The sequence below is a fragment of the Mastigoproctus giganteus genome, chromosome 9 (assembly GCF_048544385.1).
Source record: "Mastigoproctus giganteus isolate SK-2022 chromosome 9, ASM4854438v1, whole genome shotgun sequence".
NCBI classification, from domain to species: domain Eukaryota; kingdom Metazoa; phylum Arthropoda; class Arachnida; order Uropygi; family Thelyphonidae; genus Mastigoproctus; species Mastigoproctus giganteus.
In genome coordinates, this window is record NC_143583.1 from 203,016,811 (window position 1) to 203,082,361 (window position 65,551).

The following is a 65,551-nucleotide window of genomic DNA, read 5'->3' on the forward strand; positions in this document are numbered from 1 at the left end:
AATTTAAATATCAGAATGTCAAAAACTATCAGAATCCCAAGTATATTTATTGTGTATGTATTATTCTACATCTGTTATTTTCATCTCAAAATTGCTAATAAATTAAATGATTAAAATCATTACAATTTAAACTAATTTATATCTCAGAATATCAAAAAATAACAAGCAATAAGATAAGTGACAGCAGTATAACAGTACAAATTAAAGATATAATCATCTTCCACCAGCCAGTGTTAATAGTATTGCAAACTTAATGGCACTTCGTGAAAGCTTTGATAAAATTATATCAAATGTTGGCACAAGAATTCTAATTAATATTGCAAAACTTTGTTCGTACAGTACTAACATACTAACAGACTTTATATTCTCATAAAAGTAATTCACAAAATGCTAACCTGTACACGTGATGAATAGTAGTCAGTCTCGGACGAAGGTGACTATTATTTATTGCAAACAATTTCAAGCACAAAATATTCTTAAAATTTATTTATCTTATACCATTATGACTGAGAACGGGCAATGATACGCACTCTCATTTTATACATAATAAAAGTAAAAAAATTATATATATATATATATATATGATTACAAATTCTCATTTAAAACAAGTTACAGTACATTTTTTCTTCACCAAGCTTATGTCCAATGCAACTCCAATTCCAGAGGAGAGAGTGGCCGAATGCACAGTACCTGTTAAGCTATTGCTTAGCACTATTTTTCGCAAATTAGTCGCAATAGCCTTTTAATATTTCTACAAGAAATCTCTTTTGTTGAAGCAATTTGTTTTTCCGAGTGGAAAGTTTTTAAGGCTCTCTGGATGGCTTCCCTTTAATTCTCCATTTTAACCAAGAAAATTTCGTGTCTTTTGGCATAGAGTGCCTTCGCCGAATATCGTTCTTTTTGCTATCTTGACCAGACTTAGATTTCTTCTTGGAATCAGATGCTAATGGTATAATTTCATCTTCGGTGGTCTTTTGCCTATTGCTGCGAGTGGCGCCGTTTTTGATATATTTTGTTGGCCTAGAAGAGAGCATAGACTGACTACGGGAAACATTTGTTCCAGAGAGACGTTCGTCGTCGTCTTCAGCTCGACGTTGCTGATGGCTCACTCCGGGAATATACATCACCAGAGTTCGTCTTCGGCGTGTCGAGTCACTGTCTGAACTGGATACACCAGAAGCAGCCGAAGACACTACCTGACCCTTTCGATCTCCTCTTGGACTTGAGCGCACACGATGACCGTTGGCTATTCCGCTAGCATTGCTCTTACTGCGCTTTATTGCTTCCCTTTGGCGGGCTTGATAAGCAGCAGCTAATCCTCCTCGAACATAGAGCGGGTCGCTTTGAACAGAAGAGGGATTCGTGTCTTCTTCATAATGTAGAACTTTGCGTTGACTTCTCTTTTTGGAATCCTGACCTATGTCGTCTACTTCCTCACCGTTGACCATGATTTTTACACCCGTAGTATTTGGTACACCCTTCTTTTTTTTCCATCTGTCCTGCAGGTGGCGCTTATCCAACGTGTAAGATTTAGGAGAAGGCGGAACATCGCGTTTAGTTCGGTCCAGTCTGCTAAGACTAGAATATTTATCACTTCCAACTTGGCTCCCGGCAGGATATGATACTTCACTTTGCGCCATTTCTCGTCGATAATCCTCTTCAGCTTCACGGAACCACAAGCCACCACTTGTTACAACTCCTCCTTCGGTACTTGCTTCTTGGCGAGGCACATTCTCGTAAGATATTTCTCGCTTTTTAAAATCAACTTCGCGAACTACCGATCCTGGGACTGTGTCCTCATTTCGATAGAGGTCACTAGCTTCGGCTGAAATGTCAGAAGCACAGTCGTCTTCTTCCCTTACTTCTATGGGTTCTTGATGCTTGTTGGCGCTCCTCTTCTGTTTCTGTAGAGCAATCAATTCGGCATCGATATCATACCAATCATCATCATCTTCATAGGTGCTGACATGTTTCTGACTCCTTACTGGATCGGATGTATTATTGCCGGACTTGCTTGTCTTCAGTTTAAAACCGAAGAGTCGTTTCTCACTTTTAACCTTCTTTTCTTTCTTGACATCCTGATGCATTTCGCTGCTATCTTCGCTTTGTATTAGATATGGAGACAAGTGATCGGCAGATGAATAGTGGGAATTTTTCTCTTTATTCTTTTTCTTTCTTGACTTGTCTACCTGACTGTAAATAACACCGTTCCTTGTAGCACCTCCTTGAAGATTGGATGAATGAGCTACAGACTCATATGGAATATTTCTTTCTTTTGGCGATTCACCACCAGAATGCAAAGCTGCAACATCACTATACGCTGAAACATATCCGTTTTTGGATTTGATAACGCGATATTTTCCGTCATTCGCATCTTCAAGGTGATTCCATTCTGTGAAGTCTGGGACTTTACTGCACTGGACACCTTTGTCCTTCTTATTTGTCTTCCAGCTTCTATCATCTCTTATTCTGTCGCCAGAAATTGTTCTGGAATGCAACTCATCTGTGGAAACACCTTTCTCTCGTGAATGTAGATAGCGATAGGAGTTGTAGTCTTCACCATAACTGTTAGCATCTCTTAGATCATTCTGAGACTTCGCTTTTCTACGAGGCGGTGGTTTTGGTGAAGGTTCCTCATAGATGATGGTTCGTGTTTCATTCCTCCATACTTGGTGTTTTTCCCCAACAGCTTTTAAGAATTCGCCCTCATCAGTCTTTTCATTCGTCGTTTGAAAGTCGGTGGTATCAAGGATTAACTGATCGCCGCTGTGCCATTTTTCCATATTCACATTTGGCGGTAATGGAGATCCTCGACGCACAAGGTCATCATCAGAAGATACCCTTACGAGAGAGTTGTTGTATCTATATGAATCCTCGATCGGTTCATCGTATTCCCAATAACCACGTTCAGGTAGTGGCGAAGGACTACGTTTGTCCCTTTTCTTGCTTTTACTCTGGTGACCATCAGCATAGAAACTCTTGTCCCTGCTGCGGGATTTTTGCAGGTGCCTGTCATCTGAAATTATGTGGGTCGAATGAGAGCTTCTGTTATGCCTATTGTCCATGATTGGGCTATCGGTAGTAGTCTTCCTTTGATATTTCTTTACCGCTTCGTTTCTCTTCTCAGCATCAGTCTTATTCTTTTCGCTTTTCTTTTTCTGTGATGACATGCCGAATATAACCTTTACTCCATTGACAAGAGGGTTTCTTTTGGGTTTGGGTGGAGCTGGATCCACTGTGGCTTGCCGATAATAGTCATTTGAAGGTTCCATAATCTGTTTCTGAGTCACATGTACACTAGGGGAAATGCGTCCTAATTCTTCTTCATCTTCACTATCCTCTGCGGGTAGACGGAGAACTGCCTCTTCATTAAATTTCTCCACGATTGTTTTCACATGATTTTTGCGCACATCTGGAGGATCAGGAGGCATCTGACTTGGATGTAGAGGAGTGGTTATGTTACGAAAACTTTTACTGGGATGGAGAACAGAGGAGTCGAAATTTTGTTTGGCTTTCTGCGTTTGAGTGGAAGATTCCGCAGTGCTGTTTAAGACAGAGTCATCGTAAGCAAACGTGTTGACATCGGGTTCTTCATTGTAGCGATTCTTGTACACCTTAAACCAGAATCGTTTCTCTGGACTCAAGTCGTCGTTCACCGCTGCATCTGCTTCTGAAATATCCTTTTTCCTGCGTGGGTATTTCTTCACTCTGACTGCCTTATTGAAGCTCACTTTCTTTGCCGAATTACGAGAGTCGGTACTATATGCCGAGGCATCCGAGCGATCAGAGCGCGTCGAGTCATGTCGCGTGACTCTCGCACCTGTACCGAAAAGACTGACTGGCATCTTCGTCCCGCGTTGTTTAACGCGTGGGACATGCGCAAACTTTCTGCGCAGGGAGGTGTTTAGTCAGCTGACATGAAATCTTGTCTACCAGGCAGAAGTTGCAGGAAGTAATATGATGTGGTGTCTACCCCAATACACGTGGGTGATGGCGTTAAAAGTAGGTGACACAGCCCTAATAAAGAAAAGAAAACACTATTACCATTACAGCACAAAGAAATGTATTTTATATTGTAATAAAACACATATTACGGAGCCTGTACTTAGTACAATTATTATTTGTAAAGTAACATAATTCTGCATTTCTAATAATCTTATTATATATGTATCGAGGACATCGGCGTCCGTTAGAGATGGAGGCAAGTGATGGTCCTTATCACAACTAACGGTAATCCAGTATAGAGTGAAATCTTTCCACTGAGAAGTTTATTTCACAGTGAAGGCCAACAACCGTTTTTCCCTTATATTTGGACAGTAGCAGAGCAGCCATAGCGAGATTCTTTTCAAAATTTAATTCATAGTTTAAAGAATTTAATAGTGGTGATCTCAGTTAAAATAATATCATTAACTTGCCAATAAATCGAATATTTTGAACAGATGGCGTTTGTTAATGTAGGTGGACTTACACGTGGGTTTCCACTACCTTTTTCAGCATACCTACATCCACTACCAACCGCTTGCTCCCCACGCATCGTCTGTCCATGACCCAGCCCACATATTGACTCAAATTCTTGCTTCTTGTGATTTCCTTTGAAAAGAAGTGTTGCGAAATATGATGGAGGGGTTGAAAACCTGAATTGCGGCTTAAAAAAAAAAAAAGAAAGACTGAAACGAATACTTTAAAGTCTGGTGGAACAAATAGGGAAAAATAACAAAACAAATGGCAAATCCCTTCGTCTGCTCCTTTAACTAGTTACAACAGACAATGCATGTGTTGCAAAAATTAACTTGCAACATAATCTGCGTTATGCGTTAGTGTTCTCTCTCTAACTTTGTTCGCAAGTAAACTGTCAAACAGAAGCACAATTCATAACCTAGCCAAAGCACGAGTAAAGCTTTAAGTCAAGTGTAACGTGCATCTAAGAATGGAATTACTTATTAATAATACGAGAAAAGAAACAAAATGAAATGGAGAAAGAAAGAAGAGAATTGAAATTGCCCTCTTGAAAAAGCCAATTGAAAAATAAGCATTTTAAAATGTTTCAGCGTTGTTATGCGTAAATAATTGTCGAGCAACAGATGCCAGGAAGTAAATGACTGTTGAGTGTTAATTAAGATCCTTCACGCTACTTTACTTTTCTCAGATTATCTGAGAAGAGTAAACATTAGACAAATGTACTCAAGAATAAAGGAACCTTGCACATCTCTACTTTTAATTATACAGTGCCTTGTAGGAGAAAACGAACACTTCAGGACTAAGTTAAAAAAATAACATTGGGCACTACATTGTACAAAAATTAATTTATTAACACTTACGTTTCAAAAATTATTTCAGATAACTCATTGTCAGAATGGTTAGGCTATTTAATTAGCCTGTAGTTAATTTTTTTTTATGTTCATTAAATATTTCAATAAGTTGATTTTCATATATTGTATAAAGATCAACTTATAAACTGATTGTTATTACTATCCAGTTCTTTTTTTATACAATGTATGGCCTAAAATATTTTATTTTAATTTATTTACTATTACAGTATCTATTTAACGCCCTTATGACCAAAACTATTTGGAGTCAATGGTGATCAAGGTGACCTCTGTTCTCCTCTAAGCAGTAAACTCACTAGAATATAGCATTTATTTTTCAGTATAATTATTATAATTTTTCAATAAAATTTCAGTATAATTAATTATAGTTCTCGAATTTAGAGAGTCATCAAAATCATTTATTTTTACACATGCATTCGCTTTATTAAATTGTAAAAATGCACTGCTTAAAAGGGTGTCGTACCAAGTGTGTGGTACTACACTCAGGGTAGTAAGAGAATGAAAAGGACCTGGGGGTAATTGTGCAGTCAGATATGAAGTTTTTTGAGCAGTGCAGACATGCTGCAAGAGTAGCTCTTGTGTCTTGTCAATGATATACAGAAATTTTGCTAGCAGGGATAAGGAGGTTATTGTCCCCTTATATAAGGCAGTGGTCAGGCCACACCTTGGGTGCTGCGTACAGGTCTAGAGGACTCATTTTTGGAAGAATGTAGAATGTAGAGCTCCTGGAACGAGTGCAGAGAAGGGCAACGAGATTGATGAGTGGAACGAAAGGTTGGTGTTACCAAGAAAGACTTAAGTTCTGCAAATGCAGCCTCTGGAGACTAGGCACCTGCGAGGTGATCTTATTGAGTTGTATAAGGCCTTGAATGGTTTGAGCAAGCTCAATGATGATGGAATTCTTCCTCTTGCTTAGATTACTCACCTGAGGGGACATAAATTCGAATCGAGGAAAGACAATTGTAGAATATATGTGTGGAAATTTGCCTTTACTCGATTTGAATTTATTTGAATTTGTTCCAACAACGGGTGGTTGTTGGAACAAACTTCCATCTGTCGTTGTGCAGGTCGAAAACTTAAATATAAGTTCAAGGCAGAACTAGACAAGCATTTGGAATGAATGGATGGGTGAAATGGGAAAGTGTTGTTTTGTTTTTTGTTTTTTTTTGGCTGATGCTATTTAAGCTCGCTTTCTTGGATCATCGTCATATGCCTCTGCTAATGCTAATGATCATTGCCCTTACCAGTAACATACGAGTAACTGGTACATCATTTTCAACCGCAGAATCATCATAAAAACGTTTGCCTCCAAGCTGTTGATTAAGCGCACCAAACAAATGGAAATCGCTAGGAGCCAGATCAGAACTGCAAGGTGGGTGAGCAAGGAGTTCCCTTCCTAAATAATTAAATAATTAATAATTTTTCGGGTTGCACCAGATGTATGCGCCGTGCGTTGTCATGCAACTACGGTATTCCACGTCTCAGTAGCCTAGGCCATTTTCTACGAATTGGGTCCCTAAGTTCTTTCAGAAACGTGGAATATGATACAGCATTCATGGTACCTCCAGCCTTCAGAAAAAGAAGAACTACATGCGAGTCCCAGAAAAGAGTTACTATTAGCTTCTGCTGACGGCACAAGCTGAAACTTCCTTCTTTGATAAAGAGGAGTTTGATAAAAACGATGGGATAAGTGTATCAACGTTATGTTTTTTTATTATTTATTTTATTATTATTATTTTTTTTTAGATTACGGTTGTGGAGTCGGGCCTTTAACAATCTCTTATGAATAAACTTATGCCATTTAGAATAATGGAAATATATTGAGACACCAGAACGGGTTAAATAACTATACGATTTGTTATTACGAGTAATACTGTACTTTCACTTTCATGTGTTCCTTTTCTCTACATGTCTCGTGGTTCGAGCCCGTGACCACCAAATACGGAGGATGCGGAAAGGTCAGAGAATTACCACCGCATATCCCTGGAGCAATATGGCCTTAGTTGCTAATGCTCCTAAAAAAACCAAATAACAACAACAACAACAACATGTCTCCTGTTGCACTTCGTCCTGTTTCCTTGCTTTCCAACGTGGGAGAAGACAAGCTGCGTGTCGTTTCACTCCCTCGCCATCTCTGCGTTTTCATTATCGTGAACATCCAGAATATTTCTTCCTGTCAATGATGTTGCTGTTTACTTATGTATTCCCTATAACCAAACAATAAATATTCATTTTATGTGTTGCGCAACCTCCCACGACAGCTGCTTTTCTGTCCTGCTTAAAAAAGGTTCTGTCCATTTTATCAGTTTTGTTCTGCAAAGCGCCAACGATCATAGAGTACACAATATACTGACGTCTCGTGACTTAGTCACCCCTGCTATTAACCTCAAACAACCCAACACCTCTGTTCTGCAGTAGACAGTATGTAATAACAAATAATAATACGCCCAGTAACTTATTTCTTCTTCCATTTCATGTTGTGATTAAAATATTGACGAAAACAGTGTATTCAGTAATTTAGATTAAGATGTACCATTGTTTCTAAATGTTGTTTACAGGTAAGGAACTCCTACGCTGCCCGTTTATCTTTCTGTAGAAAAATCAGTTGTTGAGTAGAATCAATACAGATTGAAAAAACAAGAAGCGACAAAAGAGGACGGAACTAATCTTCCTACCCCCCACCCCTCTGTGTCTTTTGATTTGAGCTTAGCAGTAAAATTGTCATCTTCTAGCTTTAGCGCAACATATGATGATGTGTGCTGTGCAGTGGCTGCTTCTCGACAGGTTTATTGTCCAAGATAATATATATGTCAAGGAAGAGTAGAATTATATGTTGTATTCTAATTCTATTTCAGATTAATGCTTTATCTTTGTGTCCTCATTGCAGCTTAGTCGGCAAGGTGCATCACCGTATTTGCCATTGGTTTGGAGAAGTCTAGGTTTTGATTCCGTTAATGACTGGAAGAATTTGTACCGGCCTTCTTGTGTTTTAACGCTACTGGAAGGACAAGCTCCAGTAGCGTTAAAATAATTTAATTTTTATTTAATGCTTTACCGCATACGGTCACAGATAAAATAATTAGACCTAAAATTAATACTATATATCTATAGAAGTTTTAACAGAAAATGTATTTAAATCACTGGAAATTATTAATAGTCTGAAAATAATAAGCAGCAGACCACTACTCGTTATTTGTTTTTATTATATGTATGTCTTAAATTACTTTCACGTCGATAATCCTACTTGTCAATGATAAACAGACTCTGCCTCGATGGACATGTCTAAAATTTTAATGACATTGAATTGTTGTAGTGTGACATGTTATAATATATTTCTGTATAAAATAAATGAATATGGACATAATGAATGCGTGCAGTTGCAAGTGGGAAAGGTACTAAGTCATGCATAGTCTCGGATATGCCAGCGCAACAAAGCATGGATCGGCTCTACTGCAATACATGTTAACAGGCAAACAAAGCAGCTGGGAACCAAGAAATAAGCCAAGTGCTTAGCAAAAGGAAGTTTTTACTCAAACAGAAGAAATGATCTCTTCCCCTAAGAAAAAATTACAGAAATCGTTGTTTCCAGAAGCAATACATTCGATGGCAAGAGCATGAGGGAAGAAGCAATGCAGATGATGGCACCACAATATGCTCGTTTCCTTATCCCCCTCTTCCAGGTAATAAATTCGTGCTGCTAAGACAGGGGATAGAAACGCTAGAAACAGAAGAGAACGGGTTATGAAACGATACAGTGGGGAGTAGAGTAGCCATATACGTAAGCAATATGATAAAATTTTATAGAACATAAAGGATATAAAATACACCTTCAATTACTTGAAATGGTTTATAAGCGAATGATATGGCTTCCCCGATACCCAGGGTCCCATGACAGGGTCATGCAGAACCCTGGGTATCGGGGAGGCCATATCATTCACGTCGAAGACCTGACAGCGTGTCAGGTCTTCGTTGCTAGGGAAAATAACGAAGAAGTTCGCCCCGATCTAAGACGAGCAGTGTGACAGGTTTCATGTGCAAATATAGTTGTAGAAAAAAGAAATGGGTTCCCCTGGTCAGTAACGCAAAGAAGGTTGTCTCTTCTGTGGCTTGACGAAAGAGACAGCCCTCTCTCTCTCTCTCTCTCTCTCTCTCTCCATTCACATATGAGTTTTGAGAATGGTAGTTTCCATTCGCTGACTTTGAATCCTCAACCACCTGAGGAGGGTCCGGATGTAACAGTATCTATACGTCGTAATATTATCACTGCGCCTCCTTCCAAAACAACCGAATCAGTACATATCGCAGATAAACCTCTAATTGGAAAAGGCCTATACAGTTTTCAGGCAATACAAATTCTTTGACCAAGTTGAGCTGCACCTCATTAGCGATTCACTATTAGCTACCTACTAGCGACTCACTATTATCGACTCTTTTTATAGAACCAGATGATCCAGAACAAATAGAACATATAAGTGAAAACGTCGGAAGACAAAATTACGACCTTGTGGAGTACTTAGGAGCTAACCGCCCAAGAATAAATATTGACTAACAATAACAAAGAAGAAAATAAAGAAAAATATACTAGAATAACACAAAAAAGAATAATAAGTGATAGATAATCAGATCATCCGAAAGGTTAAAAAAATGTAAAGAACTTCGTCCATTCATGTATATAATGTTTGTAGAGTGCTTGTCTTTTCTGGTCGATTTATTTGTTTTTCTAAACAAAAAAAAAAAAAAAAAAAACGGCATTCCGGGAGAAAAAACCTTGCTATCATCGCCTGAGACCCTACTAACTCAGCCACGGTATGAAAAAAAGGTTCTTTGCGTCATTGACGGGATGCAAACATTTAATAAAATTTAATAATAAGTAAATTACATTCAGGTCTTTTTCTACACTGTGTAGAGAGAACGGTGACGGTGATTATTATCACAGTGCTATACGCCAGGACATACGAAACATATTGTCCCATACCGATCTTGGCTTAACGTGGGATGAAAATCTAACCTTTCACCACCACTCCAATAACATTAAAAGAAAACATTCGTAGCACTATGGAATATTCGCCGGGAGCTTATGGATGTTATTAGGGATAGAAAGTTAATCTCTCAGTATATTAAGCGATGCCCTCTCCCCTTTCATACGTCAGAGATCTGGCCATCCGCGCCGGAGAGAAAAAAGAGCAAAGTGTTTTTTTTTTTTTTTTTTTTTTTTTTAACACAGAATAATGGATCTTGAGATGGATGAACTGTGGTTCCTGCTAATCATATGAAAACCTACGCCGCTTTCAGATCTTGATCTACAATCCTTGAGTCACACAGTAATGATTAAAAATAATAAATAATAATAATAAACATCATGACGTTTTCTAAACTAATCACTGGAACCATGGATGCTCCTTCAACAATAGACATCAACGATAAGGCGCCGAAAAAAAATAGCAGAAACGCTGTTAATTCAGAAATTACGTTGAGTATGCATAATTTTGAGTATGCTCATCTATGCAAATTTCGCAAAGGAGTCTTCCATTATAGGAACATTCCCAGAAAACACATTGGCAACAGTTAATGCGATGAAAATAGACCTCTATATGCACGCTAATTACAGGTGGTATAAAAGAGAAGTCCAACAAACCATATACAAGTAAGTTTCGAAGGACTCGAGAATGATCACCAAGAACTAGAATAAGAACATCAGAAAGAATACTGTAACCTGTTAGAACTCAATGGCTCATATGAACTTGCATAATGCTTTATCTGTAAATATATTAGCCACAAAAAGTTCTGCATACACTTGCATTTATTATGTTTGCACTCTCAGCTACACTCACTTTCTGAATGCCAGAGATTCATTATTATGAAATGATGTTATGTATAGATGGTGAAACTGCATTGAGAATTTCGGGTGCAGAAGGAGAGCACTTACAGGCTAGTTTTTGAAGGAATCCATGCGCGGTGGGTATTATAGCCAGTGGTAATTCGGATATGAAATGGCCTTTTGGTGTTACAACTTTGCACTCTAGGTAGCAAATATAGCAGTCATCCCACTGGCTCGTCGATTCATCCCAGGCCGTGGTAATATCAGAGACATTTTCTTAAACACAAGTGTGGTGGGCCTTGCTAGAATACAAAATGCGATATTATTTTTCCCATTTTATTAAAATGCATAAAACCATTTTATTAAAAAGCATAAAACCATTTTATTAAAAAGCATTACATATTGATTTTTCACTTATTGTGAAAAATCAATATGTAATGGAGTAAAATGTATGTCATTTTATAATTCGACTTACAAATTGCTAAAGGACACAGTAGACTCCAAAAATGATTGCGTCTGTTATCTAAGGCTGTGATAAATGCTTAATTAGTAATTGTTTTTGTTAACTTTCTGATCTTTATTTTGCATAAAACTACTTGTTAGGTATTGCTGTACTTTCGCATGGAGGTGTGGGCGACCTGGAATCTTTTAGTTAGAGTCTAAACATCATTAGTTAGAGTCAGAACCTTACAATAAATATCATATTAATAATTTATTTATTTACGTGTCGGTCCTTCCCTAGCTTGTTTAGAGCTTGTTTAGCTGGAGCTTCAAATTGGAATTCCTAGTTCAAGATGATTGTGTTATTGTATATACGAGTATCATACATATTACTTACTTTGATATTAGGATATCACAAGGCTATTAGAAAGGAGATTAAATTATCTTGGACACGCATTTGTATTGGGTATTATGAGTAGTCTAATTGTAAAAAAGTTTTAAGACTATGATTTGAGTTATATTATAAGACTGCGTCATGGATAAAACTTTTGAAAGTTTTGATCCTTTCAAAAATGTTTGATGAAATCTCCTCCATGAGGTAGAACTAGCTCAGTTGGAGCTAGTTCGAGAGTGGTTAATGACAGTAATGACTGATGGGAAGGGTTTTTTTTTTTTTTTTTTTTTTTTGTCTGATGCTGTATAAGCTTGTTTTCGTGATTCATTTGCCACTACTGATACTAATACTAAATTGGTTTGGACGCGAATTTTTATAGTGTATTTCTTGTTATCACATTCCGGTAATGATGAGGAATCCAATTAGAATTTCTTTAAAGAAAAATTAACCTGCAGAGCAGATCCAGATCTTGAAAATTAATGTTTAATCAGTCTCACGAAGTAAATAAATCTGTAGTGACTTTTGTACTTGCCAAGGATCATTTACGTTTCAATTCTCTGTTAAAAATCAATTAACATTATATGTAGCGTGAAAGGGTTCCTGCTGCAGCTGTCATCATCATCATCATCAGCCATTTTCAATTCACTGCAGGATGAAGGCCTCTCCAGCAACTTTCCAGTTCCTTCTGTTTTGAGCACTGGCCATCCATTTACTACCCACAAACTCATGAATTTCATCTATCCATCTCCGCCTTTGTCTTCCAGGTTTTCTTCTAGCTCCTCTTGGGTACCATTCTTTTATTTTCTTAGTCCATCTGTCATCATGTCTCCGAGCTATGTGTCCTGCCCAAGACCATTTTAGTTCTTTAGTTTTGATAAGAATGTCCTTTACTTGAGTTTGCTGCCTAATCCATGTGTTTCTCTTCTTATCTAACAGTCTGATTCCCAATATAATTCGTTCCATTCTTCGCTGTGTAGTTCTCAGCTTCTCTTCCATTCTTTTGGTGAGTGCCCAAGTTTCACATCCATAAGTCATGGTGGGGAGTATACATTGGTTCATTATTTTACGTTTCAGACAAACTGGGATATTGCTGTTCAGTATGTGACTATATTTCCTGAATGCTATCCATCCAAAATTTATTCTTCTCTTGATTTCCAGCCATTTATCATTATTACAGCTAATAACTTGTCCCAGATAAGTATATGACTCCAAAGTATATGACTCCACCTTTTCAATTACTGTTCCTTCAATCATAATTTTCCTTTCTGTGGCATACTTGTTCATCATTACTTTTGTTTTAGCCATATTCATCTTTAGTCCAAAATCCTTACTAACTGTGCATAACTGATTAAGATTTTCCTCTAATTCTTTGGGATCGTGGCTTATGACCACAATGACCACAATGTCATCTGCAAATCGTAAATGGTTTAGGTACTCTCCGTTCACATTGACTCCTTTCTGCGACCAGTCTAACCTTCTGAAAGCTTCCTCAAGGGCAGCAGTGAACTGCTTCGGGGATATTGCGTCTCCTTGTCGAACTCCTTTCTCGATTTTAAATTTCCTACTGTCTTTGTCTAGTCTAATAAAGGAGGTAGCACTCTCATATATTTTCTTCAAAATCATATGTGGGGTATCTATGCCTTGTCGATTCAGTGCCCGAAACATTGCCTTATGCTGTATGGAGTCAAATGCCTTTCATAATCCACAAATGCCAGGCATAATGGTGTTTTATATTCATTTGCTTTCTCCATTAGCTGTGATATTACGTGAAGGTGATCCATAGTTGAGAATCCTGTCCTAAAGCCAGCTTGCTCTTTCGGTTGATTCTCATCAAGTATTCTTTCTAATCTGTTAGTAATGACCCTTGTGAACAACTTGTAGATGTGGGATAACAAGCTAATTGGTCTATAATTTCCAATTTCTGATTTATCTCTTTTCTTATGCAGCAAAACTATGATTGCATTATTCCACTGCTTAGGCGTCACACCTTTTCTAATGCACTTTGTGAAGAGTCTTGCCAGTTTTTGTGTTATGTCTCTTCCTCCCAATTTTAACAACTCTACAGTAACTTCATCTTCTCCCGGGGCTTTCTGATTCTTCATTTTCTTCAATGCATGTTCTACCTCATCAGGAAGAATATCGGGTATGTCGCATGTGTTGCTACTTTGCAATCCATCTTCCCCACTGCTGGCATCATTCCCTCGCTCCTTGTATAATTCTCTATAGTAGTCTTCTGCTATTTGAATTATGCCTTCTCTGCTGTTTATAAGCACACCATCGCTATTCTTCAGTTTCAGTATCATTTGTCTTTCTGTATTACTGCTCATGGCTGCTGATTTAAATCCTTTGTTTTCCCTTAATGCTTGTTCTACTTTTCTTGTGTTAAATCTTCTTATGTCCTCTCTGAGTCTCTTTCTAATGGCTTTGCATAACTCAGTATACTCAATTTTTTCCTTGTTAGTATTTATCTTGCTCTTCATTTTTCGCCTTCGGTTCATCATATCAAGTGTTTCTTGACTATTTTTTTCTTCTTTGGATTTCTTTTTCCCTATAGGTTTTTTGGGCTTTATCACTTTTAGAAAGTTGTAATATTCCTCGTAAATATCTTGGTCCTGAGCAGTCTGCAGAAGCTCAAACTTGTTCTTAAGTTCCAGTACATACTGCTTTTTCTCCTCTTCTGTTATCTCAAAGACCTTTGTATTATTTACTCGAGTCAGGTTTTTCCTTTCCTTTCCCACATCTATATCAAGTGTACATCTTACCATTCTGTGATCATTTACCTTATTCAGGACGGTAACATCATTCACAATATATATCTTCTGTTAGTGAGGATGAAGTCGATTTCATTAGTTGTTAATCCATTTGGACTCTTCCATGTCCACTTTCTGTTCACCCTTTTCTTGAAAAAAGTGTTCATTACTGACAGTCCTTGAGATTCTGCAAATTCCACAGGACCAAGATATTGACGAGGAATATTATAACCTCTTCCTCATCATGGCTCGATGTCGGTGCATAAATCATTATCACCTTTAGCTTGAACCTCTTAGAAATCTTGAGTTTTAGTCTTGACACCCTTGGTGATGTACTTTTGAATTCCAAAATGTTGTTTTTTAAATCTTTATGGACCAGAAACTCAACTCCACCTTCACTCCTTTCACATTTTCCATTGGTGTACAGCAGATTTCCACTTGATAAACTTATAAGTGATTCATTTCTTCTTCTTGTTTCAGCCAAACCGATGATATTCGGATGATATGCAGCTGTCATATTTTACGGTAATTAATGTGAATATAGAGGAACATGCTTTCCCCCTTCCTAAAGTTTTATTAATAAAAGTTGATAAACATAATTATGCCAGTGATGATGCGCGAGACGAAGTTTTAAAATTCGATAGGACCTTTATTAAAGGATGTTAAGGTCAGGAGAGTTAGAAAATAAATCATGGAGTTTCAATCAAGGTGATTCTGATAACGACTTAACTAAAATCAAGAAATGGGTGTCAGAATTGAAACTCTCAAGGAACCGAGATCAATAATTACTTTTCTTTCTTCTTTTTTTTGATATAGATAAGGACTTAAGAGGACTTCTTAAGTCACTTATGGAGAAAAGAATCTGAAGAACATATCAAAGCAAACTTCGATCTTGTTAATATTATTAATATGTTATTAAAGTTAAAAGTAGGAAAAGAGCGCCTTATTGGATTTTAGAACTAATGGCTAAATAAGGAAATTTTTGACAAATAAAAATATAGTTTACTGGAATTGGTCAGCTCACGGAATGACAGATAATTTACGTGACACGATGTATTATTGGCCTTTGGCCATGTAAGCAGGATTATGATCACTGTTCATCACAAGGCTACATCTAACAAGAATGCTTTTCACGGCATTAAGAAACTTTCCTGTTTGAGGAAAATTGGTTCGTTGCTTTCCAGGATATTTACTGCCGAAAGTCTGATAGTTGCTCAGTTGTTTTACATCACCAAAGACAAGTCATTTATCGTTCACTGCAAATCTCTCTAGCTTCCTGATTGAAATGCGTTTTACTGTCTTTGGTTAAAACCAATTTGGATAAATTGATTTCATACGTTGGGTAAAGCGTGCTAATGGGTATTTAAATACTGAAAAATCAGTGTCTTTATAAAAATAATTTTAGAAATCATTGGTAGTAAAAGTTCCTTCCCTCCCCTTCCTCTGATATAAAGCGAGTGTGCATGATACTACTATTAATGTTTTCAACAAACCATTAAGTTTAAAAAAAATAAAAAGAAACTGCTTATAATCTAGTGGTATAACGGGGGAAACCTCTCTTGCCATTTCCGCAGTGCATAAGGAAAATACGCAGAACTATATGTGACATCCTCATTCCCACAAGTTGTTATCCATATAATATATAGTCAGGGTCATGAGAGACGGACGAGGGATCCACCCGACATAACTGTTGTCCCATTTTCATTCACCTCACGAACATCCTCGAGCTTTTGTTCTGATTGTAATGTAATGTATACAGCGATATTTTTTCGTTTACTGAACGATAACAAAATGGGTATACGTACATACATTTCCAATGTCACCAGTTCACACAAAAAAAAAACAGCAGAAATGGATGGCATTTATTATAAATAACTTTTCTTTTTATGCCTTGCTATTTATATCAAGGTGATTGCCTCGTAATAACTGTACATAAAGACTTTTTATACAAGGATATTTACTGTTTAGTTGATTCATATTTTTCCATTTATTCTGATTCGTCTTGAATTTTCTTTCATTTTTTATGAGTACATTGGCCTTTATGTACAAGTTAACTCATATATCATTTGAATAAATTACACTTGACATTTAATCAAAATTCTGCTTTTTTATAATTCGAATAAGTGAACTTATACAATTTCGGGATTCTGACCAAATCTGTGGTTGATTTTGCCTTGTCACATTTACTTTTCTGCATAAAATGAAAAATAAAAAAATGGAATAATTACAACAAAACACCCTGACAGGTCAGTGATATGCACCAACCACTGTGGTGCATTTCAGTAGACCATGGCATGGAATCAATAAGGTGTTGGAAAGTGACACGAGGAATACTGGATCATTTACAACAGGATTGCCCTCAGTTCCAGCAGTGACATTTTCATCGTGAACCTACCCTGCCCGTAGGATAAACACAGCAGTGCCATGTGTACCTGATCCGCAGTGGTTTTCAGATATACTCTGGCGTCCGCGGTGCCCTCCAGTGATATCACATGAATGTGGGTATGCCATGAAAAACGCCTCACAGCATTACACCTCCTCTAGCAGCCTGTACTTTTGGAATACAACAGGATGGCTCAATTCCCGTGAGGTTTCCTCCATATCTGAATTCTTCAATCGGTACTTAAAGGCGTAAATCTGAGGCTCACTTTGCACCCTCCTGTGTCCCTTCATTGCGTTATTGGCATCAATGCATTTTGCGGTTGGCGTTTGAGATCAGTGGCTTCCTTGAAATTTCCCTACTCCTATAGAGCATTCTTTATAGGGTTCTTCGCATGGTGTGGATAATGATACCTTGTGATGTTTTAGCCTTAAATTGCAAAGGTTAATTATTCCGTCGTTTGGCAATGAACTCTTGATAATCCCCTCCACAAGTCGAGCACATCTCTCCGTCACCTTACATTTTCGGTGTCGCTGTGAAGAGATGCATTTCGGTATCTCTTCACAGGTGTTTTCTGGGAGTTTTTCCATCCATTAAAGACTAATAACACCAGTCTTTGAACACTCGACAATGAAACCTTTCTGGTTTGATTGTCAAATCAAAGAGGTTTCATTCATTGTCTATCCTTTCCTATTGCCGGTGGGCGGTTTGTGTATTATTTGGGTCACTCGGCTTTATAACACTTTCTTGCACAAACTGAAAATTAAAATGATATCAAGTTGCTTTGATATACACTTTACGTTTTTCGATTTATGTATTTCTATATAGACTGTTGTAAAAAACCCAATTCTGTGGTCCCACTATTAGAGGCCTTGAAGACCAGCTTGCACAGGTCCAAACTTCCATACCTCATTGACACATCAGGAGCTACTGATCGTATGCAATCTGTATAGCACCCATAATTGCCCCACATTACAGGGGGACGACCTGTACGTCTAACTGCCTGTTCGATTTTATACCAATAATTTCGATGGGATTGAAGTCAGAAATTTGGAGGGGGAGAGGATAGAGGCGAAGCCTTCAGGGTGTTTCGAAAACCAATCCTGCACACGTCTGGCACGGTTGCGCGGTGCATCATCTTGGTCAGGGAGCAGCAGGTACAAATTAACGTATTAAACATCAGCCATCGTCAAATCATATACGTCATACGTTAAGCATTAACCATTTGACTTATAGTTAAATATGATAACCATGCGCAAGTCTGACGTTTTAACCATGTCTTGTAAGATTTGATTTACTAATTAAGAAAATTAATAAAAAAATTCGCCACTTAATCTTGAAATAAAATGATATACTACTCATTCTGTGTTATGTAGCAAAAATTTATAAAAGGAATTATTTATTGCTGTTTTAAATAAAAGAAGCAATCGAAAATAGAAACTCGCCAGAGTCGGTTTCCAGTAGTGGTGTTTCTCTGCTACACACATCAAATCCTTCTCCCTAAATACTTCATTGTTTATTATATCGAATTGTTCTAAAGAATCAAAATAGAGTATTATGGCAGGTTATACTTACCCCTCAGAAATATTTCGTTCTCTGGAAATTAGGCACTTTAATTCGGTTATCCTGCATAACTAAGTACGTAATTTTTTGATATTTTTGGAGTTGTCACTTCCATTGGTCGATGCGAGCTGAATTTATCTTCTATGGATTCTCGATCTCGTTTCAACTGATTAGACCAAAGTTTTATCTGCTATTCAAAAGGAAAAACATGACCACATACAGCTTTTATGCGTTCATGAATTACTTTTGGACCATTCCCTTCTTTTGTCAAAAATTAGATGACGGTTCACTGTTCCAATTTCGTGACATCTTTTTTTCCAATGGGTTAGCTACTTTAAATCTCTTCTGTTGTTTTGTTATTTCGTACTTCACTCTATCGGACTGGACCATCGCAAATAAGATACAGGCGTGATTGTGAGTGATAAATCTACAATTTTTTTATATATCAAGCATATTTATAGTAATTATTGAACGGCTGTCGTACATCTATTGTAAACTTCATTAAGTTGCTGTTTATGGAAGAGATTAACCATAAATATAATGAAGCATATGTTTTTTTTTTTTACCAGCTTATACACCACGCTGGACACATTCTATTTTCGTTCACACTCAGCTGCCACAGAGCGGCATTACACCGGTCAACATCATTTCCACCCTTACAAATAATGCTTTGCAGATCAGTAATAATAAATTGAGATTTATAGAGCAAAACATAAACATACCCAGACCCGTTTTTTCCGATATGCTTGATTTCACACATTACATCACGAAGATCGGCGGAAAATAGTCATGGCCAAGGACATCCAAAGCAACTCGAGGAAAGAACGTGAACTCAAAATTTTCCTGTATTATACTATAATGATGTGTTTTTTCTTTTCTGTGAGTAGCAGTGTTTCTTACAGGGTGGTTCAACAGCCGTAAGGGCGATTTAGCAAATCAGTATAATTTTATATGGTCCACTTGTGTATTACATGAATAAGGTTAGACAATATTAACTTACTGTCCTTATTTCTGCTTCGCCACAGGTTGTATTTTGCAGTTTCAAAAAAAGCAACAAATCATATTCCATCATTTGAATATAAAATTACACATATTTTTATTTTATTTTATTATTATTTTCTTTTGTTCCTTTGTAAATCTTGTACTTAAAACTGGGTTATACTGTGGTTAGTAACTCGAGCATGGAAGTTCTCCCAAACTTGGAGAATCATATATCTTTTCATTTGGACAACAATTTTATTCGATCTTTAAAGCTCTTCATTATAGCATATCGAACTGCTGTTTGAAATACAGAAGTGCGACTGAAATATGCGCACATCCCGGCAGTGCAAAAAGATTATACGAGTTGGGCGCAGTATTAGGTTTTCCACGAGGAAGAAATTGGTAGAGTTGTATAAACTACTTGAAGAGGAAGTGACGTTTTAATAAGAACGCACTTTAAGACAAGCAGTGAAAAATGTCTCGGCAGGTTACCAGGGAAGAGTGGGTTAGAACCAGTTTAATCAACATTTGTGTTTGGGGAGAGCGAAGTTTGGCGCAGTGACGTAATACTTCCATATATGAGTTGCAATTGTTGTCAAACAGGTACAGGCAGAGAAAGGAGTTGCCGATATTTCCTCATTACAGTGTGTTCGCGCTTTTTTCATTTATTTTTATTATTTTCATTTTTAGTTCAAACGGCTGAAATTGTGATATCACTTGTTTAAGTTCTGCTCGATGTGCCATCTGCATAAACATAATTCGTTCGTAATATGAAAGTTGAAAGGTATAATGTGGAGTAAATTTAGTAACGACAAAAATAATAAAATAACACTATGCCACTTTTAGAACACAAATTAATCGCTTTATCGAAATCTAAAAGGAGGGATTCTTCCAGTGTTTCCTCTACCCCTATTTTTCCCTTTCAAAAATTTAAAAAATATATATAAATAAATAAAATAAAAATAATAAATAAGTGCCTCCAGTACCTATAGTTTTGAGACGTACAATTTTTTTTCTCTATCGTTGTCCAAAGTTTGTTCATAGTTTAACAACTCGTGTGTTTGTTTATAGTTTAAACAACTCTTGTGTTGAACTAGTGATGCAAAGTAATCAAGAGATCATAATCGATTATTTCTGTTACAGTACAATACTCATATTATTCGATTATTTTACTCGAGTATATCATTCTATCATTTCATTAGATTATATCATGCGATTATTTCGATTATTGAAATCTCTTGGTTACTAAATCATTCGATTACGACGATTACTGATTGTAACTGGTTTGTTTGAAAAAATTGTCTATAAGTAATAAACTTGCCATCATATTTATGGTTGTACAAATAGGATATACTTCTCAACTGTAAGGAAATTTTTCGCTAGTTCTCTCCCCTGCCCATTTGAGTGTTTTAAAGTGCAAAAATAATAAACCACTGTAAAACTAAAAACAAAAATTCAGTTTTCTAAAAAATTTAGATAGATGTGTTAGAGTACCGGTTGAGAAACACTGGATTAGTCATCTGAGTAAGTCCAGTATACTGAACTAATTCTCTAACTAAACTTGTTTTGCTGGGGGAGAAATTTTTGTGTCGTGTCGTGGGAACTTGGCGTTCTGTAATTCTGTCAGTCAAGAACAAGAGGCTTGAAACGAACGCATGTATGCTTAAACTAACCTGTTGACATGCTTAGTATGGTAACACGACGTGCTTTGTTTCGTTTATTCTTTTTTACGGTTGTTGTTGTTGTTATTTAGTTTTTAGGAGCATTAACAACTAAGGCCATATTGCTCCGGGATATGCGGTGGTCATTCCCTGACCTTTCCGCATGCTCCGTATTTGGTGGTGACGGGCTCGAACCCCGGTCTAATCGAGAAGCGTGTGCTATGCACTGCTGCTCCTTCCCACCTGGCTACGGAGGTGCCCTTTTTACGGTTGTGGGTAATTTTTTGTATTTCAAATAGACGAAAATCCAAAATGGAAACGCGCGTAGTGATTCTGTCTTTAACTGCTGAAGTGCATGAACCGCTGTCATGAAAGTTTACAGTATACTGTATAGTGGAAGAACCTTACTCTTCAGAAGAAAAAATAATAATAATAATAATCGATCCAAGATTTCTATAGTAAAAGGTGGTAACCGTTTTCTTTGGTCGCGGCGGACTTTTGTTGTTAGTAAAGAACTTGATGCTAACGTTAATTCGAAGCGGTATGCTGAAATTTTGAATCTTGTGTTTAATCCTCAAACGCAAGCTACTACCCATTACATAACAACTGTGGCTGTTACGTAATGGGTAATTTCATTCCAGAAAATTTTATTTAGGTAAAATATTTTATGGCCTGGAAAAATCACTTATGAAAAAACTCAAACTTTTTTTATTGTTTAGAAAATACCTAATGAAATTTTGGCTTAATTTTATCGGTAAAATACTTTTAAAATCATATTGTAATAATAATCAAGGTAATAATCTAAAAAATTAATAATTAATTTAAAGAACATACTAACAGTGTAAGAGTTAGCTACGTTTCTGGATTCTCTTTGGAATCTTGACATCAGGTATAAATAAGGAGGGGAGAAATTGAAGTATACTGGTACATCGGCAGAAACTTGTGAAGTTTATAAATTTTAATCTAACTGCGTTGTTTTGAATTTTCGCGGGTCAGTTACGGCCGTGAGGCATTAGTATATCATGTCTGTGAACTTTGTATCGTGTGTATTACGACCAGTTTTGCGTGATGAAAAACTTGAGTTACCGGTAGAAAAAAAATATATATATTATAATAATAAAAATGCAGCCTCGTCTAAGATCGACTAACTCGGCAACATGGTGTGAAATATTAACTGAGAGGTGTACATAGTGTTTGGGTAGGGGACGCCACGTTGGTTTCCCACAACTGTGCCATAAGCACTCTTGTGAAGTATACATAACTCTGTAAAGGCCAGACAAAAGTATATGAGAAGTATTATGTTGGGTCCTATTGTTGTGGTCTGGCTTTTGACCGCAAAACCCCTAATGGGACCCACGCTGCCCGTACACACCGCTAGAAGGTAAGCCAGGCTGCCCATTATTCTCTGGCAGGTCCTGCTTCCTAATTCAGTGACAGGGCCTATATATAACAGATAGAGATTGGGGAATATGAAAGTCAAGTGGGGGAAATAGTAAGAGGTGTAGAGGAAGGCGTCCTCAAAATTATTCGGTGAAGTAGGCGAGGGATGAGATTCCGTACAGAATCCAGAAACGAGTGAGCCCTTAGAGTCTTAGACCAAGGTTTTTCAAACTATGCTCCGCGGAGCCCTTGGGATCTGCCGTAGTTATCTGGGGCTCTGCGTGGAAATTTTAGAATGTTAATATTTTTTTCTAAAACTATAAAATTAAATCAGAATATGCTGTGCATAAAAGTAAAAAGTAAATTTGGCCTTTTCTGAGTGACCTTGGACTGTCAATGTGTTATTTATGTAAAGATCTGGTGCTAGTAACCCACTGTTTATATTTTTAGTGTATTTTTTAAATTAAGGCTCCGGAATGTTTTTTTTTTATTTCTGATGTGGGACTCCGCATGTCTAAAACGTTTGTGAACCCCTGCCCTAGACCGTACAGCGTATAGCAATATAATTGTAATATATTTCATACATGAGTTTATTAAGATACACACATGATAACCCCGTGTATGAAATTATATGAGCAGCAATTAAGTTATTTATTAGTTAACTTACTGCGTATGTCATTCTTGCAACATATTAGCATAAAGTTAACTTTGAAAGGTAACGATTAAAGTTACTCGAAAAACAACACTATTAAATTCGAATTTTTCCGAGCAGACACCAAAGGACCTGTCTCGATGGTGCACAAGCATAGAAAACTTGACAGGAATAATTAAGATTAGTGAGTACATGTATTTGAAACACTGTCTTTTGAGGAAAGACAGATGTAGAATAGATGTGCGGAAATTTGCCTTTAGCCAGCGGGTGGTTAATTGCTGGAACAAACTTCCATCTGTCGTGGAAGTTGATAGGTTAAATAAATTTAAGGAGGAACTGGACAAACATTTAGAGGGAATTGTTGTGTAATTATTTTTTATTTTTTTTTATTTTATTATTACATATATATATTTTTTGGCTGATGCTGCATAAGCTCATACACTTGCTTTCTTGCATCACATGCCACTACTACTACATTAGTACTTTTCTACATAGTTTTGCGTCCTTCGAATCAAAGATAATAATTAGGGGAAAAAATCGGCTTCCTATTATTAGATTAAAAAAAAAAAAGCTTTCAAGTTCTGTACCAGGTACATAATGTGTCCTGCCGCTAGCATATTTAATGTGTTTTACATTTAAGAGTCATCTGCAGGCGTTAAAAACGTTTTAATTTTCAGATATTAATTATATATCGGTTACTGAAAGTATTGGTCTGTGATGGCTCAAGTAGTATATTAAATTTTTACATTGAAGAAATTTTAGTTCTCGACTAAATACACCTTCTATAGTTGTTCTTCGTGAGATCTGATGACATGTACAAGTTGAAGAATGTTTTCATAAATGTGCAGAACTCTTTTCCAGCCTCAGAGTTTAATTGTAAAGAAAAAAATTGCATTCAGTCTGTCTGAAAACATCAAGTGACTTGAAACCAGATGCGTTTTCGAATTAACGCATTTCCCAGTTTCCGAAAGTTTTTTGTATCTCAAAACTTTAATATTTCTGTTTATAAATTCCTTAGCTTTTCAACGATATGCTATACGTTCACATTATCCCGTTTATTACGTGAGAAAATTTCCTTGATCACATGTTCATATTTTCCACTATTTTGGAAAAACTATTGCAATTTTCAGAGGTTTGAAAGTTTTTCCTGTAGTATACAGCTAAGATGAAGCTCCTTGCAAAATTTCATTAAATTTGGTCCAGTAGAAGATAAATTATTGTTGCCATCATACAAGTATGATTGCAACGATGCAAGTTACAATAATTTGCTTCTGGTGGAAGCTGAAGATGGCGTCACTTCTGTAACGCTTTTCGCATGACAGTTTTTCTTTATAAAAACGTTTTTAACGTCAAAAAAAGAGAGAGAAACAGTAAATCTACAAATTAAACATTTCGGGAGATTTCGGAGTCACGGACAAGTGCCAGTGGGAGAAACGTCTACTGTAGATTAATTCCAGAAGAGGCGGAAAGCCTACGCACAGGTGATAGAAAATAATGATCGTGCTTCATGATAACGTATGCTGACAACCCGATTCTGTCTTTGCCCCAAAAGATGCGCTGGGAGGCTCTCCAACACCAGACTTGTACCACGTGACTTTCATGATTTTCGTCCCTTGAAAAAAAAAAAAAAAAAACCTTAAAAGGACAGCATTTCATTCCGGACGCTGAAGTCAAAACAGCTGTTGAAGAATGGTTCCGTCAAAAGCCAGAACGCATGTTTTGAAGAAAGAATATATAGAGATTAGTGAAACAACGTTTATGGAATCTATGTCTAAATGCTATTTCTACGTATTTCTTTTCTTGATTTATAGAACAGTAATAAGTGGCATATCCATGATTCGGTAATGGCATATTCTGTAATCTGTAAAAAATATGACATTAGCCACAAAGTGTGATCTCCCCCCCACTCTTTCAACCCACCTTGTATTCGTAGACTTGAACAGTTTCTGAACGGTCCCTATACATGAAGGACACACCTGCCTAGCAAAGGTTTCTCTTGTCCTTCCCCTCGGTACATATTGCAAATTTCCAAATAATATTTTAACTCTCAAAATTACCTCTGCTAACGAATGAAAATAATTATCTCTGGCTGACCCCTTCAGTTTTCTTTTTAGATTTGATGAGATTCCTTGAAACCAATTCAATTTCATATTCAGATACTACGATAAAAAAATTCATTTGCCATTTTATAATGCTTTCACAGTGTTATCGCATGTTCTTCGTTCGCTCTCTTAAAATGCTGTATTGACTTCTCTGAATGCAGCGTTCGTTGACCAGTTTATCATAGTGACCTAATTCATGTGAAACGCAAGTGTAGTAATTTTTTTATGTTTATAATCCAGATAGTCATCGTGGGATCCAACAGTGAATTATATATATAAGCCTAAGGATATAACAGGTTCGATTCTGCTTGCAGTAAATCGCAGAATATGATCAATGTTTCGAGGGGACAGTTCGCATGGCTGTTTTGCCTATGCCGCCATGATGAAGGGAGATGCGAAGGATTGGGACTAAGGTGAGCAGGGTTTAATCGGTTTGTCTGGAAAAGATAGAAAATGTTTCGGTTTGGGAATGTGAAAGCTTTTTTTTTTTTTTTTTTTTCCAGTGGTTATGGGTATCTCAGGAAATCTACTAATAAATCTGGGAAAAGAAAATAAAGATAAATAAACTAGAATAGCCGTGGCGAATATTTTGCCAAATGCTTTAGAGGTAATTACAAAAATCTCCCCCTCGGCTCCCTTCGCTGTTAGCTAAAGTAGTCAGTGGAACGGACTCAGGAAAAAATATACAGTATTTAAAAAAAATGAATAAAAATACAATTTGATCATTTTTTACATGTATGACTACATCGTCCTTTTAAAAACTTACAATTATCTCACAAACAAATTACATTATTCGTGTAATCGTGGTGAACATTTCCCCAAAACTGTTAAAAAAATAACGGAAATTTGGCTGGTAAATTTCAACGCAAATTGTTTTTTCTCTCTCTCTCTCTCTTAATTGCAAAAGGAATGAGGTCAAAAGCTTGTTTAGTCTTTGAGTTATTCAAGTTCAAGGAGCCTTCCGGACAGAGGGACATAATCAAATTATTATATAGATAAAGTAAGAAAAGCAACACTTAACTCCACATAAGGTAAGCAATAAGTCTATTGATATCCAAATATTGGGAATGTGTTTCTCTACGCTTGGAATACTCGATATGCTAAAACTGACTTGCTTCAAAATAACGACCTTTCTGTATCCACTCTGGGATGCTATTATCAAGTAAAACTGGATCCTACTGCGACCAATGTGGTAAACAGGGTGAGCGGAACTGAATAATAATAACTGAGCTAGATCAGTAGGGTTGGTTACCAGTTTGACTTGATAACAGCATCCCTCTGGGATACTGCTATCAAGCATTGATCTTCGTGGTTAGCAGTAATTACGATCGCTGGCCTTCTACATTTTGTGGAAAAGGCTCGGGTTCAAGTCCTGTCTCGGCTGAAGAAACTTTTTTAATCAACTTGTAGAGATGCTATTCACAAGAGCTGTCCGACTTAAATAATTGTAAACTGCATTTGCAGTATGTAACTCACAATTTACCCATGTCAGTTATTTTGAACCAATTGTCTATTGCATCTTTGGTATGCGTGAGCTAGTGTTAGTTTCTCAAGTTACTACCCTAGCTCTGGACCACAGCCGTCGCCAACACCGTCAACATTCCTAGGCTCAGGTGGCTTATTGAAAAAAAGGCGACTCTTCTTAGCAGTTAAGCTCCTGACTGGCCGCTTCTTCTCTCCCTCTTTCTGGGAAGTTCCCAGCAGTTCATCTCCGAGTCAAGTCCACACGACAAGCTCTGTTCAGACGTCTTCACTTGGCCGGTCATTTTCTCTCACAGCAAATGCTATTGGATCCGGAAGTCAACCCCGTGAAGTTTTGTCAGTATCGAGGATCTAGACAAAGAACAATTTGTGATCGTCGGCTGAGGCGACCACGCTTGACTCATTGACTTACCGACCCAAACAATCTATTGGATGATTCATCCACCAAAGGTCTCCATGCAGTGTAGTAGAAAAAAACCACATGATATTGATTAAATACTTTTAAAGGCAACACTGTATCTGTAAACTATGATAATTGTCATTTAACCTACAAAAAAAGTAATATGAAAAAAAAAAAAAAAACTGGCTCACTATTTCAGTTGTTTCACTGTCATAACACGATTATTACTATTAATCGCGGTTACTAATAATTAACTGTTACACCTCATTGTAATAATCGCGGTGTGATAGTGTATTAATTGGGTTATTTCTTACTGGAAATAACCGTGAAGGAGACGACTTTTAAAGTCATGATTAGAAGAAAAAGAAGGCTATTTCGACAGCTAATCAAATGACTTAAAGTGAAAAGAAAACTTGATATATATTTCAGATAATTTTGGAGTCGATCAAGATTAAATACGGCGCTGTTCTTGTATTACTTTGTAAACTTTGCTAGCCCTGTGTGGCCATCCTAGGGTACAAACAGAATATTTAAGTCTCCAAAGAATTTTTTTTGTTGGGCCTTGTTCATGACTATCAATTTCTCTTTTCAAAAACCATTTTAATTTCTAACCCCATTTTCAACTACGTACCAGATGAAAAAGAATCTTCAAATTGCGTCTCCGTCTCGATAAAGTCTAAAAGCCGCCCAGCAAGCGCATGGAGAATTATTTATTTATTTTATTTATTTATTTTCCAAATTTAGTATTAGTGTTATGGCAGCATGATGCAAGAAAGCAAAGTTTTTATAGCACCAGCCAGAAAAAAAAAAAAAATAATAAAAATGAAATAAAATACCGACCACCTTTCCCATTCTCTTCAATAATTTGCCAAACCCTTTCTTTAAATGTATTCAAACTACTCACTTCCATAACACTAGGTTCAAGTTTATTCCAACAATCAGTTATTATTATTTGACTGATCAAATGCAAATATTCGCACATCTATTCTAAAATGTTCCATTTCGAATTTAAATTTATGCCTCCTTGTCTATTTCGTCTGAGAAAGAGTGTAAATATGCTACTAGATTTTAGTTTTCCTAACCCTTTTAAAGGTCGCCGCGCAGATGCCTAGTTTCCAGAGACAGCAATTTAGAGAACCCCAGTCTTTTTTTGGTAAAAATGTCGTTTTTTTTTTTTTTTTGCCACTGACTAATCTGGTTGCCCTTCTTTGCACCCTTTCTAACAGCACTATGTCCTTAAAATGAGGTTTCCGAACCTGTATACAGTTTACCATTGCTATATACCAAGGAACAATCACCTCTTTATCGCTGCTGACAAAATTCTGTATATTACTGACGTAACCCGATGAACTGTTTTAGCAGCCCATCAACACTACTCGGGGAACGTTATGTTGGACTGTGCCATAAATCTTTGGTGGACCCATCCTTTTTATACTTATTAACTGCTTTGAATTTGGTTCTATCGAAACGATATGTTATTCTAGTATTACTGCTGCCTAAATGCAGTTCTTTGCATTTTAAATGTTAAACTTCATTTGCCATTTTTTTGTCAATTACGTAGTTTATTTAGATTTTGACATCCGATAATCTGCTTATTGTCATTAACCACCGTGCGCACCTTTGTATCCCAGCAAACTTAGATATAAAACATGAAATAGCTACATCAATAGCATTAATAAATATTAAAAACAGTAACAGGGCCTAACACAGACGTCTGTGGAACTCCACTTATCACGTTAATCCACGAAAAATGATAATTTATAACCACTCTTTGTTCCCACTTAACCATCGAAATATTCATTTCGATGCTCGACTTCATGCGTTGGCTTCTTCTTCCTTCCTAGGTGGTGACTAGCGCAGAAAGCACTTTCAGATGGTTGGACTGGATAGTCTTGCTCTTCAGTTGTGGTAACCATACGGGAGACAAGCGCCACTCGCTTCGCTGTCGTCCGCGGGAGACTGTTTCCAACTTTTCGAACCGATCCTCTGCCTACGGCGGGAACGCGAATGACTATATCCTGCACCACAGTAGATCGATATTTCTACTTCTCATCTTCATCCCGCTACGGAGGCGGACCTGTTTTAACTTTTACATCCAGGGGTGAGTGGTAGTTATGGGAACGACACTAGATGGTATCACTTTCTGCTTAAGCTCTGACTTCGACCTTGAGAATAGTAGGTCCGATGAAGCGACTTTCGCAATCGATTTTTTTTCTTCGCGGTGGGATTCGAACCCGGGTCGATGATATTGGCGGTCGGACGTCTCAACAACTGGACTAATCGCTCCCTTGTAGTAGTAGTAGTAGTAGTAGTAGTCGTCTTTTATGTGCAATCAAAATCCAAGTATATGAACAGAAGTTAAGCTAAAAGGTCTGTAATTAGTCTTGTCACCCGTTGATTCGGGATCTCCCCTGAATCCAAAGATGCTCTGATAATTATGGCTAGGGGTTTGCTTACCTTCTTTACTGCCTTCCTTAATATAATTGGATATATCCTATCCACCTTTGTTGCCGATTTTAGATTCAGCAGTTTCTCTTCCACTTTCCTCTCAGTTATCAGAAAATCATATAGCTCCCAGTTAGATTTTGATGAATGTCTAACATTCCCCTCTCTAAATAATCTTCATGCTTGAATATAGATGCAAAATAACTATTCAGTTTTTGAGCAACCTGTCAGGATAACCTGATTTTAGCAATTAGATTCGACCCCTTCCTTCTACTTTTAATATAAGTAAAGAAGCCTTTGCTCCTTGTCTTAGTTAAATCTTTGCCAAAGATTTAACTAAGTCCCACATCAGCACACTGTGATCACTGCTACCCAGTGGGTCTTCTTCTTTTTTTCTGCAGGTTCTTAATGCACGAAGAATCGTTGCTGATAGTCAGAACTAGGTTATTCCTCCCTCTTGTTACTTACTTAACATGCTGCTGTAGAACATAGTCATCCAATAGTGAAGTCATCCAACCCACATGTACCATCACAGTCAATATCTAGAGAGTTACCTCAAAATCCCCATTATAACATATTCTGATTTACTGGCCCACTCTGTTTTTCCGTATAGGTGTTTGTTATGCTCATCACAGTCATTATGCCTCTAACACACTCCTCTCATTTTTGCTTTATCCATAGCACTGACTTGTCTCTAATGCCACATTGCTCCAATTTATGCCCTTGTGGGTAGCACAGTTGGTAGAATCGCTGTTCTCCCCACACTGATAAAGACCTGTTGATGACGTTAGGAATTTTAATGTGCCTTTTTCATAACGTGGCAGAGTTAGGCGAGGGTAGCATGGTTTTTTCTTCTGGAAACTCGGGATTTTCATCCAGCAAACAGGAAATCGACCACAGAACACACGCAGTTTATGACAGTATGCACGGAGCAGTATGGCCTTAGTCGCCAATGCTCCTAAAACCTCACAACAACAATAGCTCCAATTTATACAACAGCCTTACATATAGTACGGTATCAGAAGCTTTACTGAAATCTGAATGAATGATGTGAAAAATTATTCTTTGTGACAACCTCATAGTAGCTAAACAGATTTGTGAAGCATGATTTTTCTTTAACAAATGCGTGTTGTAATTACCTTATGGCTCCACTTCTATCAAGATAATCTTGCATTACTTCTTTAACTAACGATTCTATTATATTTTTTTAGCACAGATATTAAACACTTTACCTTTGGAACCACCCTTGTGAATAGGAGATACATTTGCACATCTGTAGTCCGTAGGTTTGCTTACCTCTTTTAGGTTACGTGTGTGTCAAGTGCAAGCAACTAAGGATATGAGGCGTCATAATTTGTCTGCCTTTCTTCGGTCGGTTGCAGGACAAAAAACCCAAGTTTCCTTGAGAAAAACATGCGTTCTTCACCTGAGACCAACTAATTCAGCCATGTTGTGAAAAAAGCCCATAAAAATTCCTCTCCTCATTAACGGGAATTATTACTATTCTGTTAACTTTATTAATCAGGACACAAACAAGAAATACTTTTTCTGTAATCCAGGACGAAATTTAGTAAAGTAGATTACAAAAATATTGACTGCATAATACCAGCTGAGGTTGCTGTTGCTGTAGTGTTTTAGGCGCATCAACGACTTGAACCATATTGCGCGGTTGTTATTATGCCCACAAGTGTGTGTTCACGAGCCAATTTGCATGCTGGCTGAAAAACCCGGAGTGACTCGTGCGGGATTCATGCTCCCTCCGCCTGAGCTCGGCTAACTACAGTTTCAATTGAAGAGGACTTTTTAGAAATTCCTCCGTCACAGATGGGAATTAACCATGGGAATTAATCACAGATAGGAATTAACCTTTCCAAACGAGTAACAAGTAGGGAAACCACTATACTGTCACAGTGGACCGATCCTGAGGCGTGTTGTTCGTTTGTTTCTTTTATCAAATCACAGATGATCATCTGTGAAATATGTGTTGCATTTCGTTTTAAGTATAGTACGGACATATAAATAGTGTAACCAATTAACTTTTTTTAAATTAAAATTCAAACACAATACAGCAAAACAGCCAAAGACCGTAGGTAAAGTAACACTCTTTTATTTTATGAGCAGCAAAGTGAAAACAGTTACTATTTTATATTATTAATTAACCCGCGATATTATTAATTATTAATTAATCCGCGATATTATTAATTATTAATTAATCCGCGATATTATTAATTATTAATTAATTCCTTACTTATTTAATTCTCACTTCTGTTAATCACATAAAAATGAAAAAAAAATTCCATTAATGGAAAAAAATTCATTTCCAAGGAATGAAATTACATTTCAGATATATTTCGCATTTGAAATGCAAGCCGACCGGGCTAGCCGAGTGGGTAAAGTACCTGCCCGACAACCTAAAGGTCGCGGGTTTGATTCCTGCCTCGGGCTTGGATCAAAGTACTGCAAAAACCTTGGGAGGTGCAATATGGCCACAGAAGCCAATGCGCCAACAACTATCAAAAAAAAATTTGAAATGCAAATATCACACACTGTGTACATTATCTAACTATTTAAAATACTCTGTACGATTTGAATTCTTTTAGTATGAGTGAATTACTGAACATACCTAAAGTATTCTTGGAATCTCCCGAAAAGTATCAGAATAATAAATTTGCAAATTACACGTCCTTGCTTGTCACCCCAATATTCTTACTTACTTACTATCAGTTTATTAACACAAGGTTCACCCCCTGTACAGCAAGTGGGCTAGGAGGGTGTACAGAAATTTTAAAATATGCATTATACACTTTTGTACAAATTTTCAGATCTTTACAATATAATTATTGTATAATAATAACTATTAAATAGATATATACATTTGCTTGTATTCACTTTGAAATAACATATTCCTTGCACTGGTCATTGAGCAGTATTAGTAATAACAGAATCACACATTTACAGTAATTCCTTTTTAAACCCAGGGTCGTGAACTGGATATCTTCTCTTTCTTGGTGATTCCCTTCTACTTTTGACACACACACACACACACACACACACACACACACACACACACACACACACACACTCTGGACACAATTTGGCCTCAGTTGCCCTTGTGTCTTTAAACCCAATAACAACAGTCTCTCTCTCTCTCTCTCTCTCTCTCTCAGGGTTAACTCGGGAATTTTTTTTTTTTTTTTTTTTTTTTTTTGGCTGGTGCAACATAAGCCTCAGGCTTCCTTGCCATATAGCTAATAATAATAATTCAGTCATTTCACAATATGCTACTAATTCAGCAATAGTCTTCTCGATATGCTTAATTTACCACAGCATGTTCTCGTGTTGAACTTTCAGGTTGTCGCTGTTTACAAGAGGAGGTATTGGGAATAAAATAATAGAGTGCAATCATGGAGCCATTCCCTAGAAATGTGACTATCTTTATTTGTTCACTTCCAAATACAGATCCCTAACTCAAACCTTGCTTCAAAAACAATTTAATCTTCCGCACAATAAATATATATGCGATCAATATATGAACATCCAAAGTATCAGGAAAACTGAACTTTATCCCCTTGTTTCCGTAAGATTCGATGCAAACAATTGGACTTATCTTAAATTATAAAAGTTCGATAAATATTGTATATTGGTTTCAATTCATAAATAAAAATGTGAGTTCTGCGAACAGTGAATTTTATTCCCTCTAATGCAGTGGTTTTCAACCGGGGTGCCACGTAATTTGGGTTTAAGTTACTTAAACTTATTATTATTTTTTAATTTATATATTTATTTCATTATAAAAAGGTGTACAGTATCTTTTTTAATTTTGTGGTGATCTATAATTGATGTTTACTTGTACTTTTTATAATTATTTTATTATAATAAATATCATATAACATATATATATATATATATACACACACACACACAGAGAATCGGATCTAACAGGCAGAAAATTGAGTAGGCGTGCCGTTATTAAAAAAAGGTTGAAAACCACTGCTCTAATGAAACGATATTTTCATTCCACTGTCTCCTTCCTCAGTTTCTAATAATTCGATTGCTGATAAAAAAATTCGATTTGCTGCTGACTATTCCATATTTTCCTCTTTTATGAGGTCATTTGTCCTTTGTGCATGAAGTTAAAATCTAGCCGCCATAACATTGAGTTATTTTTTACTGTACTAGATTCGTCTCTGTGAGTGCCAAATTTAACTGGGCCATACTGGCAGGAGGTTTGAATCAAATATATTACTGAAATACTGTACGTTATGAACCAGTTCTACTTTTCCAAGCTAATGAGGGTCTTCAGCTTTGGAAAATCTTGTGGTACCTCAGAAGATTGACAGGTATGTTGGGAGGTGTTAAATGGCTTGTCTGTTCTGCTGGACGTCGTAAAACTTAATTATAATGTTTCAGCAGAAGCTTTTTACTGAAGTTCCGTGTACTGCATGATTTCGATTGACTTCCCCGGTCTGGTGCAGTTTTTTGGTCTTAAATAAAAACGGCAGAGAGAGAGAATGTTGATATATTTTTACAGGACAATTATCTTGTCACTTTGTAAGTACAAACTACTTCCGAATTCTTGTTTTTCTTCCTTTCTCCGCTGTTTTAATTTGCAACTGCCAAAGTAAGACAATTAAGGTTGCTCGGTTTTAAAAAAACTGCCCCCTTCCTCTTTCTTTACAGACATTTCTCTTAACTTGAACCATTCGCGCTTAAACTCAGTAATATTAGATTTACTGAATAAGAAATGAAGATTGATTATAAAATATACATACAGTGGTAAAACTGCTAATACTTTTCCATCTAGTTTAATAATCGTTCTTGCGCTAAAGAAGCAGTTCCTTAGAATTCCCTACTAATGCGTCAAGTTTCGTTCAAGAAAAATATGTATCTCGAGTCTACACATCTGCTGGTGCGATTTATTTTTGTCAGGGCCAGTTCATCAGATATGCTAGAAGACCCTGCAGGGAAGTAAGTGACATTCACCCACTTTGCCAGAATGATTTATCGAGGCCGAGGCTACAACATGTCGCCCTCAACGTACACCCCCAAAGCAGTTCGCAGTTTGCACTAGCCAGCCATCCAAACCAGATACCAGCGAAAGAGCTGTCTGGTCAAGTTTTTAATCCCGTTCAGAAAGGTACGGGTTTCGTTGTGGGCGTGCGTTTCAAGGAAACATTCACGGACAACGATTCTGAAGTTTTGAAAAGATGTTGGTACATTCAGCGTTAATGATTACTCACTTTGTGTTGAATATGTAGGCAACGTTCGTATTGTACAATATGGTTAGGTTCTTACGTTGTTGAAGCCACAGTGCCTCCCACATTAAACTGCTTCAAAAATGTCAGATTTCTCCGTACGTAAACAAACAGACCATAATTTCAGAATATAAAGTTGGAACTACTTGAAGTTGAGCAGATTTATTTCTGACGAGCTAGGAAGCAAGCTCACTGTTTCTGAATGCGCAGAATCCACAAAATGCACTATTTTCTTCTGAATTAACCTTCGCGGATAATGGCACCCCATCGCACGCTTTTCAGTGCTGTGGAGGATGCAGGTTTGCACACAGATACCATAGAAAAATAGTCAAAAGGCTGAGGCGGAGAGTATGGAAAAAAAAATTAATTCGAGACGGAATTGGACAGGTGCTTTCTATGATGATGGAAATAATGATGTTAGAGGATTTTTTTCGCCAGATGCCGAAAAAAAACAATTTCTTAAAAAATAATACTATTTCAGTAACATTTTATAATTTTTTTAAAGATATAAATAATAATATGACCTACGAATTAACAATTATCATATTTCATAACTATTTTGTGGTAAATTAGCTTCCAACTTACTTTCGAAAGAAGGAGATTTCGTGAATTTTATCAGAAAAAAGCAGGAGTTTTTTTTTTTTTTTTAATACAGATTTTTCAATCCTTTCGTTGATAAAAGACGCATTTTGTATTAAGCCATAGGATTGTTTACCGTGCAATATACTTTTAAAGATCGACGTACCTAGGATTTTTCTATTTGTGGATTTTTGTTTGGATTGTGTTACTCATCGCCATCTGATTATGATTGCTTCAAGGAAGATACTGTTACCCACTTTGTCCTCTTCAAAAATGTTGACTCAAAGTTTTATTTATAACAATGGCCCTGCTGTCTTAAGACTTCGCTGTTTAAACAATTTTCAGTTTCATTAGAAAGAGATTTGAACTGGGTTTTTCTTTTTTCTTTCGTAACAGCTTGTGGTAGGTTCGCACAACTGAAATTAATAAAACTGATACTGGAACATCCATTGCTTCGTCTGTTTTCTTACCTTCAATGCTGTTTGGTAAATGATTTCTGAAAATTTTCTAGTTTCACCTGCCAACGCTAAACTCCTTCCTGAGGTGTCAGGGCTAATTTTCAGGTTCTACAGTCCATATCCTCTAAGACGTTCCTTATAAGTCACCATAGCACTTCGAAAAATCTAGTTGCTCTTCTTTCGACTCAAGAAATTCTATGCCAGTTTTGAGATGATGCATCCAGACGTACATATACAGTATATATTCTAGAAGTGGTCTCGCCATTGTTTTACGATTAACGATTAATAACATTCTTTTCCCTGATAGTAAAGGTCCTATAGATCATTATAGTACATCTTTAATCTTTCTGCGTACCTCTTTACACTGCAAGGAAAACTTCGTATCTGCTTGGATCATAAACCTTAAACCTTTCTCATACAGAAAGACCTTTAATTCCATTTCCCCTAGCTTGTATTTCATCCCTGTTTTCTTTCTACCAAATGCAAACCCTTACATTTAGTAGGACTGAACTTAAGTTGTCATCGTTCAGACCATGTGTGTAACCGATCTAAATCAATCTGATTATTTACCATCCTGGCTAAATCATCAGTTTAAATCATGAGCAAACTTTTACAGCTTTCATTGTATATCCCTATCACTGTGGAAAATCAGAAAGAAAAGTAACTCCAACACCGAACCATGAGGGACCTGTGCATATTACATTAGTCCACGCTGAAGACTATCCAATAAATTGACACCCTCCGCCTCCTTCCACTCAACCAGCCTACTACTTCAGGATTATACTAGATTACTACTAGCCTACTACTACTAGATCTACTTCAGGATTCTCCCAATAAGTCCAGTACGCCACAGTTCGTACGGTAGCCTCTCGTGAGGAACCGGATCAAAGGTTTTACTAAAACCTGGATATACAATATCGAAATTGTTTCCAGCATCTGTATGCTTCATGCTTTATTATAGTAATTAATCATATTTTTCAGGCAAGGCTTTCCCTTCACAAACTGTATTGTGATCCCTTTAGGGATCTGCTCTTATGAAGTTGTTTCTGCATTGTAACATAAATCACTGATTCCATTATCTTTACTCACCACAAAGAATCATCCTGCAGTGATGAACTCAATAGTAGTCCTAATGGCATGGTTCACTCCTTTGCCGCGTTCTTTAATATTAGTGTATACACCTCACTGCCTCAGAAGCCTTATTCCCACTAGCCCAGTATTTTTTTTATTTATTTTTTTTATTATTATTAATATTATTATTTATTTATTTTTTGATAACTGATTCGCACAGACCATTTATATCGCTAATCTTACTGTAAAAATGGTTCCAAAATACCTGTTTAACTTGTCTACAATTCTGACTGGATTGCCTGTAATAAAAATGACCATACATTTTTTCTGATTTATTGAATTTTATTTTGAGTAAAAATAATAAATTTGGTGAGAATGTTTCCAGTACTCTTTTATTTTTCAGTTAAAATGAGATTTCTGTGGTAAGCTTCACTTTTCTTGCTACAAAGGGAGCTATTAGAATTTCCGCTGCTTGTGGGGAGGTGACAAAATACCGCGAGTTACAATCCTTTACAAGCTTAATAATCAAATTAAATATTACTAGAAATAAAATCTGTATTGTACAATAAAATCCAGTGAAATACAAGATAAACTATACACCGATCAACACATATACCTGTTTCTCATATTGGTAGTGACCGATTTTCTTCCATACTATGTGGAAAACGTCCACATAGTGTCTCGTTCGAATCCCGTGGAAACAGATTATTATTTTATTTTTATTTTTTTTTTCACTTTTGGCGAGGATCACATGCTTTTATCTCTTTTGAAAACCATCACTAAGTTATGATCCGACGGAGGACATCTGAAATTAATATTTTTTCTTTGAAGGGATGTCAGTGGGGGAAAAACGAAGAGTGATAGGCACATCGCAAGATCCGATATTTTAGTAAGTAATTGAACAAGTTGTGTTCAGCCACTAGTAACAGTAAACGCTTAGCATCTCTACTAAATGAACCCGTACAATCGGTACATTTCTGAGCTGTACAGTATTTCTGCACATTTCTGAGCCCTTGCGATAATTTTACAAATACCGAATCAAACGTTTTACTAAAATCTAGATATACAATTATGAAATTGTTTCAGACATCTAAATGCTTTTTGATTTTATCATAGTAATTAACCTGATTTGTCAGGCAAGGCTTTCCCATCACAAAACTTTACGATTCCATTTTTATCAAGGTGTTTCTACATTGTATCCTTAATTAGTTAAGAAAAGGAGGAATTACCTCTATGATGTCTTGTAGAATACTTCTGTGAGTGATGATACTCTCCGTTGTTGAATCAACTATACAAATAGTTTACATGTATTCCGCACCCCATAGACAAAATCAAAGATCCAATGCACCACGGAATCGGAAGCCCGCAGACCCCAAAATACATCGAATCACCAACCCCAATTTTTGAGTGAGAGAATACAATTAGTCCGTATTTCCAAATATTGAACCATTGAAACTCTGATATCTATTAATTAAATAATTAAGGATACACTATTTGCCAATCTGACACTGTCAGGCACATGGGGATCATATTCAAGTTGAGTTCTTACAAAACCTTTCCATGTTTTTTTTTTTTTTAAATGGCGTTGTCCACATCTGGGATATTTTGTAGCGCGATCTCAAACACAAAAGGTTATTGAAACCTATAGTATTCCAGTATAGCACTGAGAATGGATTGGAAGGTAAAACGCCAGAAGAAATTTATCAGTGAACTTGAATTTTCTTTTTTTATAACTTTTAGGAAGTAATACCGTTTTCCAGGGACCAGAAGCAGAGAGATTAAAGTGTGGGTGATGGCTGACCTGTGTAGTTTGGAAAACGTAGGCTTTGGAAACGTTTTCTAAACATAAAGCAGTTCGGAAAACACTAGATTAACAAATACAGCGCCCACATTTGTTGCTGCTTAGTCGGAAATTGATATTAAAGCCCCTTTGTTTTAATTGGATACTGCTAATTACTTAAAACCAGTTTTATTATTATTTCATAAAACGGTTGCTTAATTATATAATATTAAGACAAGTGATAAATAGTTATCATTAGCAATCTTTCTATACATTAAAAAAGTTTTCCTCCTAGTGATTTTTATTCTGCCAATGGGAGAAGAGGGATGCGGGTTACGTGGTAATATGTAAAAAATACTAAAATACGTAACAGAAGCTTTTACTGTGGTAAAACAAACTTCTGTTTTTAGCGTGGTCATGCTAGATAAACCTCGTGCACGCGCTTTGTTTATCTAGCATTACCACGCGGTACCATTCATGATTTCCATATGTAACGTATTTATGTATTCATAGCTGAGGAAGAGACACACACAGTGTCGATAGCAAGCTTCTGTAAATATTTTATTTTATTTTATCAAAAGAAGCGAGCGCAGCGAGCAGGGGGCAAAGCCCCCTAGCAAACATTAAATATAAATATTCCATTCATTTACTATCAAAAGAGTTTTGGATCAAATAGCGCACTTCACTCAGTTCGTTATGCCGAAATACAAAATCAGGCAGCGTCGGCCATGGCCCCAAACCACTTTTTGGAATCTCGCCTTGCACACGAGTTAATACATTTTCAGACTTCCCGAGGCCAAAAACCAGGGTTCCACTTATACTTGAAGTCAACTTATATTCGGGTATCTATAGTATGTTCAATCTTTAAAAGTAATCTATGTATTTAACATCTTTTCGTTCAGATAAATGTCCTAATTGTCTTGTTATTGTGCTAAGTTTGCCGTGACAACTTTTATATCTGTGGTATAGAGTAACGATGGATAACTCTTGAGAATTCAGTTATGAGAGAGAGATTTAGACTGGGTTGTAGGTTTTCTTTTATCTAGCGAGTTGTCAATTACTGTAATAATTTAATTCCGTTGATAGTTGAGGCTGACAGCTTGTGGATGTTGGTAGGTTAGCTGGATAGTTTCGTTAGGGAGGAGGGAAACACATAGGATGCTTATTGTCTTTTTATTTATTTTGTTTTATCTATTTATTTATTTTTTATTTTATTTATTTATTTTTGGCTGGTGAAAACTGTTGCTTCCTTGCACTTTATGGCTAATACTAATATTCCTCTCATCGAGTAAGCAGCACCTAGAACGACATTGTTTTCTTTAGCCGTTAATAAACTTGCGTGATCGCTGGTCTAAATAAACTTCATGGAAGTAAATGACATTAGCTCCATCTGTCGAAGAAACTGTTAGAATGAATTTCATTTTCTAGAATAAATATATAAGTAACCATAAACGAAGTTTATTCATGAGGAATAATAAAGAAAAAAATGCTTCTTTCTGAGTCTGTTAAAATAATTAATCGTTTAGACGTTTAATATGATGGGATAAAAATGAGTTGCTAAAACATTGCAAGTGAGGTTTAGTTCATTCATATGCCACCAAGTGGAGAATTCGTTTTTTTAGTGGAAATCAAAAATTATCAAACAAAGTGATAATCATTAAGATGATAAGAATGATTAAAAAAAAAGGTAAACTGCAGCCATTATCAATCTACTACAGGATGGAAGCCTCCTCAACAATTCATGTTGAGAGAAATGGGATGTATACGCTGGTGGTCGGGGGCCAGTTCATTTTATAAAGAATCTTGTCTCTTTGTCTTGCTCATATTTTCTGTCATGACAGTCAGTTCGCATAAATTTGTGTCACGGACTTTGTGTGCCGTCTGAATGCCACTTACACGTAGGCTTGGCTGTCGTGAGAGTAAATACACAATGCGCACATGTTAACTAAAAACAGCGGCAGACACATTTATTAAAATTCAAGAGTGCGCGCACCCACGCACCCTAATGCAAAAAAAAAAAAAATTATTCGCAGAATACGTAAAGGCTTGTATATATGTACATATGGTATATGAAAAGTAAATCTCCATTTAAAATAAAAAATATTAGAATTAATTAATTTGTACAATTTCGATCATAAAGCTTGTCCTTTATGCAGTTTAAGTACTGTTAGACAAATAGTCGAGCAGTTAACCAGAAGTTAGATCAGATATAAGTGCCCATTAGTGCGCTTATATCTGATCTAACACCATATAATTTAATGATTTACTAATCCGTAGCCGAGTGAGTGGTCAGGAGCAGGAGTACAGCAGCACACACTCTTTGAGTGGACTGGGGGTTCAAGGCCCTGACTGTTAAATACGGTTGATCTGCCAACCCGCACTGGACGAGCGTGGCAGATTATGGTCCATTTCCCTCAACATGAATTGTTGAGGAGGCTTCAATCCTGCAGTAGATTGATAATGGCTGCAGTTTACCTTTTTTTTTTTTATCATTCTTATCATCTTAATGATTATCACTTCGTTTGATAATTTTTGATTTCCACTAAAAAAACGAATACTCCACTTGGTGGCATATGAATGAGCTAAACCTCACTGTTGTAATGTTTTAGCAACTCATTTTTATCCCATCATATTAAACGTCTAAACGATTAATTATTTTAATTTATCGCACTTCAGACATCATCATCAATTAGATGATGAGCAAGGAACCGCTTTTGATATAATTAATTAAATCTTGAATCCAGTAATATGATCCTGTTAACTCTGGAGAGTGATGATTTATTTTACTTTTAAACAGAGCATTATTATGCAATAATTCATTGCTGTAATCAGGTTATTGGCTCCAGATCTGGTTATCCATTTACTCATGCAATACTCAGTGGAAAAACAGTTTTTGTATCCATACTTATATGGATATTGCAAATGAAAATGAAATATTGCAAATTAAGCAATATACACAATTACACACCGCCCTTTTCGCTTTTGAGACTTCGAGACCAGTGTCTGGCGAGCGGACAGCAATTAAACGCCATAAACGTGCTAAGCTGGGTCATAGTGCCATTCTGAAGCTGGCCAAGATAAAACCGCATGTCCTGTCCTTCAACGAACTCGGCTAGGACTATATATCGATTATAAGTGTGCTGCTTTTGTTCTGCGCTTATTACATTTATGTGGGGGGGGGAAGGTCATGGTGCTTCGACATATTAGTAATCGTCTGTTTAATGTTGCTGTCATTATATCATTCGCACTAGATGTCTGCAGATATTAGGAGTTCGTGGTGCTTCACAATAGATCGTGTGTTCAACGGATCGCCTGGAAGTTCATAATGCTGCCTCGGTTCTTGAATAGTGGAAGTCATTGTGTTACGGGTACGAATATCAGCAGCGCTAGTCCTAACGAAGATTGTGTTCATAACTCTGTTTATAGTATACCACATTATAATGTTAGTGCCGACCGGGCTAGCCAGGTGGGTAAAGTGCCTGCCTGGCAACCGAAAGGTCGCGGGTTCGATTCCCGCCTCGGGCTTGGTTCAAAGTACTGCAAAAACCTTGGGAGGTGCATTATGGCCACAGAAGCCTATGCGCCAACAACTACAAAAAAAAAAAAAAAAAAAATATAATGTTAGTGTTGTATGGATTTTGTTGTGCGACAGTGAGTGAACCTAATGGTAGCTCCTTGAGTTACCATTGTGATTATATCCAAGAAGTAACTCGAAGAGCTGCTCAGACTTTCTTTTGACTCTGTGTTTTGAGTAATACATTCCTGACCAGAAACTATCTTTTTCTTTTTCTTTTTTTTTTTACTGGCTTTGATTTGTATGACTAAATACTCGGTAGAGCTGCCAAAGGTTGGCTGAACCATCTAATACAATAGCTAAAAAACAAAATAAAATAAAACAAGTAACCGAGTTGTTTCTTTCAACGAGTGCCATATGGATAGAATAACTTTTAAATTATATAAAAAAAGAAAATCTTTTTAATCAGTTTCTCATGTTTATGCTATAAATTAGTTACTAAATTTATAATGGGGTTATCGACATTACCACACGAATATGCTGGCACATTTTGCATGGCGTCTCATGATGCCTATCTTTCAGGCAGCAGGATAACGTTCAACTGCTTGTATTCAAGAAAACTGCTGGGCTCGCACTTTCTCTCTTTCACGACATGACTCATTTACTTATTTCGTTTGATCAGCCTTTAATCAACAGCATAATGCGGTTCCTTTCATTCTTTCTGCCATCACCCATCTCCTGAGAAATTTCAAATCCCTACTCTGGAAATTTCACTCATCACTGGGAGGCCTTCGGGCTGAAAGACCGTATAAAAAAAGTGATTTACATTAGCTGCTAAGATGCGTTTCACAAATACGTAGTGCAAGAGGAGGGAAGAGGTCGGGCAGAATGTTACGATATAGGCGAGGTCAAGTTACATCATAACAGGTTTTTCATAAAAAATAAGTGAATAATTCGACTATTTGGGCTCAAAAAAAAAAAAAAAAAAAAAAAAAAGGAAAGTGCGCCGTTCCCATCAATTCTACCAGGCTTATAGTCGAAGAAAGAGATTGAGAGTTGCGCCTCCCTGTGGCATTTTGAGAATCTAGCTAACATAAACCTATATACCAGGTTAATATTTTAATTTTGATAATTAACTGCGGCTGAAAATAATTAAAATTAAAAATATGCTATTTTAACATTCCTTCGAATGGTTTTTACCCATGAACCGATTTTGTTAGAATTCGACAAACGATTTCAAAAAAAAAAAAAAAAAAAAAAAATCGGATTCATTTTTCTAATTATTTAATTGAATTCATAACTTTAAAGTAATTTAAAATCGGAACAGTATTCCGGTGAATTCCCATTCTTTCCGAGCCTTCATTATATTAGATTAATTATATTTTTATATTCGTTTACTCGAACACCAAGAAACAGCTGTGACAAAATCACGTATTCCCAATGAGCAGCACTGCGCTACTTGTTACTCAACTGCTTAATGCCCTTATTAAGATCTACTGCCACGCCACAAGTGACTGATTTGCGCAACTTCTCAACGAAAGCGAGTATTGAGTTACATAATTAAAGATAATCTTTTAATTGTGGTTGGTATCATAAATTTGATTCCTCTTCAAGACACCTTTTTAATGAGATATGATTTGTTTTTGTAGATAAAAACTTGAGAGGACTGTGGACAAATGTATTCATGTTGTCTTTAAATCTTCAATATACTTTTTTATATCTCTATCACCTCGAAACCAAATGCGTCTGGTGCCTAGATCGGCTTTGATAATGTGTGTAATAGATTGTAATCTTTTGACATTATATGTTATCGGTTGGCAACCTATGATCAGCGGGTCAGTGGGGCACCACTACGAGTTATTTAACCCACTTAAAAATAAATAAATAAATAAATAATTCAAATAAAACTTAAGATAATTAAAAAATAAAATATTAATAATTAATATATAAAAATAATAATAATAGCAAAGTGCGCGGTAAATTATTTTTCAAGTACCGCAAATGAGATCCTTGTATAAAGTAAAGAAATTACAGTATGTGGTTATTTCATTCTAAATCTTCGTAAGCTAAAGGTAACTCTTCCGATCCGCATCGGTCCTTTCCGAGACCTCGTCATATGAGTACAAGATTAAGAAACGAATATAAATTAGAGAATACTAAGTTATGGTTCATCAGGACGACCTTAGCCAAATAGTCAGCGTGCCAATACAAAGTTACCGACGGGACTTGTCCCAGTCTACGTGATATCACGAACTATGGCAATATTTCAGGTCTGTGCCCTGTAAGCCATTTCGAATCTTTGTGGCCATCCTGTTATATAAACAGAAAATCGATATATTTTTACGAAGATGAATAGATGTATTCCATGAGTATCTCATGGGCCTTGCATTTGCATTAAAATATGTATTCCCAGTGCGCGTAGATGAAGCTGAGATGGTAATTTCAGCTTTCGTTGTTATTGAGGATTTTGAATTGACAAATATATAGTTATCTCCTTATCAATTAATTACTAATATATAACTTTATAGAACACTTAATAAAACTGTGAAGTTTTACTTTCTCTAAGTTTAACCGTTCAGTTTCGTTACAACTGAACTAATAATATTGCTGTGTAATATTTATTACTCTTCTCCCTTATACTACTATAAAGTCTTATTTTTCTCTATATAGTATCTCCTCACAAGTGACGCCACTTTTTCGAGTTTTACATAACAATACAAGCGAAGTGTGCACGGACTGTCTGAAACTAAAAACACCGCATTAAAACTACTACATTTAATCTATGAATTTCTTTTTTCCATTCAGATTGTATGGAAAAAAGAAATAATAACTGCAGGATTTCTATTCGTCCGATATTAAAAAAATTTAGTCTGGCACGACAAATATTTTAAACAAGTCCAAATACAAAATTTCACGAAAATCCTTCCATGAGTTGAGTGTTACATGCACTGATGGACGGACATGGTGAGATAATAAGTGCTTATGCATATATGGGAACGCGCCTAAAAAAAGGTTGTCGACTATGAATTACCAGTGCGTAAAAACAAAATATTTAAACCTAACGCTTTCAATCTGTTCAGAATTTTCTGACACCTGCTGTGAAAGTTACAGAATTTCCATGGGGCTGAAAAATCAGGTCCGTTGGTCGCCAGTTGTTGGCTTTGGTAAAATAGTTGTTTTCAATTATTTGCTTGTACCTTCTGATATACTCGTACTTAATCAATAATGGTATAAAATTCCTTCTCTAATGAAATAGCTTAAACAGTTAACTGTTAATCCTGGTAATTTTAAGAGATGTTGAATTGTGCTAGTAACCACCAAAGGCGTTTATGCAGTACTGTATATCTACCCGGGCTCTGTGCCGCATCATACTGGTATCTAAAACTACGTCAGATAAGCTCACCTTAACTGGATCTGCTCAAGATTTCCTCGTAGCAACACCGCGTCAACTATACTTATGTCCTCAGAATTTCCTTTAGCGGCCTCTTAATAAATACGGGCACTTTCAAGGAAAATAAACAGATGGGGGGTTATTATTATCATCAGAAAACAAAGGAGTTCAAATTTTATTTCCACACCAGGAGAACGGCATAATTGCTAAGAAACACGCAAATTTGTTCTTTCTTCGAGTGTGAAAATTTCTTATTTCGGCTATTAAGTTTTCTGAGTTGAAAGGATTACTCTGTAATTATTCTTGTTTCCTCGGGTGTGTCCTACACGGCTCTTGCTCACGAAGCTGTAACACAGTTTGCAACAAAAATATTTAGATGCAGAACAGCTGTATTTATTCCGGGATTTAATTCCCGTGTAATCAGTAGAAACAATCTTCTCAGAAACAAGAGAACAGCATATTAAGAGTAAAGTTTGAACGTATGAAGCAACCTCAGTGCTCCGACGATCTACAGTTAACCACGTGTCATAATAAAGTGAAGCGAAGAACTTCACGATTAAACATAAGCACTTCCACGACATGCTTTATTTAATCCACATTATCAGTGGGATCGGTAGGAGGAAAAATTTTCATCTAGGCAAAATATACGCAACTCTTCCCCCCCCCCCCATTGCTTACAGGTGTAAAATATTTGACAGTTTAAAATAACCGTAATGTAAACAATATTAATGAAAAAATCTCATTCTGATTAATCAACATTATTATTCTCCTAAATCATTTTACTCGGACCCTTTAGCAAAATATTTTCCGATTTCTTTCAAGTCCACAGAATTAGCAATATCACTTTCCATAGAAATCATGATAGAAGCTGGGAGCTGTGATACAAGCTTACAGTATAGATCACCATTCATTGTCCATCATAAACTTTGTAGCAAAGCGATCTTAACTGTACTAAGGTGAATGCTGAGGTAAGGGAGCATTTTATGTGGACAAAACATTTTGGAAGCAATGATACATCCTGTTTTTAAGAAATGTATTTTAATCCATTTAGCGACGTCATTATTTGTTAATTTATTTATTTTTAGATACTGCTATTCATTGGTTGCACAAATCCAAGCCTTTTATATCCTGTGATCTAAATGGCTTGGATTTGTATCACTTGGATCACTAAGCATCATAGATAAACACATTCTATTCGACGTTAATCCGTTAATTTCAGACGTTAATCCATTCAATTTTCTCTTTCCACTCCTTCAAACTACATTCACTGTTTTACCTCTTTTTTTTTTTTTTTTTTTAACCTAAAATGAATTTGTTGCCCTCACAAAACGTCGCCTTTAGCGGTTTAAACCTGTCCTGCACTGAAAGAAAGGATAAAAAAATTATACGCTTGCTATGTTCGCTATAAAAGATTTATTTGATTTTGTATTTTCAAATGCACCAATTCCTAATTGAATCTTCATCAAAAAAACAATGGATTATTTAATACAAAAACGAAAATAATTAAAACACATTACCCGGGCTTAACAATATAAGATTTTTAATGCCAAACATTAAGTTTATTAAATTAAAATATCGAATTCCTTTACGAAACAAAAGCTCGAAACTTCACATTTATTTTAGCTTAAAATTTTGGATTTATGGTTAAAATGTTAGCTGCGTTTAAGTGTATAAAGTTTTAAGAAATTAAGTTAAAATACAAATAAAATAAATTAAATCTTTACTTTAAAAGAAGGTTAAAATTTTACATTTTTTTCGAGAAACTATTAAATTACTAACCGTTAGATGAAGGTGGGTCATAGCGTTCATAAATTCGTATAATTGATCGTGTGTTTGACAGTGGAAACATGTACTGTATTAATGAAAATATGGAAATAAAACTACGTTGCTAAACGTAGTTTTAGAACTAAGTAGTAAGATGTAAGTGCTACTCCAATGTTTAATTATGTCCTGTTTAACTATGTAACGGTATTTAATAATTAACTTGTTTTTTTTTATTTTATAACGTTTCGGTTTGTTTACAATTAACATCTTGTTTTTGCGTATTTTAGAAAGTTATGCGTATTACAAGCGACTATTTCTTAAAACAATAAATTGTGGCTCATAAGAAAGAAAATTGTGGCTCATAAGAAAGAGTAAAGGATACTTTCAGACGTTTTTAAAGTTTAAAAGCATCTTTTTTTTTTTTTTAACGCCATAAAGATGTATTTAAACTTGTAACATCTAAGATGCTGAGGAACATATCACATGTAACCAGTGTAAAATCATTCCGTGCGGTGAGAAAGATGGTTTGTACACAGATCGATTGAATACATGATACATTTGTTATAAGTATCAACATGGTTCAACAAATATTTACTGTACACATAAATAAAAGTGTATAGTAGAAAAACCATTTCATAGTGTTCTTCATATCATAAGTACAGAAGATTGAAGTAAAAGATTTTTTTATAACCTTAAATTACCTCTAATATTCACATATCATCATTACAAATTTTGCCCATTGCTTTTTTTTTTTTTTTTTTGGTAGTTGTTGGCGCATCGGCTTCTGTGGCCATAATGCACCTCCCAAGGTTTTTGCAGTACTTTGATCCAAGCCCGAGGCGGGATTCGAACCCGCGACCTTTGGGTTGCCAGGCAGGCACTTTACCCACCCGGCTAGCCCGGTTGGCGCCTATTGCTGATGCACCAACAAACTCAACAACAACAATTTTTTCTCAATAAACCAGTAATTCGTGAGAAAATGGTAAATGTTGCTCAGTGAAATCCCAGTATTGTAGGAATAGGAGGGGAAAGACAAAGCCATAACTTTAGATGAGAAATTCGAGATTGCTGGCATTGCACATGCCCATAGCACCACCCCCTGTCTTCACGTGCGTTTCACTGCGTGACCTTTCACTCATATTGGCAGATTAGCTACTCAGAAAAGATGAAATGGGCTTACCTACGCGTCTTGTTTTGATGCGCATGCACTTGGACAGTACCGCGCGCATGGAATCTTTAAATCCACCATGAAAGAGCGATCACATTCAGTCACTATAGATGTCGGAAGAGTTTGGGAAAAATAACTTTCCGGAAATGTGCCAACGCAAGGATGGTTATCATAGAAACTACACGTGAATTCAACTGAATTGGGGCTTCTTCCCGCAGAATCGTCCTGTTCCTAGAATCGGGACAGATACGGAGGCCGGCGTTTCTCCAATCACACCTGTTAAGTAACTGGTTTCGCCAGACAGGTGCGTTCGCAGCCGGCGGCTTTAGAAACTACAAATGCGCATGCGTCTTAAAGACCACCTAGCCCCACTCTCGCCTACCTAGTGACATAATTCCTTTTACGGTTTATGGCCTCGATGTTGTAGCGTTGACTCAATCCAGAGCAACAATTAGGAGCCGAGGATCTTTTCATTTTCTCTCTCCTTTTTTGTTAACACGGCTGTATTGCTTGATTATGAGCAGTTTTCTATCAGATCGCTTCTTCCCCCATTCCTTAAAATGGCTGCTTAAGACAAATGACTCTTAGTTAGAGTGAATAGGATAACGCTTTCAAAATTAGGAGGCGTTGTTTAATGCTGGTTGAAAGTTATTAGTCTGAATATCATGGCCGCCCCATTATGTATTTTCATCGCCGCTTCTCATTAAAAAACAAAACAAAACACATTTAATGGATGGAAAAGAAACTTGCAACGTCCGTTTAGAAACCTTCGCTTTGCGTCAAGTGAAAGTAATGCGGTGATCTTGAATACGTAAGCCCATGAAACGGGTTTCTCACTCTTTCAAGGCCATCAAGAACTCCCGAAACAGAGCCATTTAAGATAAACACTGGAAACGAACTACTATAGGAATTCAAATACCTACTAACAGTTTTTAGGAGTGCTTCTATTAATGGGTTTCACAAAGAAATGAAACTAAATTATTTCAGATTTAGGCTTAAATTAAATTTACAAATTAAGTAGTTAGCATTATTTATTTGTAAACACTAAACATTAGCAGCTTAGCTAATCATGATTAGAATGATGCGCTTCGGACGCAATATTTAGTTATTATTTTTTATTATTAAAATCAGTTTATTTCCCAAGAAACCTTGCGTCACCCCGGGACGGCTCTGTGCCAGAAGGGTGAATTCATGATTCTATTAGTCACCGCTTGTTGGGAGTTTTATAAGGGCTTTTTTAACTCTTGGTCTTTGACACTTTACTGGTCACAGATGGTAACCTAAAGAGATTTGTGATGAATTACGAAACAATTCTACCATTTAAATGTCCTTTAACTAAATAAACAGCACAGTGGTGATCATCGTAGAGAAGTAGAAGTGCATTACAGTTTTCAGTAAGTTTGTTGGCTAGCAGAATATGGTTAAGGAAATAAAAAAATATATATAAAAGGAAATTAACCACACTAATTGTATTTTATTAACTTCAAAATTAAGTTAAATATACACTGGTGTGCAAAATTTAAGAACCAGTCAGTTTTTCACCTATAGGTTCTCATAGGAGTGGCCTGGATATGGGAAAAGTATACCAAAGGAACCTCGTGAGGTACAGAAATGATGAAGGAAACAACACCGACACAACAACGGAAACAAAACGGTACAGAGGGACTTTATTCAAAAATGGCGGCATATCACTGGCTGCCATGATACAGATGCATTACTGCCAAAGATGGAACAAAGTGAAGAGGTGGTCCTCAGTAGGAGATACGGCCACCCCTAATGTCGGTGCAGGCTTTGCACCGCCTGTCCATACTGAGAACAATGTTGTTGATAAGTTCTTGCAGTCACATCGTCCATTCCTCTGTCAGCGCCATCTGCAGCTGGTGAACATTTTCTGGTGGGTGTGGACGTGCCGCTAGGCGTCTCCCCAGCGCGCCCCATATGTGTTCGATGGGATTTAGATCGATTGAACGTGCAGGCCAATCCATACGAACAATGTCCTCACTTTCCAAAAGCATATCATAGTTGCAGTGCGATGGGGTGTGGCGCTATCATCCATAAACACGAACTCGGGGCCAATGGCACCTCGGAACAGACGCATATGGAAAAGGATTACCTCAGTACAGTAGCGTGCACCAGTTACAGTACCGCCTTCCAGTATCTGGAGTTGTGTACATCCGTCTAAGATAACGCCTCCCCTCCCAAATGAGAACACCTCGACCGCCATATCGGTCCCTTTCAGTGAAGTTTGCGAGGTGATACCGTCTGCCAACCTTTCGCCAGGTTAGGTCACGTCCAGAATCGCTGCTGAAACTGAATCTACTCTCATCAGTAAAGAGTACCTTAAGTAAAGATTTTGTGGTTGTAACCGTTAGAAATAGTGTTGGTCCTTAAGTTTTGCACACCAGTGCATTACACAACACCTGGCATTTTCGATGTTTGGAACAAAATAAGTGTTCATAATCCGAAATAAAAATATCGGTTCACTCTGAGTTCATTCTATTGTTAGTGACTTAAAAAATCTGTTATACACCGAGTAGCCAGTTTATTAGGTACACCAACCTAACTGTGAGGTAGTATACCTCATTTATCTACAGAATAGCCTCAAGTTTTGGGGGCGCGGCCTCCACGAGTTGCCTAAAGCATTTCACAGGGATGTTTACCCATTCGTATTCGATCGCATTGCCTTGGATTGTACGGCGTCGTCGGATCCCTGCCGCGATTGAGCATCTGTGGGATGAGGCGAAACGGCAACTCTCTTTCCACACACAGTTGCTCAGTCAGGTTTAGATCCGTGACTAAGCAGGCCAATAAAGTATTGTAAAGTCACCCTAATTCTTTTTAAACCATTCCCAAATGATTCATACCTTATGATATGGAACAATGTCCTGCTTGAAGTAATCATTGCACTTCCACCCATCAGATTGCAGCACTGCAAGCTGATGGGTGGAGGTGCACAGTGGGTCTATTCATGCTGCTGTCGCCATGTCCTGGGCCTGTCGTCATCATGGAACAACTGGAGCCAAGATTCGCAGACCAGCGACGTTTTTCTAATCGTCAAATGTTCAGTGTCGGTGTTCTGTGCCCACTGCACTCACATAGCAGTGGACACAGAACTGATTGTTTGTTACATAGCTGCTTGTTTGTTGTTGACAAGAGTGGAACCCGATTAGGTCGCCTTCTGCTGTACCCCATCCATGCAGGGTCTGGTGCATTGCGGTTTCCGATATACCACTTTGCACACCATTGTTGTATTGTGTTGTTCTTGGAACATTGCAGACACTTGTGTGAGTGCTCCAGCAGGGCGGCAGTATCCGAATTATTGACACAGCACGTCTGGTATCGACTGTCACACCGCACCCAAAGTGATGTGGAAAATGCAGTTTTCCGCTTCCTGAAAGTGGCCTCTGTCAACAGGCAGAAGAGACTATAACCAGGACCATTCAGGGACCTACAAAAGACCTACAGATTTTTTGTAATAGCTTCAAAATTAACAGTAAAATTTACAAAGTGTATCTTCCCGTTCCTTTGTTGATTCTCAAGCCATCTTCCTCAGTGGAAACTGTTGATTGAATACAGTCGATTGATAAGCTACGTTCGTCTACACCGAACGTAGTGGTTCTCGTCCGATATGTGGAGGGGAGGTTAAATTTGAACTCATCAGGGAAGTCTCAACATATCCTTAGCTCAGATTAGTTGTTCTTTCCTCTTAGATTTGGTCAATAAGGCTTCTTGCGGGGTTGATATACAGTATTTTCAGAATCGCGCATAAAAAGTCTTTCGGACAGGTCCTTCAAATTGCCTTTAACCGGTATGTGCTTTCCACATGACTTTAGGTCTGTGATGCTTGTCTGATTATTGTGGAGGCGTAGACGTTTTGAAAGTCTGTCCTCTGCTGGAGTACTAAACTGATTCAGCCCTGTTCCAGATTTTTTTTTTGACATTTTGGTTTCACGTTTACTTTTTCTAAATATATCAACTAGAAACGTTTCCTCTCTCTCTCTCTCTCTCTCTCTCTCTCTCTCTCTCTCTCTCTCTCTCTCTCTCTCTCTCTCATACTGCGGCAGAACGAAAAACAACAGTCGGCTCAGGATCACTCACTCGGCCTTTCTTCCACAGCGCTAGTAAGGAGTACGAAGCGAAGTGAGTGATCCTGAACCACCTATTCGTGTACTTCCTGATTTTTTCCGCATGGGTTTTTTGCAGGTTGCCAGTGTTGGGTACCGCTATGTCAATCAGATAGGTAGCCTTTTCCTTCTTGTCCACAAGGGTTATGTCCTGTCTGTTGTGCGGGATTGTCCTATCCGTTATTATGGCGCGGTCCCAGTACAGCTTATGGGTTGGGGTCTCTCGTACTGCCTGGGGTTCGTACTTGTAGTACGGTACACTTTCTTCGATCAACTGGTATTTCCTTGCTAGCTTCTGATGTATTATTCTGGCTACTTGATCGTGTCTATGACTGTACTAAGTCTAGGTGATCACCTTGCAACCCGCGGTGCTGTGTTGGATCGTTTTTGAGGCCAGGTGGCATCGTCGACATGTGTCATCTAACACTCCGGGCTCCTTGGCGATGTATTTTCTATAGTTCCTGGAGTTGATTACCTGGTCTTGGATGGCGAGCATGAATCCTTCAGTCTCGGGGAAGAGCGTTCCGCTGGTGAGCCATGCATTGGAAGCAATTTTATGTATGTAACCCTGATGGAGATCACTGTAGTGTCTGCCATGGAGTGTCTTCTCTGCCCATCTTTCTAGCTTCGTTTGTACCTCCTGGTTGCGGGGGAACTCCTCGCTTAATTTGAGTGGGGTATACCGCTTGTCTATCTTCCTTATGGCCTGGTGGAGTGCTGCTGTGTGTTTCTGGAAGTAATCCTTCAGGTTAACTATCGCGGTCTTCTGTGGCTCAATAAGGTTATTATTATTATTATTATTATTATTATTATTATTATTATTATTATTATTAACTATATGGTGCAAGGAAGCTTGAGGCTTATGCTACACCAGCCAAAAAAAAAAAAAAAAAAAATTCCCGTGTTACCCTGAGAGAGAGAGAGAGAGAGAGAGAATCTTTATTATGGAGAAAATTACACATATCCTTTCACCGCATCGAAATGCCAGGAATTAACAATTTCATTGAGGCACTTAAAGTAACACGTTATAATTAATAGAATAATATTAGTAAATTAATTAATGAATTAATTTATTAATTAATTTACTAATATTATTCTATTAATATTAGTAAATTAATAAATTTATTTACTTAATTAATAAATTAAGTAAATAAATTAATATTAGTATTAATTTACTAATATTATTATCAACGTAGATCATATTGAGTATTACAGCTCTGATTCATACTATTTAATAGAATAATACACATTGGGAATATACGTAGCAAAAATATGACAACAAAAACATAATATAAATGTAAAAATATTGCAAACATGTAAATGAACATAGTCAGCATAGTGTTTGGGGTCAGATGCCACGATGGGTTCCCACATCTGCGCCATAAGTACACTTGTGATGAAATACGATACCACTGTAAAGGCCAGAAAATTGCTGTGTGTTGTACGTGTAAAGCATTGTGTTGGGTTCTACTGTCGTGTTCTTGCATTTGGCCGCAAGGCCCTTGGTGGGCCCTTACGTTGCCCACACACACACACACACACACACACACACACACACACACACACACACACACACACACACACACACACACACACACACACCGCTTGGAGTTAGCCAGGTTGCCCATTATTCTCTAGCTGATCTCTACCAGGGTTGTCTGAGCTTCTTGGACAGAGACCAAGTTAAAAAAAAAAAAGTAGCGCGTGCTTGGGGAGAATACAGGGTGTACGAAAGAGGGGGTGAAAATAAGAGTGAGGGGTGTAAATGAATGTGTCGCCATTGGTTAACAGTAGAGAATTAGTTCCACCAAGCGGAAGGGAAAAACCACAGGGATGGGGGAGAGAGAGACACTGTAGTCCAACTCAGTCTGCACGGTAGCACAGTGATATCTCACCCTTCTCCCCACACCTGGTAGAAAAGGCCCGGTTTCGAATCCCATCGATGACGCGAGACCCGGGTTTTTTTTCACTCCGTGACTGAATTAGTCGGTCTCAGGCGTAAATAGCAAAGGTTTTTCTCTCCCCATAAACTGGGGGTTTTTCGTCCAGTAAAAGAGTCAAATCGACCAGAGAACACACGCAATTTACAGACACAAATACGGGTTTATGTAAGAAATTACCGGGTGACCCTAATATAATAGTTTGGTTTTTGTAGTCCCAATCTGCTAGGAGAAAGGGCCAACAGATCCTGCCCAACTAGGCGGTTGGGTTTGCGTGTTATCATCTTATCTTGTGGGAGCAGGACTAGCATATCCTACCCTAACTGATGTCAGAGTCTGCAATCCTACCCTGAGAACCCTAGGGTTAGCAGATCTTACAACCAAGAAATCCTACCCTTAGGTTCGGTAGGATTTCTTGGTTGTAAGATCCATAAGCAGGGTTATGAGTATAATCCATAAGCAGGGTTCTTGATGTCAGTTTCAGGAGTGAGTCAGATCTGTGGATAGTTAGTCCATGTGAGTTGGGTCTAGTCAAATCCAATAGTGGTGTCAGTCTAGTAGGTTGAGATCCCGGTGGTAATGTTGTCAGTATGTAGGCTCCAAGAGGAGGTTGCAAGTGGGAGTTGTATCTTTTTAGGTGTCAGTACTATTTCTATTTTGTGGGTGCGTGATCAAGGTTCTCCTCCTCATGAAGAGATTCTGGGCGAAGCGTTTAAAAGCTTTGTAGGTGTCCACTTTATTGATAAAACAGTGTTCCCGTCTGCGTAGGATATCCTGGGTATGTAACTTGCAGGAGAGTATCTTCAGGGGTGATCTTTAAGAACATGAGGTCTTCTGCATAACTGACTATATTATTGTTGGATGAGATCAGTGGTGCTATTACTGCGGTAAAACGGCGCCTGACAAGATTCCTCCCTGAGGAACACCTGCGATCACTATTCGAGAGAGGGTGAGGTTATTGGCTCGTAGCACGAGTGTGCTTTCCTGGAGGAGCAAGGCACCTAGGAATCAAAGCACACTCGTGCTACGAGCTTGTCTTCCCGAATATTGTAGTAATGCTGTAATAGATGAAGCAAAGCTGGAATGGAAACTGCATAAAAAGCAGCATGGATATCGAGGTAAGTGATATCCAGTTCTGTCTTTTGTTCAAGCGTTCGAAGGATGGACGACGTGGCGGCGGCTAAGTTTGTGATGGTTGGTTTGCCGTGGGTTGCATGTTGAAAATTGGCTGACTTCTGTGGGAGAATCTGATTTGTTACAGTTGGCAATAAGGCCTCTCCAAAATCTTGAAGAGGCTTAATGCATAGGAAATAGGCCTGAATTGGTCTACTTTGGATGAAAATTGCTTGTATCTTTGCCACAGTGGGGTGTGGGAATGCTGTTCAAGGCACTGGTTATAGATGGACAGAAGCGGGTGAATCTGTGATGAACGGGCTAAGACATTTTACTATGAATTTTATTTCATGACTTGAATGGGTTGTTGCTGAGTTAACTGTATCTTTGCGTTACATTAGAGAGTTGATCGTAGGCGATTTTTATGGCATTACGATCCCAGTTAATGAAGGTGGATTAACCGGGATTAACATGAATATTATTCTTCTCAGAATAATATTGCAATACAGTATTATTTGGAGAAGAATTTGCAACACAAAAGAATTACGTTACGGAATTTATGCCGGTACACTGATCACATGCAACTCCACCCGCAAGTGAAGTTGCACTTATTCATCTAATTGGTGTGAGTGGATTGCATGTGATCAAGGGATTGATTAAATCTCATATTGTATTCCTTAATCACGTGTCGTAAGTTCATCACAAAACAATATTATCTGCAATTAATAAAAATATTTTATATATATATTTTTAAATTTTTAAAGTATACTTCTCTGATCGGAATTAAAAATTTTGATTACAAAAATGTGCACACCTGTGCAAAAATTAGCACAATACAAAATTTATTACTTTTACTTTTTGTTACTGAATTTATTGTTTCTGAAAGCCAGACAGTATGGTAAAATATCAACATAAGGCCAGCATCACTCCAAGGACTGATCTAATCAGAAAGGGTTATGAAATGGCCGCAACATATTTCATCATCCATTTCAGTGCACCCAACGTTAATTTGATTACGATTGTGATAAAAATAAGTAAAATAAAGGTGCTGAAACTGTTTCAAGAAGTTGAAACTCTATTAAAGTTGTATATCGTAGAATATAATAACTTATAGCAGATTACCGAAAATGGGTTCTTATTCTGTAGTATCACTTTTATTTAAAAAAAAAGAAGGGGGAAGAAATATTAAGTGAACAAAATAAAAACAAAACTTATGTACCCGAGGAAATCTTCCACAAGCGCGTTTAATACAGGCAATCGAATAGAGAGCTCAAATTTCATCGCATTTCCAAATTTGGACCTTTATATGTATCGGGTGCTTATAAAATAAGTTTTCCTATTCAGGAGACTGTAGTGTCAAAACGGTTAGATATTGCGCTGTGAAAATCGGTCGGCATGTCATTTAGGGTATGGGGAAGCCATTTGTAGAAGGAAAAAAAAAATAGTTCAAATGTCCGCCACCAGGGGAGAAATTGGCACTGTAAACATGGGATGGAATACTTAACTATACGTTTAGATTTTAATATCAGAATTTGGACATCTACAGATAATGTTCTACATTGGTGTGCAAAACTTAAGGACCAGTCAGGTTTTCACCTGTAGCTTCTCATAGGAGTGGCCTGGATATGGGAAAAGAATACCAAAGGAACCTCGTGAAGTACAGAAATGATGAAGGAAACAACACTGACACAACAACGGAAACAAAACGGTACAGAGGGACTTTATTCAAAAATGGCAACATACCACTGGCTGCCATGCTACAGATGCATCACTGCCAAAGATGGAACAAAGGGAAGAGGTGGTCTTCAGTAGGAGGTATGGCCACCCCTAATGTCGATGCAGGTTTTGCACTGCCTGTCCATACTTGGAACAATGTTGTTGATAAGTTCTTGCGATAACATCGTCCGTTCCTTTGTCAGCGCCATCTTCAGCTGGTGAACATTAGCATTAGCATTAGCATTAGTAGAGGCATTTGATGCAAGAAAGCAAGCTTATGCAGCATCAGCCAAAAAAAAAAATAAAGTAAAATAAATAAATAAAAAATAACCACTTCCACTTCACCCCTCTGTTCGTTCGAAATACCTGTCCAGCTGAGCCTTAAACTTATTTAGGCTATCAACTTCCACGACAAGGGATGGAAGTCTGTTCCACCTACCAACCACCCGCTGGCTAAAGACAAATTTCCGCACATTTATCCTACATCTGTCTTTCCTCAATTTGAATTTATGCCCTCTCAGGTGATTATTCTGAGCAAGAGGAAGAATCCCATCAGCATTGAGCATGCTCAAACCATTCAAGGCTTTGTACACCTCTATCAGATCACCTCGCTGGTGCCTAGTCTCCAGACACTGTAATTCGCAAAACTTAAGCCTTTCTTCGTAAGAGCACCCCTTTGTTCCATTCACTAATCTTGTTGCCCTTCTCTGTACTCGTTCCAGCAGCTCTACATCCTTCTTGAAATGAGGCCTCCAGACCTGTATACAGTACTCTAGGTGTGGCCTGACCATTGCCTTATACAAGGGAATAATCACCTCCTTATCCCTGCTAGAAAAATTCCTATATATCATTGACAATACACCATGAGCTACTCTTGCAGCCCATCTGCACTGCTCAGAGAACTTCATATCTGCCTGCACAACCACCCCCAGGTCCCTTTCATTCTCTACCACTGTCAGTGTAGTACCACAGAGTTGATACGTTGCTCTGGAGTTGCTGTTTCACATATGTAGTACTTTACATTTGTCAATGTTAAACTTCATTTGCCACCTCTCAGCCCATCTGCTCAACCTTTCCAGATCCTGTTGCAGCAGCATAGTGTCAGTAGTGTCCTTGACAACCCTGCCAACCTTCGTATCGTCTGCAAACTTGGACATTAAGCTTGATATACCATCATCAATATCATTTATAAATACAGAAAACAATAAAGGACCCAATACTGAACCCTGAGGGACTCCACTAATAACATTAGTCCACGATGAGCAGTGTCCATTGATTACCACTCTCTGTCTTCTCCCCCCTCAACCACCCCTTTATCCATAGCAGCAATTAATGGAGGCACTGGTTAAAGAAGCACTGCAGGATCATCTAGACAAGACTTCAGTTATAGCTCGGACACAGCATGGACATTATAATATATAGTATATAATATCAAAGTTATTCCCTGCATCCAGTTCTTTTGTGACTGCATCATAGTATCCAATCAAATTGGTCAGGCAAGACTTCCCCTTAACAAAACCATGCTGTGTCCGAGCTATAACTGAAGTCTTGTCTAGATGATCCTGCAGTGCTTCTTTAACCAGTGCCTCCATTAATTTTCCGGGAACAGAAGTTAAACTCACAGGTCTATAATTACTTGTGTCAGCCTTTGATCCTCCCTTGTGAATTGGGGTCACATTTGCACATCTCCAGTCCATGGGTACCTCCCCTGAGTCCAAGGAAGCTCTCATAATTATGGCTAAGGGTTTGCTTACTTCCTTTGCTGCCTCCTTTAATATAACTGGATAGATCCCATCCACCCCAGGTGCCTTTCTTGTGTTTATCTTCAACAATTTCTCCTCCACTTTACTCTCAGTTATTACAAGATTCTCTAGCTTACTGCTAGAGTTGAATACACCTCTGTCATTCCCCTCGCTGAATAACTCCTCATGTGTGAATGTCGATGCAAAATATTCATTTAGTTTGTTAGCTACCTGAGCAGGGTCATCAACAGTTGACCCATCGATATCAAGTGGACCAATCTGATTCATCCCCTTCCTTCTAGAGTTTACATAAGTAAGGAACTCTTTGCTGTTTTTCTTCGCATCCCTTGCCAAGGATCTCTCGTAATCTGCCTTCGCCTGCCTAACCTCCTTTGTAACTTGGTTACAGATCAACTTGTATCTGTCATAGGCTTCTGTGTCACGTGTTAATTTGTATGTATCCCATGCATTTTTCTTCTCTGCCATATGCCCCATTAGTTCATCTGACATCCATTTAGGCCTAAACCTAGAACAATATTTCTTAGTTGGTATGTAAAGCCTTCCAAGCTTCCAAGATAATTTCTTTGAATTCTTCCCATTTTGAACATTCACACCCACATTTTCTGGTGGGTGTGAATGTGCTGCTAGGCGTCTCCCCAGAACGTCCCATATGTGTTCGATGGGATTTAGATCGCTGAAACGGGCAGGCCAATCCATACGAACAATGTCCTCACTTTCCAAAAGCATATCAACAGCTGCAGTGCGATGGAGTGTGGTGTTATCATCCATAAACACGAAATCGGGGCCAATGGCACCTCGGACCAGACGCACATGGGGTTACAGTTCCGTCTTCCAGTATTTGTAGTTGTGTACGTCTATCCAACATAACGCCTCCCCAGACGAGAACACCTGGACCGCCATATCGATCCCTTTCACTGATGTTTGCGGATCGATACCGTGTGCCAACCTCTTGCCAGATTAGCTGACGTCCAGAATCGCTGCCGAGACTGAATCTACTCTCATCAGTAAAGAGTACCTTACCCCATTGCGCTGCTGTTCAGTCCTTTTGTTCGATTCACCACTGTAAGCCATGTCTCCGATGGGCAGGTGTTAAAGGGACACAGCGTACTGGCCGTCAGGCAAACAATCCACCTGTGTGGAGTCGCCTGGCCACAGTAAACCGGGATATCCTGCATCCTGTGCAGCTGGTTTGCAATGGATCCCGCTGTCTGGTGTTGGTCCCTCTTGGCCTGTAGGAGTATATAGCGGTCACCATTGGGTGTTGTTTTTCGGGGACGACCACCACTGGTCCTTTGAACAGCTGTACCTGTCGTTCTGAACGCCGACCACGCACGTGAAACGATGCTATGGTCGATGCCGAACTCCGCAGCCACACTACTCGCACTTCGACCTTCCTCGAGGTTCCCAATTATTCGACCCTGAGTAAAGTCATCCAGATATTGTCTTCTGGCCATTTCGTTGTCTGCGCAGGTAGCACAGTGGTATTGGTATCGTCACCGTGTTCCCCACGGGTAGAAAAGGCCCCGGTTCGAATCCCGTCGATGACGAGAGGAACTTTAGTGGGCTTTTTTCACCCCGTGGCTGAGTTAGTCGATCTCAGGCGTAGATAGCCAAGTTTCTCCCCCAGAAACTGGGGTTTTTTTCGTCCAGCAAACAGGCAAATCGATCAGAGGAGAAATGCAATTTACAGACAAAATAAATATTTGGGTAGATGTAATCATTTACAGGGGACCCTAATATCATAATTTGTTCGTTTCTTTGTTGGCCATTTCGTTGTCTGTAGCACAGTATGAAACCAATCGAACGTGTGTAACAATCGTGCTCACCATTCGGTAATTTGCACATAACTCCTGCTTTTATCTGTTGAAGTGAGCCCTCTCATCACGATTCAAATTTTTGCATGTGCACCAGGTTTCTACTGAACGGCCACAGTTATGCAAATCGTCATAGGCTGCTTTTTTAGAAATAGTGATATTCCTTAAGTTTTGCACACCAGTGTATATACTTTCCTTCACTTGAGATGACATTCTGAAAACGGAGGACTGCGTGCGACAGTTTCGCGTAGCATCTCATTGGGGATGTTGGCTGCATGCTGTTTAATGCTTGCTTTAAAATCGACAAGCATCTGTATGCCGCCACAGTAAACTCTGTCTTTCAGGTATCCCCATAGCCAGAAATCACAGGGATTGAGATCTGCTGATCGGGCTGGCCAGAACTGCGCAAAGTCTCTAGAAATGATGCAATCATTTTCGAATGTTGAACGGAGCAGTTCCTTCACTTGTCCACCAACATGGGGAGGGGCACCATCTTGCATTAACACTACAGTCTCCAAACATTGCCTTTCTTGCAGAGCGGGAATAATGTGATCGCTTAGAAGAGTGCAGTACCGTGCTCTCGTTACGGTACACTTTACTGGGGGAGCCATGAAGAAAAATGGTCCGACTCTTCAAAGAAAAATGGTCCGATTATAAACTCTACTGTGAATCCACACCATACTGTAACGTATGGACTTTGTAGTGGTCTTTCATGCACAGCAGATGGACGAGAATATTCGGCAGTATTGTGCATTTACAGCCCCATGAAAAATGAAATGTGCCTCATCAGACCACAAGATCATTCGAGCCCATGTATCGTCAAATTCCTTACGAGCCAGAAATCGTAGAGCAAAGTCTATTCGTTGTTGCTGATCACAAGACTAGTTCTTCACTACGTGAATCTTGTACGGGAACCAGCGTAAAATTATTCAAAGCACTTTACGTACATTAGACCAATGAAAGTTCAAGTGTTTTGACACACCTCTGACACTACTGACTGGTAATGTTTCGCATTCTAACCATTGCAACCGCCACTTCATCCGCCACCTCCGTTCCTACACGTGGTCGTCTGGAATTACACCTAACTCCCTCGCTTCAAATTTCTTTATTAGTTTTCGAAGCCCCACTGACGTCAAAGGTCCTTTACGCAAACCTTTAAGTTTCCGATATTCACGTAGTGCTGCATTAGCGTTACTATTATTCTGGTAGAACAGTTTTACTAAAAGAGAATGTTCCTTTTTTGTAAGAGCCATAATGGTTATTGACGGTGACGGTGGCCTTTCTGCTTTTATCTAACACGATGTCATTTGCGTAAGCAGCGTGTCTTGAAGTAAATAACAACTTTTACATATGTGCAGGGCCGTGTTTCCCCTGGTGGGAAATTTGAACTATTTTTTTTTTATTCTACAAATCGCTTCCCCATACCCTAAATGACATACCCACCGATTTTCACAGCGCTAACTCTAACCGTTTTTATTTATTTATTTTTCAGTTGATTGTAAGATACAATCGCCCCTTGTGCGGCGTAAAAGCCAGAGGGGTATATTTACAATGTAGAGGATAAATTTACAAAAATATTTACAGTTTAGCAATAAAGGAAATGTGTATTAATATAAAAATTTTGTTCTTCATTTCTGGATGTCTTCGTAGAGGAGCATTCGCAACACTAAAATTTATTAACTTCGTACTCGAATGTCGTGATGACAGCATAACTCAGAGTACTAAAAGACTATGGGTTCCAGCAACTCCGTTGTTTGTTGGCAGATAGTCTTTCTGGTCCTTATTGGAGCACTTTTTACAGTTAACCTGAAACCGGTTTAGGGTTTCTATGGTATTTAGTGGAACATCCTGTTTAAACTTTTCAAGGAGTTTAGATTAGATCGAAGTAGCTTAATTTGCAGGCTGCACGATTGCCTCTGACTTCGTGGGTGCGAGATGATGCCTGTAAGTACTGGCGCATCATATCTTCCTGTCAATAGCTTAGCCAGTATATGAATATTTGTCCAAATGACAATAAACATCCATGGTGTTCAATCCATATTTGCATACAAAATGCCTCTGGAGACAGTGAAGGGGAATTGGAAAATCTTGTTTATCCACCTGAGTATCCAATATTCTATGTTTAGGAAGGTTTTAACGTACGTTTTAGGAGCTGAAGACCAGATGACCGAAGCGTATAAGGCTACATATAAGGCAGTGCACCTAACAATGTATTCTTTCACCAGTTGAGCATTTTTAACCCCAGCTAATTCTTGTCTTGAGCGCCAGATGGCGGCTAGTGATTTATTCCTGGTGGTAGTGAAATGCCCAGTGAAGAATAACTTGTTGTCCCAGGTAATTCTCAGATCCTTGTGATGATAGACTTTTTGGGTGGATTGGCCATTTAAGAGAATGGTGATGTTATGTATTTTATGCTTTCTGGAGAATGACATCTGGCCAGTTTTGAGAAGGTTAATTTCAAGCCCAATCAAGGCAAGGAAGTTGGCCAGATTAGTTAACTGCTCACTGTCACGTTACGTTCACTGTCATTACTGCTCGATGGAAAGAATATTTTCAGATCATCCGCATAAATTACGACGTTATTGCAGGTCTAGAGTAAGGATCGAGGGCTGTGGAAAATAGTGTCGCAGAGAGCACCTCTCCTTGGGGAACTCCTCTATTTACTGTGTAATTGATGCTAAAATCTTCATACTTTACTATTATGATCCTCTCTGTAAGTAAATCTCGCAATAGTGTGAGTAAGTTTCCTGTAATGTAATGCAACAGTGAGATTTCAGGAAGTGGAGGAGGGGTTGGATCGCTATCTTGTCATAAGCGGCTTTGATGTCCAGGAATAGGATATCCATCTGGCTTTTAGTGTTCAGGGCGGTTTGGATCCTGCAACTTGTCTCTAGGAGGGTAGTAATAGACCTGTTTTCAATGACTGAGTGAAGATAGGATGGACGATTGCCAAAACATCGATTATTTACATGTATTTGTTTGGTTATGGATTTCTAAAAAAAATTTAATAGGTTGTATCCTATGGAGATAGGTCTGTAGTCTTTCCAGGTTTTAGGTCTACTGGTTTTGTGTAGTACGTTTTCCAGGCATTAAGGAGAGTCGCTGTTTCATTGATTCTATTGAAAGTATGGAATTATATGTCCACCAGGTAAGGCTATATATCTTAATAATGAAAAGAGGGAATTTGTCTGGGCCCGTGGTGCACTTATTTGGTAGGCTCTGATGACCGCTGCTATTTCTCTACTAGAGATGGATAGCTTCTCCAGGGTCTCCGATTGGTTATTGGGGTAAGTGGTTGGCTTGAGCAAGGTGATATATTACCATAATCTCTAAAGGTGTGATTTGCCCATTCTTTGAAAGCCTCCTAAGTCACGTGGAAGCGTTGTTTCGAGTTGTTAGGGATTCTCTTTCCTACTGCAAGTTTCTCATAGATTATTTTATAATGAGCTTGTCTTCTTATCCTGTTGAATATGGCTCTTTTCATTTTGAAAGAAGTATAGGATACTGGGGTTCGTGTTTTTCGCCATTCTCGATAGGCTTTTTGTTTGTCATTGAAAGATGATTTCGTTTGCTTGGAGAACCAGAGCCTGGTCCATTCACAAATTCTTATTTTTCTTGCTGCCCCTAATTGAGCGACCGTCGAAAGGTGATCTGCGATGGAGATCACCTTTCGATGAAGATTGCTTGAGACGGAGGTAGTTTGTAGATCGCGTTCCAGTTTATTGCTTTAAACATCTGAAGAATTATTTCTTCCTGGATGAACTTGGTAGAGAAGACGAGTTTTGTGGTTGTTGCTTTTCTGTTTTTATCCTGGTTAATATTCTTAGGCGAGGAGCTAAATTCAATGATAAGAGGGCTGTGATCCGAGTAAAACCTTCCAAAATTCTGCAGAAGGGTAGCTTTACTTATATTTAAGTAGATAAGATCAAGCTTTTGATCCTGTCTTGTTTGGCACATTATAGCCTTAATTGCTAATGCGCCAATAAAACCCGACAACCGACCAACCTGTCTTGTTGATGGGATCTGCAGAGGGAAAATACCCAGTGATGAAAGAAGGATATTCAATTCTGTTTTCGCTTCTGCGTAACGTGGGAGGGGCATATTAAAGTGGCCTGTGATGATTGTGGGGAGGTTTTCTCCTGAATAGGGAAACTTATTTTATAACCACCCGGTAGTTTGTTGTAATGTTTTATGTATTGTAAAATGCTAAATCAGTGAAAGTATAAAACGAAAGGGGTTAAAATTGAAAGAGTACAAAACGAACGGGTTAAAAGCGAAAGAGTACAAAACGAACGGTTACCCTGTACGGATCAGAATAGCACGAA

At 37.8% G+C, this 65,551-nt stretch overlaps 1 protein-coding gene across 2 annotated transcripts; it reads right to left on the reverse strand.

Moving 5' to 3' along the window:
• Window positions 1–576: 576 nt before the first annotated feature.
• Window positions 577–49,022, reverse strand: LOC150081040 (uncharacterized). Of its 2 annotated transcripts, none has more exons than XM_090381382.1 (2): window positions 48,769–49,022; window positions 577–4,017 (listed from the first exon to the last, which is right to left on the reverse strand). In XM_090381382.1, the coding sequence occupies exon 2, from the start codon at window positions 3,843–3,845 to the stop codon at window positions 804–806; it is 3,042 nt and encodes a 1,013-aa protein (XP_090237508.1). In that variant the 5' UTR covers window positions 3,846–4,017; window positions 48,769–49,022; the 3' UTR covers window positions 577–803. The 2 variants fall into 2 exon arrangements, with proteins under 2 accessions (XP_090237508.1, XP_090237509.1); XM_090381383.1 differs by lacking the exon at window positions 48,769–49,022 and adding an exon at window positions 11,254–11,402.
• Between the last annotated feature and the right edge of the window lie 16,529 nt (window positions 49,023–65,551).

Excerpts from the sequence above, each read along its gene's own strand:
- LOC150081040 (XM_090381382.1), bottom strand. The coding sequence starts at position 3,845 with ATGCCAGTCAGTCTTTTCGGTACAGGTGCGAGAGTCACGCGACATGAC.